This window comes from Silurus meridionalis, chromosome 27 (genome assembly GCF_014805685.1).
Source record: "Silurus meridionalis isolate SWU-2019-XX chromosome 27, ASM1480568v1, whole genome shotgun sequence".
In the NCBI taxonomy this organism is placed as follows: domain Eukaryota; kingdom Metazoa; phylum Chordata; class Actinopteri; order Siluriformes; family Siluridae; genus Silurus; species Silurus meridionalis.
The window spans coordinates 4,874,947-4,947,035 of record NC_060910.1 but is presented as its reverse complement, the minus strand read 5'-3'; the positions used below and the strand labels follow the sequence as shown (position 1 = coordinate 4,947,035).

Genomic DNA, 72,089 nt, shown 5'->3' with positions numbered 1-72,089 from the left:
ACTTGAAAAATTGGGTGCTACAAAAATAATTATGACAATTCCTGCTGTTGCTCTTGCTTTCAAGTGAGGCCCTTTACTGCTCAGTTGTCTAAATAAACCAATTATAAGATGCTCTTGATGTTGTAAATTTATGTCTTAGTATTGTGTAAAATTTATTCTAAGTATTGTATCCTAAATACAATATAAATGTTAAATTGATAAAGTTGTACAAAGAGTTCTGGGTTACAAAAAATATTTTTATTTGAATGCAAAAAAAAAGATCCATGTACATATTCATTAAAAAAATATATACAATTCATTAGTAGTTTTAACGTGTATAGAAAAGGCTTTGGAAACACCTGCAGACAGATTTATTCATTAACCCTGGCACATTTGTACGTTTGTTTATTTTTTGCGTGTGAGAAGCATAGCACTATAACGTGTGTAATATATATGAAATGTTCAAACAAGTTGAAAAAGAAAAAAAAATCCATGTAGCTTATTAACATCACAAAAGCTGTCACAGAAAACCAAAGCATGATGATCCGACAGGCCTGGACATATTCATGCTGTTCATCACTAAGCACCTAAAAAAAAGAGAAAGAGTATATCAGTAAAGACAGGTTAAGATTAATATCTATACAGCTCTATAAGCATGATAATTACATAGGCATGTAGTTTGTTACCTTTGCTCTTGTTGTTACGGTTGTCCAGATATTCAATGAGCTTCATCACCCATGGAAATCCCTGGTTACTTGCAGGTGGAGAGCACAGTCTCTTGTTCCTCCTTGTGATGAACCTGAATGACAGCGAGTCATAAGCAAAAGAAAGGTGAGTATTTGAAGGATTTCAATCTAAGATGTTATTTTACTATAGTGTTTTATGACACTATAAAATACTTACACAGTAGCTGGAATGGGGCATCCACTGTCCAAGGTTTGGATAAGGTAGGACTCAGCAATGCGGCGTGGAACTAAAGTTTCACTTGTGGACAGGCAGCAGTCAGCGGCGCTATTGGGGAATGCTAGAAAAAAAGAGGCATTTCATTACGTTCACAGTAGTAATCGGTATGCATGGGATAAATAAAGCAAATATGAATACTATAATATGTACTGTCTGGTATATATTTCTCTTGTGCATGGTTTACAGGAAATGTGGTCATTTTGAGGAAAACTGAAAGACCCCTTGAGAGGAGGAAAAAATTGAATAATGGCATCTCTATCCCACACACTGTGTCAAGTTCATATTCCACACAATAGGTCAGCAGTTTTAAAAGACTTCAGTTCAGGCAGTCATTGACCCTGAGTCTGGTTGCAGTGATATTTGATGGATGAATGACACAACATACTTTAATAAAAAAAAGCAATGCATCAGTGTGCATGTGCATGTGCATGTGTATGTGCATGTGTTGCTTACCTTGTGCATTGTTCCACAGAAGAACAGTGAAGACCAGAAGAGCAACTACTGCATTCGTCATGCTTGCGTCTATTGCTTTTGGAGCGTCAGGTGGAAAAGTGCGGTACCTTCCCCAAGGTGTGTGCCCAGGTATCATCATGAATTCATATTTATACACCTCTTATTTGCAATAAACCTAACTTTCACTTTCATTATCTCAGAAACGCAATCAATTTGAAAGATACCGTAATTCTCTGCCTTTTCAAATATTCCCGTCACATCACCCCACCTTTTTTTTTTTTTTTAAACTGTCTCACGCTTTACAAAAAAGCTTTTTCTTTATCATGTGAATGAAGGCTTCATTGCATAATGCTTTGAAAATGGTCCAGTTGCAGGCAAATACAAGAATGGTTTTGTTCCAGCTTTGGACAAAATCCAAGCAGGGATCAACTAGGCCATATTGTACAACTTATATGGTTGTTTTAATTCTCAATTGATAACTTGTTGTAGTGGATATGTCCACTATTGCATGAAAGACACCATTATTGCTGTGTAAACAGGGGCAGTTATAGTTATATTCCCAGGAAACAAAAGCAATAAATTCCTACGAACTGCCGCTGTTCCTATATTGCAGCAAATAAGCACTTTAATGCTACTTTCAGCTTGACATTTCAGGGGTTTGTTCCCTTTCTTACTGCTTTAAAATTCCCAGCTTCCTCTCTGTTTAATTTGCATCATCAATCCAAGATCTAGAGTAAATGTTACGTCTGTGTTTTGGCTGAACAGTTACAAGGTGCAGTCTTGATTTATATCTGCCATTATCTTGAGCTATGATCAACAAACCTGTCAGATTCATGGCATCAGAAGAGGGGTGTGCGATTCCAAGAAGTTCGTGCAACAGAGCCAAGAACAGTGTTTTAAAGCAGTGGCACTACAGAGCAGTGCCACAAGTCCAGCTCTGAATAAAAATGACCATGCTTATTTTGATGATTTCTTTTTAATGGACAGTTGAGCATCTATAAGTACTCTGGTGAAAATCCTTATAGTTGCTTTTACACATGAGTTGCATGCACTGCTGTTAGGTGATGCAATAACATGAGCATTTGTCATTTTAATTGTGGATGACCAAAATGAATGTCTGAAAAATTTTATTTGTCATGCATTATAGAACAAATTATACAATTGACCTTATATCAGAGACTTACTTATTTGCAGTCCATCCAAAGATGACAACACTTTCTTATCTTTTTCCACCCTGTGGATGACATTTACATTTTCTCACCATTTATAATATCAGATTAAGACTTTCATTCTTAATTCTAAGATCGATCAAGCATACAATGTTTTCTTTTTGTAAACATAAAAAACAGCATGAGTCATTGTGCAAAAAAACATTATCATCTTGTGTACATCGGGGTCTGTGCAACTGGTGCTATTCTGACCTTGACCTTGTCTTTTATCATAGACAGCAAGTTAGAACAAAGAGCAAACGGGAAATTCTGCGTGAGACATGGGCAAATTTGCCACAGAGACATGTGACTTGATTCAGCAAGTTTATGAATGCCAATGAGTTGTTTGAGGTTTTTTGAATGTCATGAATGCTTTAAGATCGGAAAATCATCAATGGAAGGAAGCTCAAACCATTCGGCAACTTGTGCATGATGATTGTCGGAGAACAATCCACAACATTGCCATTGTTGGTGTGTCATATGGAACAGTCCAGGCAATTCTCATGTGTGATTTGAACATGCGCCGTGTTGCTACCAAGTATGTCACCAAGCTGCTGACCCAGGAGCAGAAGGAACACCGGGTCAAAGTCTGCCAAGAACTCCAACAGCTTGCCGTAGATGACCAGTCCTTCGTGTCAAGGACTATTACCCGTGACGAAACTTTGGTGTACGGGTACGACCCTGAGACAAAGCAACAGTGAAAGAACCCATCAACTCGATTGCCGAAAAAGGCGAGGCAGGTCCACAGCTAGACCGAATGCATGCTCATCGTCTTTTTCGACATTTGCGGCGTCGAGAATTTGTCCCCAGAGACCCGACCATCAATAGCGAGTTCAACTCTCAGGTTTTAAGGCATCTGAGGGAGGAAATCGATGAAAGCCTTAAAGTGAAATTAACGAGATTATTGTAGCGCAGGGTCAAATAAAGCAGAGTAGATAAACTTGGATAGTACCAATGAGTAAAGACTTTTTTTTAAGTTGAACATGCATCTTATACATTTTGCTTGTAAATGTTGAGTCTATTGTCCACAATGGATTCCTCTTGGATTTCTAGTTTTTATCAATACCCGGTGGATCAACTACTATAATTTGTGATGGATAGGTTCCAAATGCACCACAGTCCACATCTGGATAAATAAATAAATAAATAAATAAATAAATAAATAAATAAATAAATAAATAAAATTAAAAAATTAAAAAATAAACATAAATGCAAAGAACACAGGCATGCACCTAAATGTGTATGTAATGTCAAAGTTGTAAAATGTCTGATTGCATTATCAGCCAAAACAAAATCAACCAATGATTACAATGTGTATTTTTGTATTTTTAATCCATTACACTACAAATAATGCACCTACTGTTGATTCTACTTCTATGAAAACATCATTGGAAGAACTTTAATACTGCTGTTTTTACATCGCCAGAACTTGCTATCAAATCATTAATTGTGTAAATTCAGAAATCATAAATGGAATGGAAAAATCAGACATAATTTTTCACAGATCAAATAGTTTTGTGCATGTTGTGTGACATTTGACACATTTCACCACTATTGATTCTACCACCATCTACCGATGATAAGGGCATATAGCTGATGTATATAGGTGCCAGTATTATTTCATTTCACAATACACAATGCTTATCTTGGTGGATAGATCACAATTGTTCTAAGGTTACCCAAAGGATTTATTGCATAATCTGACCCGTGCAATGAGAAATTCAGAAGAATGAATAAGAGGTTCTGAAAGTATGCTTATGCAGTACACAGCAGAATAAAAAAGAGAAACCGATGGAAAGAAAATCCCCCTTCACTGGTCAAGTCACAGTACAGGTGAAACTTTGACTGCACTAAGCAAACAAAGTGCAAAGCATTGAGTTCAAACTAACCCTGAGTGAACAATGAGAAAGTCTCTTTCTCCACATATTATTCACAGATCTTTTTTTATTTCCGTTACTCTACCTGGAAATGTTGAAGGTTTAAACTGCAGACAGACATAGAAGTGAAAGCAAACCTTACCAAGAGCTAAATAGAGTAAGCGAAATTGGAATAATTAAAAAGGTCTGGACAAAGAAAGCACCACCACAGCTTTAAGAAATGTGATATAATAAGTGTACAATGGACACCACATGCTAAATGAATAGTTTGTACAACACAAGTAAAATATAATAGGGCTATCAGAAAAAAAAAAGAAAAATCCCCTCACTTGTGATTGCCCTAATGTTTACCAACCTTATGATGAACCTAAATTCAATCGATATCTTACATTTTAATATATAATTACATTTTAATTATTTAAAATGAAATTATATAAATCATTTTTTATAAAGACATTTTAATTTCTCCAGTGCTGAACATTACAATACATAAATTGTTTGCATTCTTTCTTAAGAGTAGTGATTATGCAGTACTGTTGCCCCAAGAGTTACAATTTAGCATACAATTGATTCATTTTACACTATTTACACTTTAAAGCAAATGGTCCATCAGGACTTGCAGATTCTTTCATGGTAACAGAAAACCACCCTGAGGAAAAATCTCAGGAGGCGGTTATTGACACCAACTGCGACTCAGCTTACTGTAAGTGTTTGAGTAGGGACTTTCACTGAGAACAAATTTCATTTTGTTTTGAGTAGTAAATCAGGAATTATGGGGGTTAGATGAGAAGCAGTAAATGAGTTTGGCACTCGTTCCCTAAGAGTAAACAAACATTCCAGGAAGTGTTACTCTGTGCAGTGTGTATAAGAGGTTGCACAACAAAACTGGCAATACTACAAGTGCTACTGTGCAAAATATTTTGTGTGTAAATGATATGTAATTATAGATACAATATGTAGCCACTACCTGGCCATCACTCCTACATGAGCTTGTTGAACAGATTTTAAATCTGCAACCATTAATTTAGCCTCTCTTCCTGGCGATTAGAGTCCCCACTCTTATGGGAAGGCTTACCACAAGATTTTGAAGTGTGTCTGTGGGAATTTGGTGTTAGATGAGAGGGCTTGGCGTGTATTCTGCGTTCTAATTAATCACAAATGTGTTCATTTGCATTGAGTTCAGGGCTCTGTGCACGCCACTGGAGTTTGTCCACACCAAAATGATTAAATCATGTCTATATAAACCTCACTGTGTACACAGGTGCAATGTACTGTAATGCTGAAACAGAAAAGGGTCTTTCAAAAACTGCTGTTTAAAGTTGGAAGCATGCAACTGTCTAAAATGTATTTGAATGTTGTGATATTAGCATTAATATAACCCTTCAATTAAAATAAGAGGCCTAAACTAAATGTTAAGAAACAGCCCCAGATCATTGTTACTCTTCCACCAAATTTTACTGCTGGCACTATACATTGTTACATATTTTGTTGGTAGTTACTCCAGAGTCCAGATAGTCATTAGATGCTTGGCACTGGACATTAGGATCTCAGTCTGTTTATAAGAATGAGTTGCATCACACATGCCATTCAGACTGAGTAGAAACATTCTATAATCATTCTTCATGCTCTACATGCTTCAGCACTCGACTGCCATGCTTTGTGTGTTTTCATGATCCACAGCTTCATTTCACTTCAATCACCTGACGTTCGGTATCGCATGACAGTGCCATGTTTGTTGTTTTATTAATTGGTAGAGGTTCGAAAGACTTTTGCACATTGCTCTGAATAGGGGCGTCTGCTAAATGCCATAAATGTAAAGGTATACGTTTCAGATCACTGAGTTCTTCAGTGCAACTTATTTTCCTGCAAAGAAATTTAATGTAATGTAATGTAGCGTAATAGAATAGAATAGAATAGAATAGAATAGAATAGAAAGCAATGTAATGTAATGTATTGTAATACAATTTAATACAATGCTTTGCATTGCGTTTTTCTGTATTGCAACAACAGAAGTCTTCTGTGAAGTTTGATCAACTTATTTTTAAAGCCATTTAATAGAAAATAGTCATTCAACGGTTAAGAATTTAAGACTCCTGAAGGTCATGAGCTCAAATCCCAGCACTTTCAAACTGCTGCTGCTGGGCCCTTGAACAAGGCTCTTTATACTCAGCTGCTCAGATGTTTAAATAAAATAAATTAAGTAATTCAGGAAAATGGCTTTTGTTGAATATCTTTACAGTCTATCTGTAGCTCTCTTTTTTGTTTGTTTGTTGAACAGTGTTGTATTTTTTCAATATATTTTATTTTGTTGCTTCTTTTTTCAGTTTCAGTTTACTTTTAGGGACTTTTTCATATATAATCGTAAGTGAACTTGTTTTGTAATGTGATCTTTAAAGATCAACAGATAATTGCACACAGCACATTGATAACATCCACATTCCCGTCCTGACTGCAACAGTTTTCCACACTAAACTAAAACTCAGTTCATAAGAGACGGGTCATGCAGCAATGTATATTCCTGCCTGACATGCAGCTTTAACTATGTTTAGTATTCGGGTTATAGACACTCGCATTTGTGTTGTGAACCATAAATATTTATTTCAAATTACTTTGATTAGAACAGCTATCTACTTGATCTAGTGCTGGAAATTCAACCTTATTAAATGACAGATTTCACCTTTTCTGAACAAATCAGAACATGCCCACTGAAGGGTTATACACCCCTTTGGTGTTTGCAAGCAAAAAGCAAACCTTAAAAAATCAAGTAGACTAGCAACCTGATGGTACTTGTATTTTATATCTAAATTATATCTATGTATTGTTAGGGATTAGTACTGAAAGACAGGTGGTGTTATTAACACATTCTAATGATGTAACTCTAGAAAATCCCTTTGACTGTGCATCCTGTCAGTGACTAAATAATGACAAACAGTGGCCAATTCCATATATATTTACACATTAACTGTAAATTATTACATATAATATTACATATAGAATATGTGCTGTGAAATGTTAATATAAACAGTGTAACCAAAAACAAAAAATCATTATTAATATTCAATTACTGCGATTAGCTTGAAGTAAATCAAATTGAAAACTTGAATATGGTTTCTCCATCATAGTAATATGATATTTGGGATATCAGCTGGGATATTTGGATGCTGTCGTCCCCCACTCTCCACACTCACTTAAGTTTGTTGATGTGGTGTGGTGAGTGATGAAGATTTAGAAGCTGTTAGAATGGTTTAGGACTAAATTCACCATGAACAGTTTAACAGTGAACAGCTGGTGGCATCAACAAAGATTGAGATTAAAAAGATTAAAAGAACTATTATGAATGAACATTTGGTGTCACCCAGATAGGTTTCTTTTTGTGTCTGGTTCCTCTGAAGGTTCTCAGGGAGGAACTTCTTTCAATACAACACTCTGCATCTTGTACAGTGTTTGTGGTATCCAGCAATTCATTTGGAAGGAATCCCAGTAATCCCAAAAGAATCTTAACTGTGTTTAAGCCACATTTTATTATGTTAGCCCGTAATAAAAGCACAGCTGTATTTAATTCCTGTAACACATAGTAGAATCTAAACAGTTTTTTAGCCTTGACCTCAGTGTGGAGAGCTTTTACAGATCCTGTCTGAGAATTTAGTAGCATTTCTTACTCATACAGTATTTCTCCTTTCCAGCAAATGGATGTAGAAGTTTCGTTTTTAGCACCCCGTGTGTGTGTGGGGGGGGGGGTGTCTGTGTGTGTATATATATATATATATATATATATATATATATATATATATATATATATATATATATATATATATATATATATATATATATATATATATATATATATATATAATTGTATAATTGTGTAAGATATTACACAATTGTATATGACTCATGTCACATTGCACAAACAACATTTAAACAAAAACTGTATAACAAAATCTGTAAAGTTATAAACTTTTCTGAATTTACCGCTGTTTTGCACCATACTGCAAAACATTGTTTTGGCATTAGGCAGAAGCCCTTATCCAGAGCGACTCACAACTGAGGGTTAAGAGCCTTGCCCAAGGGCCCAGCAGTGGGAGCTTATTGGTGGTGGGATTTGAACCGGGATTTGCTGATCCAAAGTCCAATTGCCTTAACCACTGAACTACCACCTCCCATTTTGAAAACCTGTCAAACATGAAATAAAGACTTGTAACCGGGGTAATTCCCCATGTTCTTAATCTCTGAATGAATAATAATACCCCATGTAACCATAGTATTATCTTTAGACAGTAATATGCTTTCATCTTCAAAAGAACAGGCTGGGCATAATCACCTGTGTTCACCCACAGGCGTTATACACCCACAATAATATTCATGAAATGAAACTTAGGGGAAGTTTGTACAGGAATTGGGAGCTAAAGAACAATTCGATATCCTACACACAATATTGACCGTTAGTATCTACATGCCTGTTATTGTCACTGCATTCAAGTAACATCTTAAAAAACACATATAAAAGTTAGGGTGTGAGTTGCCTACGAGCAAAGACATGCTGCACATCTTTTGTGCATTGAAATCTTTGCTGTAATCATTAACTGAATTCAATTCATCACTGATACATGCAACACTATAGACACTATTATTTGCATTATATGAATTATTATATACTATATAAAACATATTTTTGTCTCTCAGCCACTCAATGTAGTCATATGCATAGACAAGTCAATTCTACAGCTTTGATACCAAAGAAGAGAAGATGGTGTCTGCACACAAAACATGTGAACTAGGAAAAGAAACAATAAATTAAGATTAAAAAATATCTGCATATATCTAATTAAATATATGTCTTAGTAATATGAAATAAATTCAAAAAATATATGAGACATTAAGAAAACATTTCAGTGGAAAAGGGCTGTGAATAAGCATGAATCAGGATCACTTTCACTTACGAGAAATAAAATTTCAGACCCACTTTCACTCTCACAAGCCTTAATAGACTGTAACAAAATAAATTTTACAAAAGGACTACTGAATGAAGAAGTATATTGCTTTAAGCAGTGTTGTGCTAGTTACTAAAAAAAAGTAACTAGTTACAGTTACTCCTTACTTCATTCAAAAAGTAACTTAGTTCCTAAGGCATTACTGTTAAAAGTAAGTAAAAAAACTTTTTAGTTACTTTTTTAAAGAACCTTTTTTGCGTTTTATGCGTTTTTGCGTTTTATGCGTTATGGTTTATACAAACACAAAGCTGACTTAAACACAAAGTAATTTTTAAACACTATTTTATTAAAAAATTAAACCAGCACAAACTGAATATATCACAAGCATTTCTGAAATAAATAACAAAACAAGCTGAATAATATATTCACAATCAAAAACTAGTGGCTTCTGCTGTTGTGTTGAGCTCTTAAAATGTTCCTTTCACAGCTGAAGTATGAAAACTATCAACAATGTAGAACAGAACACTGGGTTAGCTTCTAGCTTCTAGCTCCTCAGGCATGGAGGTCCTGGAGGAGCTTCAGCAGATTGGAGTTGCTGTTTATCGCAGTAGATACGATCTTCGAACCAGAAGGACACAGCTTACATTTGCCTTTAAAATTTTTGTCTTTATACTCAACTAAAGTGAAATAATGAGCATATTTCCACTTTAAGAAACTCGTCTTGCTCTCGCCTCGACTCGCCATTACTGCCGCACAGCTACGCTGCTGTAAACAGGTTAGGCTGTAGTCTACACTTCAGCCGAAATTAATTCATTTAAAAAAGTAACGGGTAACGCACCATACGGTAACGGTAACGAAGTTACTTTATTTTTAAAAGTAACGCGTCACAGTATTAGTTACCGGTAACGCGTTACTAGTTACGCGTTACTGCCCAACACTGGCTTTAAGTATACACTGAATAATGGGTTTGAGATTAAAGGATGAATGTGCATTTACAGTATTAAAAAATCAACATTAATAACAGGAGAAACTGCAAGCCATTTTGAATCTAAGAAGCAAAATCAATCAGAGCCATTTCACAAGCATGTTTAACCATTTGAAATGTGAAAAGTCTCACAATCCTTATTAGTTTTACATTAAACTTCATTTAAAATGCAAGATTATGTGAAATAAGGTGACACTGGTGATTATTGTTCAGGCTGTATATACTGTATTTTCTACCTCTGGCAAGAAACCATATTTACAGTCACCTTAGAAAGAATCAGAGTGGCCAGGCAAGTTTTTTTGTCTTTGCCCTAAATAAAAGACATTTGAACTTGAGATCCAAAGCAGCATATGGGACAATCAGATTTATTTCCTGGTACTTACATCTCAATATGCAACATTACACCAAACACTGCAGTCTTAAAGTAAATATTTGGTTGCATATCAATTGTTTGGTGGACATTCTATTTTATTTCCCCTGATGAATTCACCTGATAAGTTCTCAGTCTGTTTCGGTTCATTGTTTTTCTACACTATGATGTTCTTACTATTTAGATTCGAAGAATTTCTGTGTAAAGTTGCAGACAGAATGGGTCATGGGTCAAAGTAGGCATATGCAAATGCAGAACTTACTTTTCAAGAAAAAGGAATAACTATGGAGGAACAAAGTACGAGACTAACACATTACACAGTATATATATATATATATATATATATATATATATATATATATATATATATGAAGGATTTGTTCATTTTGATGAACAGGATTCACAGAACCAAGTCACTAAAAAGACCCGATTTTCCGATCACTATAAGATAGGTAATGCCTCAGTAAAGAACTGCAGAAAACAAGGAGTTTAAATAAATGTAATTAATGGGTAAAACAAAACAGGTGCAAAAGGAAAACAGTCAGAGACAAAATGTGTGGATCCTGGAGGCCCAAACATTAGAGGGACTGGACCCCTAGGTAAAGTGATGGCAGGGATGTGTCGAAGAGGGGAGATGGACAATGGCGGAGAGACCAGAGGGGGGAAACGACGTCCTCAGCCAGGCCAGGGGGTGGAGCAACATCCTCAGCAGGGCAAGGCTGAGCAGTGTGCTCAGCAATGACAGAAGTCTGAGCTGTGTCTTTACCAACCTCAGTGATGACCTCTAGAACAGGACTTTCTAATAAACTGGTTCTAGTCAGCAAGCTGCTACCGGGTCCTCTACCAGCATACATGTCACAGAATGTTACCGTAATGATTAGGACTGGTAAGACTATTCCAGCCATACAAGCCCAAGTGATGAAAGAGCCACCACTTGCATGACCAATGAGCTTGTATATTTGAGCTTATTAGCAGATTCGTTCTTTTTCAAGATAATAATAAAGGTTACAGAACTTTTGTTGTATATCTCTGTGTTTCTAAACAAATTTCAATCTGGATATTTGGTACTTTCTGCTGATTGCTATATAATATATTTCTGCTCTCTTGTCTGGTAAAACTTTCGTTCCTGCCCTGTGGAGTTTGATGGTAATGTCACTTATAGTTTGGGGTTTTCCTCACAGCTCTCAAAATGTTTGTCATTAACTGCTGTTGTTTTCCTTGACCAACCTGTTCCACATGTAGTTGGTAGTATACCAGTTCTTTCTTTCCTTCTTTCTTATATTTACATTTGCGGCATTTAGCAGATGCCCTTATCCAGAGCGACGTACAAAAGTGCTTTGAGTCTCTAGTAATGAATAAATCTACACTGGTACACAAGATTACAAACTTAATATAAATATAACTCTTGAATTCTACAAACATGGAAAGTGTTAATTTAAGTGTTTCAGGAATAGTTAGGTCTTCAATCGTTGCTTGAAGACAGTCTTGAGGTAGTCTTTTTGTTTAAATTTTTTACATCCATGTCTGTCAGAAATTTCTTGTTTCTTTCTTTCTTTCTTTTTATATTAGAAATGTACTAGAAATGTATAATTGTGAATAGAAGGTGATCTTTTAAAGTAAAATAGTAATATTCCCTACTTATAAAATGTGTCTGGTTCATTGAAAAGATCTACGATTCTATAGCAATGCCAGTAAAAACCCCACCAATGTCAATTTATGTTGGCAAAATAACACTACCCACAGTATTTTAGTCACATGACTTACAGAAAGCATAGAAATTAGCTGCTTGGTCCTACACGTGCATGTGCATCAACCCACTCATCAAATTAAGACACACACAAACACACACACAACCGAAACTTCATGGGTTCTAAAACAGAAACTTCTTATGTACAACTCCAATTAGATCCAGTCTGGTCTGTGCAAAAAATGTCTGTCACAGATAATCTAATATGTTTCCCTTGGTAATGTCCCTACATGACGCAAATGTTAGGGAAATTCTGGTTTGATAAGAAACAGTATAATAGAATGCAAAACATTATGCTCATTAAAATATTTAGCATTTAAATTAGGGAATAACCGGCTGCTATATGAAAAGTTATTTTCATCACCACATATGTAGGAAAAAAATTCTAGTATATATATCACTGTACCATTCTAATTAAGTTATGCTAATATAATTTTAGGTTTTCTGTAAAACTCATAAAATGAATCCATCTAATTGTTTAATAAAAAATTAATTTCTAAGCCAAATGACTCTTATAAATAGGCTTAAGCATTGAAGCAATGCAGTTAAATAAATTACTTAGAGTTAGACATTTTATTTTGTCCACCCAACACAGTTCAAGAAGCCCCACGTTACCCCACGTTACAGCATGCTGCTGATGAAGTTGATTTCTGACTCTAGAGCGACATCTTTTGGACACAAGAATAACTTTAAATCTCAAATATATTTTTGGTTAAATATGCCGGGAAAAAGTTTTATGTAGCTGTTGTTATTTTAGGCAGTCTATCGCCAAATGCTTAGTACATCTCTTGGCCTTGTATATCAAATGTATTTTAAAATGTACATTTAAATATTTGTGCATCACAAATGCTTGACACACACAAACACATTTAAATTTCCATTGCAAAGACTGACCATTCAAAATGTATATATAAATAAACAAATGCCTCCTGGAATCTATCAGCAGGGTTCATTTAAGCAGTTAGTTAACCTAGACCTGATTCCATGTGTCATCACACATTTCGTTATCTTATGAGTTAAAGATACGAAATATATATATATAATAATATATATATAATATATATTATTATATATAATATATAAAATATATAATTTGGCAAGCCAAACTAGCTCTATTACAAGCACATGTAGGTTAGTTATCAACACACCATTTTCAGCTTCATTATCCTAACTACCTAGATAGCCAGCCAGCCAGCATAAAGATACCACAAAGACACATTTATAGTAGACATCTGTTACAGCACTGTGGAGGAATCTTGCTCCACTCATCTATGCAGAATTGTTGTAATTCAGCCACATTAGAGGGTTTCCGAGCATGAACCGCCTTATTAAGGTCATGCCACAGCATCTCAATAGGATTCAAGTCAGGACTTTGACCAGGCCACTCCAAAGTCTTCATTTTGGTTTTCTTCAGCCATTCAGAGGTGGACTTGCTGGTGTGGTCATTGGCCTGCTGCAGAACCCAAGTTTGCTTCAGCTTGAGGTCATGAACAGTTGGAATTCAGCAGAATTCATGGCAAGTTTTCCAGTACAAGTCTTCCAGTACCTGAAGCAGCAAAACAGCCCCAGACCATCACACTACCACCACCATATTTTACTGTTTATGGTGGAGTCATGAACACTGATCTTAACTGAGGCAAGTGAGGCACGCAGTTCTTCGGATGTTGTTGTGGGGTCTTTTGCGACCTCTTGGATGAGTCATCGCTGTTCTCTTGGAGTAATTTTGGTCCGCCGGCCATTCCTGGGAAGGTTATCCACTGTTCCATGTTTTTGCCATTTGTGAATATCGGCTCTCACTGTGGTTCTCTGGAGTTCCAAATCTTTAGAAATGGCTTTATACCATTTTCCAGAATAATAGATTTCAATTACTTTCCTTCTCATTTGATTTTTAATTAGAATTTCTTTGGATCTCAGCATGCTGTCTAGCTTTTGAGAATCTTTCGGTCTACTTCACTTTGTCAGGCAGGTCCTATTTAATAGATTTCTTGATTGTGAACAGGTGTGGCAGTAATCAGGCCTGGGTGTGGTGAGAGAAATTCAACTCAGTTGTGATAAACCACAGTTTTAACAGGGGGGCCATGTAGTTTTGGATTTTGTTTTCCCTCAATAATAAAAACCTTCATTTAAAAACTGCATCTTGTGTTCACTTGTGTTATCTTTTACTAATATTTAAATTAGTTTGATGATCTGAAACATTAAAGTGTGACAAACATGCTAGAAAATAAGAAATCAAGGAACACTGGCGTTTAAAGATACAACTGATCAGGTTGGTGCACCAAATGGTATGTGTTCTATATCATTGGTTAAATAAGCATGAAAACAGAGGCATAATTGAGGATAAATAGAATGATCCTTTCATGGAGATAGCTAAAGTTGGTCAATGACGTTATGTGAAGTATGCTAACCCAGACATTATTATTACCATTGTGGCACATTTTGTGAACTTGCTCAACTTGTAAGTGCAAATCTTCTTGTGACAACTTGAATACTAAAGAAATAGTCATTACGACATGGGAAGATTTTTTCCTTATCAAGTATTGATTATTATCAGTGCCTGTAATATTATGTAAGAACTAGCAACTTTGCTAACACAGGGGTGAACTAGTCCGTCTCCCCACTGACAACAAGGTTTATTAATTATTTGGATACATAACAGTTGTAGGATTATGATGTCTCAAGTTTATTATATGCTACTGGTAACACTGATGGGATCTTATCAAGGCATATGTAGTCTAATGGCAGCTAAGACTGTGTTGTAGCTTGCCAGGTGGCAAAAAAGCAGATGCTGGGGAGACAATAGGAATTCTAATCCGATAAGCCTTAAACATTTAGGGGATAACACACTGTGTGAAATTTACATTTTAATATATTTTTCCATGTATTATATTATTCCCAGTAGTCTTCATTTCATAACTTTTCTCTCAGGGGCGCTGCTTCAAGTAGTGTCTGTTTTCGTTAGAGTTTCTATCCAATCAGATTTAGCAGATTGCAACAAAATCTGCCATTAGGCCTCCAGAATTAACAGTTCGGGTGCCTGTACCGTAAAGAACATATAATTGAAGCTGTTGCTTTAACTAATCAGATTTTGAGTTGGTAACACTGGGGTCGTGTAGTAGGCGATCCGTAATGTCGGCATTTTCATGTCCCTTGATTGAATCCCTAGTCAAAGCTTATCATCTGTGGCAAACTGCACAAGCTCAAATATATTTAATTTAACAGATATTTTGTTCATTCCACAATGGCTGGCACAGGATCAGACATTTATTTGGTCACAGATACACTTATAAGGCCATTTGTAGTACAGCTGTAGTGTAATGATGTTATTGAGAAGTTGGCTGATTCAGGTCGGACACCACTGAAGGCCTGTGTGTGAAAAACATAGCCTTTTACTGTGATTTTATCTGAATGGGCTATTAGTATTTTTGCCAGGTGCATCTTGCCACCCCACTAAGCTCATTAGGTCTAACCTAGCCACCCTATTGTAACAGCTCTATGTCCAATATTTCTATAATTTGCCCCTTGTTGAACAAAGCCAGGAATTTCAGTGGTGTAATAATATAAGTATATACCTGTTTTTTTTATAACCTTTTATTTAATTTAAGTTACTTGTAAGACATTCAAAACCAGTTGAATGAGTTTCTGCTGTCTCTTGGTGCCGCGGTGCATTCTGGGTCGAGTCGAAGGATTCAAGATGGCGGCGAGCAGGAGACTACACAAGGTAGAATGGCTTTATTTGTCTGTTTTTTCTCCTTTTCGTATTGCTTTCGTAGTCGACCACAAAACGAGGATTTCTTTTATTGAGTCGATTATTACTTGAACCGAACGATTAATCGGGTCTTTAGTATTGGTTCGTGGTTAAGTTTCGTTTAAAGTTACTGTGTCGCTCAGACGGTGGCTAGATCCGAAATAGCCTACTACCGTACTATATAGTGTGTAAGAAATAGTAGGCGAGCAGCGGCTCTATAACTTTATGGCGTTCTATGTAGTATGAAAGTATGCAGCTTGGGCTGTAGCCGGTGGTTCTCGGCTAGCTTTATCGCAGAAGAAGCCGGGTTTGTGGGTGAAAATGGGCAGCCCAGTTGTTCATTGTTAAGTTAAGTTTTATTTTTTATTTGATTTGATCAGGAAATGAATAATAAGGACGATATCATTCGGTTAAAGAAAAGTTGGCTCTTCGGATATGGCGTGCTAGTTTTGCCGTGAGCAGGTTTGTGGGTGGAAAAACAGGGCATTAGCATATTTTCTTAGTCTAACCATTACGTTTTTGGTTTCTACCATGGTGACTGTAATAGTGCCTTAAGTGACCGCCTGCTTCTTTCTTTTAAGTTTGACATTTGTATGTGTATATATAAATATATGTATGTAAATATGAAACTTAAAATCTAGGCCCTGAAGGAAAAAACGAAAGTGTAAGTAGATACAAGATCCTCCAAGAGCACAGATAGGTTTCCTTACATCAGCTGATCAAATGACAGAAAGTGATCCAGCCTGTATAATTACTATTCATCTTAGAAATAATTTTTTAATTTTTTTGTATCAATTTTTTTCCTGAAAGGTTTTTATATAATTAATTCTTTCGATAACTAATACCTGACACATAGTGAGGAGTGGCACATACTGAAAGGAGGACACTTCCTCATCTGATAAATATAGTGATTTGCTAAGTGTTCCCAGACGAGGAAATTTCTGATCATAAGATTTACCATGAGGGAGTATAACTATTTATGGGAGCTTGTTAAATACTAAAAAAAGTGCTTTGATGTATTTATAGGGTTACTTCACGAGCTTGTCACTGGATGTAGTAGAGATGTGTCATTGTTGTGTCATCAAATCCAGTCCGTCTCGAAATTATCAATACTATAATGTGGCTGTTCATTCAGCAATGCAACCATAACATTATAACTGTGTCAAAAAAACAACCCTGGTATTAAAGATTGTTTGTGGCTGACAGGAGTGGATCTTGTAGATGACCCACCTTACTTCCCGTCAGTGTATTGTGTATACTGAGATGATTTCCTTCTCATTTTGTTTGTAAAGGATGACTGTTTTTGAGTTTCTCAGCTTATACCCGAGTAGGCATTTTTATCTGACCTCCCTCATTCATTGAGGCGTTTTTCGCCATCAAATGTCGCACTGAGTTTGCTGTGTGTGAAAAATCCCAGAAGAGTCGCAAGTAAAAGTCACTGATGCTACTTCCTGTTCCCCCTTTTAATGTTTGACGTGAACTGAATCTCTTGGCCTGTGTCTACGTGACAACGAAATTGTATAAATTTGTGGATTCCTTTTAAGTTACAGACTTTTAATTAGCTGATTTATAAACATGTTTACGATACATTGTGTGCTTTTCACACACACACACACACACACACACACACCCCAATAAAAAAAAATTCGTTTCCCAACATTTATGAATGAATTCTTTTACAAGTTCTTTTTTTTTTTTTTTTCTCTTGTGCTATCGGTTTTCTTTTCTGGTGCTCATTTCTTATATCGTCGAAAAGAGCTCAGACGTGAGAAAAGGAAGTAAGCAAAGGAAACGAAAATGGGAAGCTTTTCTCACCCAAATTAAGTCCCCATAGATCGTCTCATTATGGCTAAGCTTGAATGTTGATCGAATTTAGCGTCATGCTGAAACGCCTGTGATTTTTCTCTTTTTGACAGGAGCTTGAGGAAATTCGCAAATCTGGAATGAAAAATTTCCGGAACATTCTAGTGGATGACTCGAATATACTGACATGGCAGGGCCTCATTGTTCCAGTAAGTATACTCTTTAAAAAAAAAAAAAAATATATATATATATATATATATATATATATATATATATATATATATATATATAATTTTTATTCTAAAAGGTTATGGTGTATTCCTGTATGTATGCTTAAAAGTCACAAAATGAAGTCGCATACAAAAGTTTCACTTTCATTCTGTGTTTTCCTCGGCTAATTTATGCAAATTTGTAATGGGTTTTGTAACCCAAATTTTAAAAGGTTTTTGTTTAATCAAATCTTTCTTTAGGACAATCCTCCATACGACAAAGGGGCATTCAGGATCGAGATAATTTTCCCTGCAGAATACCCGTTCAAACCTCCAAAGATCACGTTCAAGACGAAAATCTACCACCCAAACATTGACGAGAAAGGGCAGGTCTGTCTGCCTGTAATTAGCGCAGAGAACTGGAAACCAGCCACCAAAACTGACCAAGGTAATTGAAGCTCCACATTTGGCATTAACATTGTGCTGCTTTAGTGAGCCAGTCAGGTGATATAAGGAAGGACTTTGAAGTGCAGTATTAAAATAACATGATACCTTTTAGTGCTATTTACCAAGAAAGGTTTGTCTATTTTGCTTAAATATTTTGAACCAGAATTCATTTGAATGCTAAAGTTTTTCTAACAAAGGTGAATAAATCTAATTGGTTTCAATAGAAGATTGATTGTGGTTTGAAATCGCATTGACGAAAATCATGCGTGAGTTAAATGGTTACTTTTATTTTATGTTTAAAATATAAGTGTTGCTTACACTGTGTAAGGTGTGTCATTTTGAATATCATCTGTGATCAGGTTAACTGTAGTCGCTACATGGGCTAAAACTAATCCAGCACAAATGGGGCTTTACAAGTAAAGCAGAATACAATACTGTTGAGGCCTTTGACCTTTGAACTTTCCATTCTGTAGTGTAGAATCCAATTGATGAGCAGTCAGTAATAGGTTATAATGCTTGTTTTTTTTTTTTTTTTGGCAGATTGAGATTACAGCATGGAAAATTAGAAGTCTGTTTAATCGCTTTATAGCCTTGTTAATATTTAACCAACTTCTAGCCTGTTGTGAGATTTCCTTTTCAACATCAAGTGAAAAGATGATTGATTTTTCTTTCATCACTGAAAAATAATATATAGGGTTCTAAAAGTACTCCGTATATGGGTAAATGAACACAGAACATCCTCTGCATGACAGCCATTTCTTTAAGTGCAAACGAGACGTCTTTTCCAACTCGTCCTGGTGTCATGTTCGATGTTCTTTCCATATTTTCATCCTAACCTTGCATCAACTTCCCAATCGAATCGTTTCAATCGTTCAATTTTAAAGTCTTAAAAGCTTAACAAAATTAGAAGAAAAAAAGGGTACATTTCCTATCTATGGAGACTTTTGGGGCTTCTGTAATGGGCCAAACATCGATCCCTGCCAGTGATACAAGCAATGCAATATGCACTTGTTACAGAATTTAAGAAAGTGTAATAAATCCGTAATTATTTAAGGTACTTTTAATAATCCATGCATTTTTATGTGTTGTCTGTTTGCCCCCAGTTATTCAGTCGCTCATCGCGCTGGTGAACGACCCACAGCCAGAGCATCCCCTGAGGGCCGACTTAGCAGAAGAATACTCAAAGGACCGTAAAAAATTCTTTAAGAATGCAGAAGAGTTTACAAAGAAACACGGTGAAAAGCGGCCTGTGGACTAATGACACCCCACAAGTGTGTAGCCCCACTTCTCCAAAACATAACACCGCCTCTACACTCTCCTCTTCCCTCTCTTTTCCTCACTTTCTCTCTCCTCCTCCTCCTCTTTCTCACTACACACACATCATTCTAGTCCAGCTGGAGAATCGAGTCGCACTGCCGCCGCGACCTCCGTCGTAAAAGCGGCGCTCCGTGTGGAACCATCACCAGTCTCTGTGCCTGGTGTTAGCTTGAAACATTAGGAAAAAAATCTGGATTTGGTTGTGGGTTTTTTTTTTTTGTTTTTTGTTTTGATTTTTTTTTTTTTAAAGCTTGTTAAGGAAAAGTGGTCAAGAAATTGTATGGTGGCATCTCAGTAATTAGCGCTGTGTGATTGATTCTGTCCTGAGTTAAATGCTCGTTGCAGCAATATGCACTTCTATAATCTGGAGAAAGGTTGACTGATTTATTCAAAAAATAATTCTACAAAAGAATGTGTTAAATGTCAATTATTTTGTGTAGTTTTTTCCCCTTGTGTCAGTCTCACATCTATATTCTTTTGATTTTTACCTCTTAAAAACATTTAAAATATTTGTATAATGGTTACACAGCTTGGAGGAATGAGCTGATCATTTTTCATCAGATTTATGTTTTGTGGGACCGTATCTTATCTGGTCCTAACACACCATGGATTTGCAGGTGCACTGTTTAGTCATTAACAACCAAAAAAACCCAGACACTGATCTTTATTATATACTTTTTTCCCTCTGAACATGAATGAAGAAAGGAAGGATTGCATTTCTTGCGATTTTATGGTGACGTCTAATTTTAAAACGACCCTTTTATTTTAAACGTCTCGCAGAGAGTTCTTGTGTTTTGTTTATTGTTTGGGTTTAGGGGTGTGTGTACATTTAAACAAACAAAAAAACAGGAAACGGTGCCTCCAGAATGGAGCATTTATTTTTGTTTATTCAGAATAAAGATTAGTCGGCACCTCTTTAGAATCGTATTGGCGTTATCGGCCTGCTGTGATTTCATCTCTCCTTTTACATTTCTACCCAATATACTGGATTTTACACTCAATAGTACAGTAGATGTTAATGATGCGACTTTTTTTTTATTATTGTTATTCGTAGAGGCCTTTAAGGAAAGCTATTGGTGGTTGATGTATTTGGAAATATTGTCTCTTGTCCCTTTAAATCGCTAAACTCCCTTCATACAGCAAGTAATATAAGCAAAGATCATGTTCATGCATTTGTTGTTTTACCGCCACTATATTATATTTTGTGTGTGGAAATAGAATAAACTGGCACAGTCATGGGAATGACGTTCTATACTCTAGTAGCGGCTGACTCTGATTGGTCACGCTGAGTGTGCTGACTCTCTGATTGGTCAATAGTTTTCCTAATAAATCCAGCTAACTTACAAGACTGAGTGTGTGGGATTCTCCAAAAAATTCAATCTCAAATACGTATTGAAACTTGCGATATGATCTCGATTTATACACCTAGTTAAAACTATTGCGATTAAATTGGATTCATTCAATAAAACTATTTAAAGTGCATTCCTTGGAATTCCATTAGATGGCAGCACTGACAATGGGATACACACCCTTGCTGGTAAACGTGCATCTTTTTTTTCCTCCATACACAATACAAATCCATTCCTTTTTCCCCCTCAACCACTACAGATTATCTTGGAGTCCTGTGTGCCACTTTTAATGGTTTCCCCCAACAGAGGTACAAATCAGGATCACTATTGTATTACAAGAAAGATGAGAAATATCTTATCTAGATATTAAGTGAGCGAAACATATTTGAATAGTTTCTCAGTTACAGGTTTCATCAAGTTCTTTGTATATCGAGGTTTCTTAAAAGGGTTTTTACTTGTAAACGTCCTGAAAGAGAAACCAGGCAGTTGTTTTGTTTTTAAACATCATCTGAACCTGAGACTAACAACTTCTCAACTATATATTAATTTCAGTGGCGTGTATGTACAAATATGTGAAGCGAAAATGAAAAAGGCATAGAAAGAAAACTGAATTAATATAAAAGGAGGAACAACAAAAAAAAGTCCAATATAAATTAGCTGCACAATGAAAAAAAAATTAAAGTGATTGCAAAGAATGAGGTTTCTAAAAGGAAGCAGGCCATTCTATAATTTATAGGTCACGACAGAGGGGTGCATTGTGAAGTATTCAATCCTGATCTCAGATTACGATCTGTGTGAGGTATTGTGTCAGTGTCCTTGTGGGTTTCCTGTCAGTAGTCTGGGTATCTCCCACTTCTCATAAACCAGTGTGCCTATTGTGAGAATATTTGCATACTGTAATACACTTAATACTGCTCATGCTCAGTTTTCCTGGGATCAGCTCTGGATTCACCGCATCGTTCTCTGACCAAAGTGGTTACTTATAGTAAGCTGATTCTAATACACAGCCAGTGTGTGTAGTTATCAGTCTGAGAAGCTGAAAGCAGCACACTACATTCATCTTTTACAGGTCATTAACTACAGTAGTTACAGAAACAGATTTAGTTAATGGTTTCTCTTTATTAATTTTCTTTCGATATTACTATCTAGATTTTAATAAAATAGACTTCAGGATGTGTATGTGGAATAAAATGGTTATGATTTTAATTCATGTAATGCCATAAAAATATCATGCACTTTAGATGTAAGAAAAATAAACTGTGTGTATATATATATATATATATATATATATATATATATATATATATATATATATATATATATATATACACACACACACACACACACACACACACACATATATATATATATAATTAATTTTAAAAGATATAATCACTGACACATGCTTAAAAACTTCATATGCAACATTATTGCACTGTTCAGACATTTGGAAACATATGCTTTTGGATAAAACAATGTAAAATATGTTCTAGTTATCTCAAAACAAATCAGCCCAGTTTTGCACTCGTTCTTCAAATAAAACAAATGTCTAAATCACTATAATAAATGTAACAAAAGCATGGCCCCAGACCACTGTCACAGTGTAAAGAGTACATTTCCTGTCGATCCTGGATCCATTTTAAAGCGATCTGAATAAAAATAAAAATCCAACAGCTGCTTGACGCCTGACTGGCTAATTAATTTATCCTATGAGGACTGGAAGAAAAAGATCATTAGTGAAGTCAGGTGTCACCTGTTAGAAATCCCGTTGAGACATGCAGCACCGGAGGACCTGATTAAGTGTCCCTTAATGTTTACAAGTCATTAAAAGCACAGAGCAGGATTCCCTGCTGCTGATAGTAACTAAGCAGCACCGGGTCTCTGAGTGTGTTCAGCTCATGCAGACGATCAGAAGACTGAGAGAAGTCATCGGGTCCTTCACCACACCCACCGTGCAAAGGAAAACTGGGGTAACCAGGGTGCACCATCAGCTCTGCTGTGATGGAGCGATATGATTCAGGTGCACAAAGGCCATCAGCTTGGGCGGCTATAGAGGTCTGCGCTTCTAGAGCAAAGTTCAGGGCTCTTTTGAGGTTAGAGAAGGACATGTTTTGCCCCATCGTGCTGAGGCCCAAGTACACATCTGGCCATCTGTAAAAACACAGAATCGACAATAAGACTGTGGCAGATGACAGTCTACATGAAAAATTATAAAGCTCCAGTTACATGAAATTTTTGCTTATAAAGATCTAGATAATGAATGAGTTATTTTTCTATGTTTATCCATTAAGACTAAAAATGAGCATCATTTAAAGTTGGTATGTTTTTTCCAATAATGGTGCTTCAAGTTACCACGTCTGACTTGAAGGTTTTCTGTTTTTCTTTAAAGACAAAAGCAGAAGGTTTAAAGCTCACAATTTACACTAATGTACAAATCATTTTAAAAACTCAACCCTTTTTCAGGTCTGATTAGCTGCCTTCAGCTACATTTATATAAATGCATGTGATTGATATAAATCACACCTATAAAGTGAATACAAGATGGACCATGATGGTTCATGCTTAGATAACTGGAATCACTGAAGTGTAGATCACAGTCTTCCAGTGGACAATCCCTTGTTAACAAAACTGTAGTATTTTAGACCATGTTTTCATTTTTTGCGACACATAAGGCAACTGGAATGCAGTTTTTCCTGCTAGAGTGAAACGTATTGTTCGCATTTGTACCTTCATACCTTCTGTGTAGAGGATTATGAATCTGTATCCTTTATAAAAGGCAGGGCTGTGAACATGTCCAGCTAGATACCTGACCCAAAATTTAATTGTACATGAAATACTGCTATTTTGTGATCAGTGCAGTATATCTTAGATATTTACGGCAGTCTACCAAATCAGTGCAACTCCCCTTTGTAAATAATTTGTTCTTTTAGTTCACACTCCATTCACACATTAATCGTGTAATTGTAGCTTTCCATAATTACACCCAGCTCTCATGCCTAGTGCTGGTACCCTATTCTACTTGATTATAAGCACCGTATGTGCCCAGCTTTTTGATCAACATTATAAGTCATGCATAAATTTGGTGTCGCACACCTGATACCATGGCGATGGAACACTTCCACAGTCTGGAGTGCATCTTTCTCAACCTGCAGGTAGAATTCTCTGAGGTTTGGAGGTAGGAAAAGACAGGAGTGCAGCCCAGGCTCCACTGGAACCCGTGTGTAAGGGATGCCAAAATCAGCCAGAACACGTGCAAACACTTCTCGCACCTCTGCAAACATACAACACATTCAATCACGTGACAAACCGTATGCGACGTGTCATTCGGATCAACAGCGAGTCTTCGTTGTTACCTGGAAGCACATGCACATGCTGATGGCCATCCATGTGACTGGGTAGGTGACCAGTAAGCTCACAAAAATGCTTTACTTGGGCCCTTAGCTCCACCTCCACCTGCCAATCAAAGTAAAGTTATCTTACATGGAACTGTTGTTTGGATGAAGGATGTTTATCAGTATTTATAAAAGATTTGGATTAAAAAAGTAAAGTAAATACATACTATACACTGTATGAACATTATTGGGACACCTGACTTTTTCCCAGGTCATATATGGTTCTTCTGCAACCGTTACCATTAGGTTTGAGACACAAAATTGTAAGGATGTCTTTACATCGATGTGGAAGATCTTGAGTGGCCTGCTATAGAGATTTGACCTCAACCATATTGAACACCATTAGGATGAATCGGAACGCTGACTGCACCCAAGACCTCCTCACCCTCAATCACCACCTGATTTTACTAGCACCCTTATGGCTGAATAAACAAAAAATCTCCACAAGCATACTCTAAAACCTCATTTTCAGAGGAGAGCAGGAGGTTATTATAACAGCAAATGGGGACTGAATGTGGAATAGGATGTTCAAAAAGCACATATGAATCTTTTATATGTCAACAAACCTATGTTCACATTGTTTGATAATCCCTGGAAGATATATTCAAGAAATATCTTCCAAAGAAGGTCCCAAGTAAAGGCAATAAAACAATATTGACAAACATTCATTTAAGTCAACAGTCAACACCTTACTAAATCCTGCTTCAGATGCTTTTGGTTTAACACTCAGTAGAAGTTCAATTCAAGCTAAACTGGAAACAAATGCAAATTTGCTTATGTGCTCTATGCCAAAGATCTTTTGTTTGCCATTTCGATAGACAGGAACTGTGACTATGTGAATCACATTTGACCTTTCTACTGTAAACTGTTTACTGTTACAACATCTGGATTGACGTCAGTTTATAAAACAGTGCTGATAAATCTGTCAGCAGGTGCAGGTATATATATATATATATATATATATATATATATATATATATATATATATATATAAAATCTATAAAATGTACAGTGCATCTGATAAGTATTCACAGCGCTCCACTTTTTCCACATTTTCTTATGTTACAGCCTTAATCCAAAATAGATTTTATGTTTTCTTTTCCTCACTAATTTGTTTCCTACAAACACCACCCATTAATGAGAATCTCGGAATAAAGCTGTAACATAAAATGTGGTATTCACAGCACAGTAAATCGCTGTGAATACTTTCCGGGTGCACTGTAGTGTAGGCTGAAGTACCGATATCCATTGCCTAAATAATTAGGCTAAACATTTCACCTTTCACCCCTGGTATAAAGCAATAAAACACACAAGTGCCATTATTTTTACTCTATAATCTCTTTGTAATTAGTACCCAGATTTATGCCTGTTTGTGAATATACATACATCTGTCATGCTCATTTTTCCACTCCGGAGAACTTCACGGAAGCCCATCTTGCCATGAAAGAAGCCATCTTTATTAAGAAGTGTGGATCTCCTCAGCTCTTGACACACTGGAGCACCTTCAGACAGGTTTGCATGAAGACCAATGGGAATGCAATGTCTAAAGGGGGTTAAAAGAAATACTTCAATCTTTTTCAAACTCATATCTATCGAAGAAATTCGTGGCATATGCAGGATTACTACAGCCAGGACATTTTCCTAAACTGAAAGAAGAGCACACATCCTATTAACTAAATTAATGATGTAAATGAATCACTGTATCACAGTATTGTAACATTCTCACAGCAGTACATTTTTGAGTAATTGTCTTTCACTCAAGACGGCTCTCCAGCTGCTCACTATACAAATTGACAGCCAGCGCAGCGTGATTGACTAGTGTCTGACACGTGACTGTTTCGCTTTATCAAGCTGAATTCACAAGAACATTGTTGTTCCTAATTGCTGATCACTGATCAATATCAGAATCATGTTTTTTTTCCCCCAACATGTACAATTGGACAAGATTTACCTTGGAAGAACAGCACAAAAACATGTCTCAATATTGTTCACAATGACAAACCACTGCTCAGCATTATATCACAAAAATCCATCATCACATTTGCAGTGAATAACCAATCAGATTACTAACATTACTCCAAACAACCAATCACTGAGCACTGTTGTTAACAACCAAGTTTTGATCACTATTGTTAGTCCCACACACACACTACACTGTTCACTCTTTTACACTCATTTTCGATTGACAGACAGACAGACAGACAGACAGACAGACAGACAGACAGACAGACAGACAGACATTTGATTGATTGATCCCAGGGGGGAAAATCCAGAGCAACTTGCATTATGTCATACAACTGAACAGTTGTCAGGAGTCCAGCAGTGGCAGCTTGGTGTTACTGGGATTTGAACTCAAAAACATTCAATCAGAAGTTCATCTTAACCACTGGGATACACCTTTAGTTATGACCGAATTATTTCCTGCGTACTCAACTAACTTCTTTATGTTTTATATAGTATTCTGTAAAATGCAAATTTCTTTCTCTACTATATTCAGTGCATTTTTTCCAGATCAAATCCCGTGTCTTGAAGTCTTGAAGAAACAAATCTTCATGTAAAACGCATGCAAAATGATGATTAATTTAAGTGATTTGGTTTAATGGAATATGCAAATGAGTAGCCTACAATATTTTTTTTAGAAGCTTCTAATTTTTTCCTGAAGAGCTTTTAAAAATTAGTGAACCGTTTCAGATGACTCGGACCAATTTGTACAGTTTCCATGAGGTTTATTTTGTAATTAATTAGATTATCAGTACCTCTTGGCAAGCTGAGCCGCATGCTCCGCAGAAGCTCCGTTGACCAGCAAGGACGTGTTGGAGATGCCACCTGCCAGGAAACCCTCCGCGATGCCCCGGTTCCTCCGAGCGCAATAGCCAAAATCATCTCCAGTCACCACCAGCTTGACCCTGGGCTGAGGCATGTTCAATGCCGGGCTCTGGTGGCACAGATGTCAAATGCTGTTTTTTCCCCCACCAACCTTCACATCTGTATCGTGACTAATTTCCGTTTAGAGTTAAATCAGCTTCCTGGAACACCCAGTCTCGACTATGTCAAGCTGAAGAGTAAGAGTGACAGTAAATCTCGCAACAGAGGGAAACATTTTCACGTGGCTCCCTGTCTGTGAGTCAGGATGAGGTAGAACCAAGACAATAAAGCCAGATCCGGGTGCATTTAGTAGTCTATAAACTCCAGCCTCCTGAATAATTAATTTTCGTGCCGTTTGGAAAGTGTCCAGGGTTTGGATTACAGCCTTCCAAATAACAGAGACGCCTAATCATTCAAATGGCCCTGAACAACCAATTAACACGCTTGTTACAATGAATCCACTGAACGCTTCCCTACATGTAGATACATTAGAAGATACATTGTTGCTTTGGAGCCATTAATAGCAATTTATTAACCTGTATCTCCAACTCAAACATACTTATTATACAATATGGTGTTTAACTACATGAGCTGAAAATTTTAACTTACCCATTTTATTAAAAGACCTTGGCCATTTAGACCGGCTCTCTCTTATAAACTAGCGTCTGTGGTTCGCCGACTGTGTCGTCACAAATTTAGGTTTGATCCCAAATATAGCTATGCTCTCTCCCTTATAAAGTGAATTGCAGTCTTAATAAGATATGCCCTATGTAGTGCACTAAAAAAGAGAGTTTAAGTGGATTTGGTATTTAACCTTGGGTTTAAATAGCTGCTTCCTTTTCCGGGCGTTTGATTCCCCCTACTGGCCAGATATGGTAATGATTATTTTTTGTTGTTTCGTTTTTAATCATTAATTATGTTTTTAATATTTTTCATCCTTTCAATCATGTATACAATCTAGTGGCATTGCAATGAATTGTGCATTTAATGCAGCTATTGTTGAGATATTTTGTTTAGTCAATCCTCACGTTGAATAATCCTACACCGCTTTTTATTTTTTAATATTTGCTTGTAATTCTATTTATTAATAAAAAGTAAATATATATATATATATATATATATATATATATATATATATATATATATATATATATATATATATATATATATATATATATATATATATATAGTATATTCTAATATATTTTCATTTATTTGCCTTCATATGTTTGGTCTAGTAGTTTTTATTTTTAACCTTATGTGAAAGTGTGTGAGCGATAAGGGCTTTTTTCCCCTATTATCTTGCCCTATTTATGAGGTTGCAATCCCAAATTAAATTTAAATCAAAAGCTAGATTTATCCACTTATAATGCCAAATTCAGTTGGATATTTGGTTGTTGTTTTTTGTTTGTTTGTTTGTTTGTTTGTATAGTATTATTTTAAATTTTTTGGGGGGGGGGCTAAATTCATTTCTTTAATCTGTACTCCAACATTCAAAGGGTCTGGAAATTATTCATATTTTTCATAGCAAGTGTGCAGAGTGTATACGGTGTACTTTAGTACTTTAAAACACCAAAAATAAATAAAGAATGGTGGGCACTGATTTAGTTGCAGGTCCAGCAGAAAACAACTCTCTCTCATTTGTTTTGTGAGATTGAGGTATTTTAATCCTGAAAAGCTTCACTGGTAGTGTTTGCCCTATTTATTGACTCCTGGCCCTGCTTAGTCTACCCACAATCAAATGGTAATAAAAGTAAAAAGGAAACTGGAATATAACATTACAGCTGGCAAAGATGGCATACCAGTTTGACAAGCTCAGCCTGTTTGGTTTTCATACCAAGCTTAATTATTCTTCAAAATGCTACATTTTTACTTTGCCATGTTTTTGTTGTCCATGAAACTTGTATACCAATATTGTTTTCCCTCGCTTATTTAGCCAGCTTAAATATTTTCTTGCCTCACCTTGCTGCCAACTTTAAGCAGTTGGTACAGCTTAATTTTTAAAGATGCCTTAAGGCAGGGGTGTCTAATCTTTTCCACAAAGGGCCGGTGTGTGTGCAGATTTTCATTCCAACCAAACAAGGGCCGCACCTGATACTCCATTAAAAATAAAGATCTAAAAGATCTGCTGTGGCTTGGTTGGAAAAAACCTGCACCCACACCAGCCCTTTGTGTAAAAGATTACACACCCCTGCCTCTATGTTGGGACCTGATGTTCATGTTAGTCAGTATATATTGGTCATAGACATTCTTAAGTGCGCCTTTAACAGACCAATCACGGTATAATGCTCTCATATTAGGTTATGTTTACACAATAGTTACATATTTACTCGCTTTTATAGGTTAACCTGCTGTTTATCATAAACCCATATCCTGTGTTATATCAGAATCAATGTGCTTCAGTAGTGCAACAGGTTTTATTTTTTTTATTAAAATCTGAGAGGTTTGTTTGTTGACAGACAGACAGACAGACAGACAAACAGACAGACAGACAGACATAGAGACAGACAGACAGACAAACAGACAGACAGACAGACAGACAGACAGATAAATAGATAGATAGATAGATAGATAGATAGATAGATAGATAGATAGATAGATAGATAGATAGATAGATAGATAGATAGATAGATAGATCGTTTACAGTTCAATTTATACTTCAGTTTTTTTGTAGACTTTGGGCCCAAATAGATCAGACTGAAACTTTAAGTTTTGGTTTCTAGGTTTCATTTCTCACTAATGTTTATAACAATATCATAATATAATAATTATAATAATCAAAGCTCTTATTTACATTTACATTGTAAACGTATAATATAATAATTATAATAATCAAAACTCTTATGATTTTATCCTTTAGGAATGATCCATCATTACATTTGCCATGAATAACCAATCAGATTACTAACATTACTCCAAACAACCAATCACTGAGCACTGTTGTTAACAAAGTTTTGATCACTATTGTTTGTCCCACAGAAGGTTGTTAAATGTTTTTCCTCTCCCAATCAGCCACTACCCTTTAATAATAATGTCGAAAATAATTGTAAACTATTATAACCAGAATCATTAAGCACATCACATAAGTCACAAATGTCTCTTGACTTGTATTACTAATACGCCATGCAAAAAACCTACACGACGCTCTATAGCTACGTGATTGCGTCATTACGTTGTCGACCAATCGCTGATGACCGGGTGCTCATGCTTTTTCCGGGTTTTCGGACTTGTCACGATCTGATTGGTCAGCAGCAGCTCCGGTGTTTTGAATGGAGCTTCGAGACGTCGCGGCGTTATGTCGATAGCCTACTAGATCTGCGCAATGGATCCGGCGAAGTCTGTACGCGTCTATTTCGATTTCTTTTTCTTATTTTGCATCTTGGCGAAATGTCAGGGTCGCGATTCAGACTCTGAATATGTCACCTGTGGATCTTTAGTGAAACTGCTGAACACCAGGCACAACGTTAGACTTCACTCCCATGATGTGAAATATGGTTCAGGTAAAGTCACAGGACACGAGGACACGAGTTCAACACATTACACCAATTTAATTAACAATAATATTACTAATATTACTAATTTATGATGACAGTACATCAATTATGAATCTATGCTTGTTGTGTATTAATAAGATAATTAGCTGTGTTATTAGCTGTGATGCTAACACCCCCTCCCCAGCAGTAATAGTCATGTATGGTGCTAATCTGTTTCCTTTTGAATCCAAGGCAGATTTACTTCACGGTTCATTCAGTGTTCATGCTGATTATACGGTATTTTGTTGTACAATATACAGAGCAATATTTGTAAGGACTTCGATAAACTGTCACTTTTTATAATAGATTCTTGTTGCTAATGCTCTCACTTCCGGATTTCATACATTTCTTTCCGTTCTTGGCAAGGCATCTTTTTTTACTGTACATATATCAGAAGTATCCACACTGGTGTTCGGTTGTAATCAAATGTGTCTTCGACTAAAAAGTAAAATGTGATCTGGCAATTCATTATGTAGCAGTTATGACACTATGACCATTCATTTATTTATCCATCCATCCAACCTACCTACGTATTTAATAACCACACACCAAGCCTGCCTATCTACCTACTAACTACCTACACATCTACCTACCTAATCACCTGCCCACCTACCCACCCACCCAACCAACCAACCTGCCCACACACCCTACCTACATAACTAGCTACCCACCTACCAACCTACCTACCTTCAGACCCACCCGCCAACCTACCTACGCACCAACCCACCAACCTACCTACCTATGCACCCACCAACCTATCTACCTACCTACCAAGCTACCCACCCACCAACCAACTGACATAACTAGCTACCTAACCACCCACCCACCAAACTACCTACCTACCTACCCACCCACCAAACTACCTACCTACCTAAACCCACCTACCTGCCTAGCCACTCACCCTTCTACCTACTTTGCTTAAGTAAATGCTTTATCCTGGTCAGAGTTGTATTGGATCTGGAGTCTGTTCAGGGGAAACACACAGTCACAAATACTTCTACTAAACTGTGAATGTGAGTGAAGCTCAAGAAACCCACAAAGATACTAAAAGAACATGCAAACTGTACACAGACTGAGGTCTGGTTTCCAATTGGAGACCCATGAGCTGTGAAGCAACAAAACTACCGTCTGTACCAATGAAACCCTGTGACTTTTTCATCTTCCTGCTTATTATTATATGATTATATTATTGTGTATATCTCTCTACTTTTTATTTGCATATAAAGATATGATTGGCTGTTATATTTCTTGATGCAATACCATTTGTAATGTTTTATTTTAATTTTGAAATATATTTTCCCCCATAGGTAGTGGACAGCAGTCGGTAACAGGTGTGGAAACAGCAGACGATGCAAACAGTTACTGGCGTATCCGTGGTAAACCAAATGAAATATGCCAGCGTGGGGCACCCATTAAATGTGGTCAGGCTATCCGTTTTACTCATATGAAGACAGGGCGCAACCTCCACAGCCACCATTTCAGCTCTCCTCTATCGAACAACCAGGTAATTTGTTTATTCGTCATGCATTTCATCTCACCATTTCCCCCCCTCCGTACATTCAGCGCATCTAATTTCCTTCCACCAAAGCATGCAAGCCCTGAACCAGAGCGGTGTGGTTTTATTTTCTCATTGTTTGTTATAGGTACTAACATCTATATATAAAATATTTATAAATGTCTTTAAATCAGAAATAAATGTTTAAACTTATTTAAAATGATATATAGGCCACACATAGGCATCAAGTTTCTATAAGCTGAGTGGTCTGTAAACAGAACACAGGTTTTATTTATTATTTTTGATGATCTACACACATTCAGAGACTAAATATATATAAAATGGCATTTAATTAACTATTATCAATTATTTATTGCATTTAGTTTATGGTTAAATTGTGTATACGGTCTTTTGGTCAGGTTGTGCATCAACTTGGAAATAAAAGAAGGAACTGTGGAGAAAGTTATCATTTAGAAAATATCAAGAGTATAATTGTATACAAGATATACATGATTTGACAGTTCTCTATGTATAATACTGTGCTTCAGGCCATTAAAGTGTTGTGCAGTGGGATATATATATATATATATATATATATATATATATATATATATATATATATATGTGTATATATATATATATATAAATATAAAATCTTAGAAGGATACAATGAAACTGCCTTTCTTTGAAAGTTGCCCTCGTTTTAAATTCTTATTATTTATACCTTGTTCCCTATCCCATATATATATTGTGGGATAGTGACATCTGATTGGCTCTTACAAAGAAAGTGTTCTCCCAGTTGTATTTGCATATTAGGATATGATTGGCTCTTATATCTTTTGACGCAGTAACATCTGTCATGTGTTTTTAATTTTAACCCAAATTAAATTTTCTTTCATTTTTCTGCTGCATAAACATGCTTGTGATAATTTTACTATTTGAATACACACATGCACATTACTAAATATCTGGAAAGAATTGTATTTATTTGCTTTCTTTTTTATTATGTTTATGGACACGAGTATTTATTTTTTCATTTTCATGAGCGATTAAAGTCATCCAGGTTGGAAAGTTTTTTTATAATACATTGTAAATTTCAATATTTTTACAATATTTTGAGAAACAGGGATGTACTGTGTGTCTTTAATGGGAAATTTAATGTCTGTTAAGAAGAAACGTATATAAGAATATTCAGAATATATACCTTTTAGTTCTCCAAGTTGGAATATTTGAATTTTGTCATTTTGTCATATTATAAATGCAGTAATAAATTAAGCCACATATCTTATTCCACACTTAATTTTAATTCAAAATGTCTGCAGATCATTCTCACTGACTTTGTTTAAATACTTTCCAAACCTTAAAAATAATAGTTGCAAAAAATGGTGTGTTTGACTGCAGGAGGTGAGTGCGTTTGGTGATAACGGTGAAGGTGATGATTTAGATGTGTGGACAGTCCAGTGCAGCGGGACGTACTGGGAGCGCGAAGACGCCGTCCGGTTTAAACATTTCGGCACCAGCGCCTTCCTCAGTGTGACCGGAGAGCAGTACGGCCATCCGATCAGGGGTCAGCACGAGGTCCACGGAATGTCCTCTCCCAATCAGAACAACTACTGGAAGGTGATGGAGGGGGTTTTTATTCTTCCTGGTACTGAACCCTTAAATCATGATGAACTTTGATGACTCAAAAAGCACTGTACTCTCAGCCAATAAAGACTATACCACCATTTCCAGTTAGTGTTTTAGTTTCATTTGTACATGTCTGGTTTGAGTTTTTTCTCTTTTCCATTTATTTTCTAGCCACCATGTCCAGTGTGTAATTTAGAAATCAGTCGAATGTATAGAATAAAGATTACACCAACAATATTTTCCCTGTTTGTGAGGACTGACATTAATTTTTTATTGCATCGTGTGTGTATTGGTAAAAATTATTACTAGATATGTGTGTGAGAGGTTTTACAGCAGTTATATTTTATTTATCAGTAGTACTACAGTACTGAACCTGTTAATTGTACTATAAAAATACATTCATTTTTACAAACTGGGAATTAGATCTTGGCCATTATAAGACCATGATAGGACTGTATCTATGCTGATTAAATTTTGGGACATTAGGTCAAACTAATATCATTGTTACTTTGAGCATGTTGGTTCAGCTGTATTTTTATACCACTTCTAATTATGATATTAAAGTGACCTCTATTGCCATATATGTGGTTTATGGTTTACAACAAATAAGACAAGCTTTTAATATGGTATAAATAAAATATAACAATTGATAATTCATTGTTAAAAATGTTAGTGACATCATCAAAGTCGTTATTTTAATGAGCAATAAGAGAAATTATTCTATTAAAAAAAACCATGATAGTTTAATATTAAACATATAACTTATCAAACTGTCAACCTCTGTGTCTTTGTATTATATGTGCTACTCTGGAATAATAGAAAGTTTGTGTAATCAGTTACAATAGTAAAACTATTATTACCTGATCAAAATAAATGTCTATACATGTTTATACTGATAGATGGTGTTTAATTCTGTAGATATTATATAAAAGTCATATGTCTTCCTCCTCTGGTTTCCTATTATTTAAATTACTCTAGCATAACAGTTGGTATTATTACAAAAAAATACAAAAACATTTTAGGCCTAAAATTAATTTCTTTGAATCTTTTAAAATTAATATGAATATAAGCAGATTGAACTTAGCAGAGTTTACCCAAAACCAAAAATCACAGTGCATCACTTTTAACACTATCATTTCAGATGACTTTAATTTTAATTCATCCATTTATTTATTTACAGTCTCTCATAAAGTGAGTACATCCCTCACATTTTAGCAACCACATTATACACTACTTTAGAGTAGTCAATGTGCAACTTGTATAGCAGTACCGATTTACTGTCCTCTTAAAATAACTCAACATACAGCCATTATTGTCTAAATAACTGCCAACAAAGTGAGTGCACCCTAAGTGAACGTGTCAAACCTGTGTCCAAAGTGTCAATATTCTGTGTGAGCACCACTGATATCAAGCACTGCATTAATCCTCCTGGGTATGGAATTCACCAGAGATGCACAGGTTATTGCTGTTATCCTCTTTTACTCCTCCATAATGACATCATGGAGCTGCTGGATGTCAAACACATGGTGCTTCTTCACCTTCTGTTTGAGGAGCCCCGCAGGTGCTCAATAGAGTTCAGGTCCGAAGACATACTTGGCCCTCCATCACCTTTAGCTTCCTCAGCAAGGCAGTTGTCATCTTGGTGGTATGTTTGTGGTCGTTTTCATGTTAGAAAACTGCCGTTTGCCCCAGTTTCTGAAGGGAGGGCATCACGTGCTTCTTAAGAATGTCATGTTGGAATCCATGTTTCCCTCAATGAACTGCAGCTCCACAGTACCAGCAGCACTTATGCAGTCCATGATGATGCTACCACCATGCTTGACTGTAGGCAAGACACAATTTTCTTGTTACTCCTCACCAGTGTTAATACACGTGCTGTACACCATCTTAACCAAACAACTTTATCTCAGTTTCATCAGACCACAGGACATGGTTCCTGTAATTGAGGCTCTTGTGCAGGTCGTCTTCAGCAAACTGTTTGCAGGTTTTCTTGTAAACCAGCTTCAAAAGAGGCTTCCTTCTGGTATGACAGCCATACAAACCGACTTGTTGCATATATATGAGCACTGACAAGCGGACCATCTGCTTCTGCAACCTCTAAAGCAATGCTGCAGCTTCATGAGTCTGTTTTTTGAAGCAGCTTCTGCACCTGACGCACAGCACGAGGACTCAACTTCTTTGATGGACCCTTGCGAGTCCTGTTCTGAGTGGAACCCGTCTTGGAAAACCTCTGTATGACCCTGACCACTGTAATGTAACTCAGTTTCAGGGTGTTACTGATCTTCTTATAGCCTCAGCATCTTTGCGGAAATCAACAATTCTAATTCTCAAATCGTCAGAGAGTCCATGAAGACCATGAGGTTGGTTCCATGTTGAACATCCAGTGGTCAGTATGAGAGAATTGTACTCAAATCACTACATTTTAACTGCTCTAATACAAGATACACAAATATGTATAGTCCTGTGAAGCAGACAAAAACATGAACATGATGAATAGTACATGTGGCTGTGCATGGATGATCGACATACAGCTCTTATCACGTAGGGTGTACTAACTTTGGTTGCCAGCTATTCAGACAATAATGGCTGTATGTTGAGATTTTTTCAGAGGACAGTAAATCTGTACTGCTACACAAGCTGCACATTGACTAATCTCAAAATATATCTACATTTCATTTTTATAGTATTGTCCCTTGAGAAGAAATACTAAAATGTTTGCCAAAATGTGAGGGGTGTACTCACTTTTGTTAGATCCTGTATTTATTTTAATGTCTTTTTTGAGAAACCGAGATCTTTTTAATCATAAAAAACGTGTCAGTAAGTTAAAATAGCATTGAATGCAATCTACACGTCTCCAGAAGTCGTTCCTATTCTGATGGGGCGGGGCCATCATTGAAAATACCACGCCCATTACAAGACCATTCAATTCAATTCAATAAATTTTTATTTGTATAGCGCCTTTAACAATGAACATTGTCTTAAAGCAGCTTTACACAGATAAAGATATGTGGTGATAAAAAATGTTGAGGACAAGGGTAAAGAGGAATAGGAACTTAAATCACGCTTCAATTCCGGACAACTCAAATCAAAGCAGAGGTGGAGATAATAATAATAATAATAATAATAATAATAATAATAATACAAATAATAATAATAGCTCAGTGAAACGGGTGTGCAACATCTATCCAAAACGAATAATGTTATGTAATATACTATTTTAAAAAAGATATTTACATTTTCTAATGATATTGCATACAAATAACCGGGACAGGATATCTTGTATTTTGTACATTATTAAATGCTATAAACGGTTCCTAAAAAATAAGCATAGTCTTATTGAAATAAATCAATCTATGATGCAAAACAGTACCAAAAAACCGCAAATAAATAAAGGCGAGGGATTTCGCGTTATTTTTTCGCCAATTTAAAATGTCTACATTATTAGCCTTTAGTAAAAAAAAAAAAAAAAAAAAATGGAAAAAAACAACAACCCAGAAACCTAAGTGTTCCCGGTCATCACTGAATTCAGTAAGTAAAAGCCGATGATGTGATATTATGTTGACCAGTAGGTGGCGACATAACATAAAAAGTGGCCAAAATACAGCCGTTTCTGTATTAAATCCTCCATGTTGTGATTCACTTTGACCCTTGTCACTAAGACCATAAGGTTTAATAATGTCATATAAAACGTCATATATGCCTATACACCATATATGAATTGTCCAGTAGTATAAAAAAACATGACTAAGTACGTCTGTACTGACTCCCTATACAGAGCTTTTCATCATGGCGCCCGAGTTTTAAAATTTGGAAAAAGAAACTATAAAACCCATAGTATCTATTGAGAGTTAGTCCCAAACCTTTTTTTCCTAAATGAATAAAACAAATATCGCACTTTACATGTTAAAAACAGCACAGTATGTCGCACTGGCTAAGTATTTTACCATACTAGCAAACACAACATTGGCTCAGTATGGAATACTGCTAAAATACCAAGATGTTTTGTTTTAGCAAATATTAAAAAAAGACTAAATAATATTCATATATTTTCATTTGTGTGTACATATCAAATACATATATATAAGATATCAATATTCTGCAGGAATTCCTTCCTGTCTCCTCCATGTTGCATCCATTCAGTTAATTTGACACCTTGCTAGCTTCACATTACCTGAGGGTTAAACTCTATTTATTAGCACCTTATCATAGTTTCTGTGCTTATTTATCTCTATGTCCTATATGTCCACATCCTATCCGGTTTATTACATTTAAGTAGTACAGACATCGTGCAAGTTCACTTACATTCCCACAAACTGCATGATTAGCAGGATAATTTCACATAAATACATTCTATAAAATGAAATTTGAATTCTGTGTGCATAACAATAACAGACTAAAAGAAATCAGATCACATACAATTTGTGCAATTTGCATTTATTTATTGACTTCTATCATTATTTTTTTAATAACTGTATAATACCATTCTACTAGTAGTGTTACTTGGTGGATTTGTGTGGAGACTCGACTCAATACGGATGAAATCCAGTGACATCTCTCATTTCGAGCAAGTAAACTAAATACTGTATAACCTATAACATAGATCATCTTTAGTTATTAAATTACACTGTAAAACTAAACCCTAAGGGCATTTCTAAAGTTGATAAGATCCAGTAGGTTATATGTATGTAATAAAAAATCACGATAAAATCAATTATTTCACCATTTATTTATATCAGATTTTACAGCATAAAATACGCAAAGAAGAAGCACACACATTTTACATAATTGTGGGTAAACTAGTGTTTATGAGTTGTGTGTGCTGATCAGCAACATCAGTGTAAAACAAACACATTGCAGGACATTATATAGATAGGTAGGTAGGTATGTGTTTGTATGTGTGTTTTTTAGTCTAGTGGACTGATGCCCTTTCATTATTGCACTGCTAGCTGCATCTCCCACAGTAGTGCAACAGAGAAAGAGTGTCAGGCAACAGACGGCTAACAGCCAGTGGATACAGCAGCTAATCCAGACATACTCATACTCATACACACACACACACACACACACACACACACACACACACACACACACACACAATTTTTGTTCTTTTTGTCAGAAATAGACAGGCAATAGAAGTTATCATTGCTATTAATTAAATGCTAGCATAAGATGAGTGGTTGGTAACCAAAACAGCTAAATAATAGCCATATATTACCTACTCCACATGGCAGTCACTATAATTAAAAAAATGTATTAATGTGTATTTATTTTAACATGAGGTCTGAAATAAGTTTAAACCCACAGAGATATGGTAATGGATCCATATGTGCTTTATTTCATGCTTCTCTGAAAGATAAACGTCCATCCACAGCATGTCTGGATTTGTCTAAATAAATACTTTATATAATCATTTCACTTGATTGTCATGATTAAATGGTGGGAAAACATCAAATCAGTGTACCAACATGCCTCCAGGGTCATGTGTTTTTAAAACACACTTTCTGTAATGAGTTCAATGTTTGCAGATATAACAAACCATCATTGGAAAAATGTAACAGAACCTTTTATTTAGCATTTATTTTTGATTGAATGTTTACTGTTTCAGCAATAATCCTTGGGGATCAATGAAGCACCGTCATGCTGTAACACAAACAAACCCCAACAGACAATCTTTCTAGATTTATTTACAGATTTATTTACGAATCAGATCAAATGATCTAGTTTTTAATCCAAAAATACATCCAATGGTCAAATATTATTGATGTTTTGTTAAGATTACAATTAAAGTTACCCATTTGGATTTTTAAAACTTGAGTTTAAAAAAAAAAATTCAAAATTCTGTAATTAAATAATGATATAATTCAGCCAGATTAAATGTAAAATATTATTATATTGTTTCTTTATCTATGAAACTCAGGGCCGCATTTCTATAAATTTATATTATTAAACAAATGGTAGATAATAAATTACTTTAATAAATTCTTGATGGCACATCAGTCATATCTGCAGATTATCAGTTATACCATTACTGCACTTTCTTAAATTTTTACCAAAAACTAAATAAAAGCGGTCAAATGACGTACACATGGTATTGTAGATAACCCTTAAAGTCAAGACCCTATAAGCAATATTGCACTACTACATTTACATTTAAAAAAGCAGAGGCAATATTGATAGGGTCTCGCCTGCAAGGTGGATTTCATATTGTAAATCCATTATAAACATTTTAAAGCATATGCTCAATATATAGCTCCATTTCTTGTATAATTTGTATTACAATGTAAAAGTATAATTTCTCATAATTAGTAATGACCATTTGACATCAGCCTGTATAACATTTGATCGTGGTATTTAATAAAGAAAATGGAATGTGTCGAAATCAAATGCAGATGATAATACATGGTGTTGCACCACTTAGAAATTTCCTCAAAATGAAATCCTGCTAAACATACATAATGTTCTGTCCAATTCATTACAACATATATTTTATTATTGCCATTAGTGATAAACCAAACCTTTGCTGAAGCAGCCCTAAAATACAATTAGCCCATATGACATCCACTCATTTCCTCATTTCAGTGTAGTTTAAAATGCTGCAGAGCACGTGAGATCAGCAAGCACTCCATCCAAAACCACTGGATCCTGATTCACCTTCTTGATACATAGCAACAAGGCAGGCCAAATGACTAAAGCACATATGTTTTACTCTGTCGTCGGGAAACTCTTTAATTCCTCACATACCAACGTGTGCCTGCGAGCAAATGACATGCTCCAACAGAATAGTTTTTTGTTTTTTTCTCCCCTCTCTTGGGGGATTTCACCTTGAAGTGACATGCATGATCGTACATGTCCTATGCCAAGTATTGCTGATTTTTTTTTTTTCAAGAAGAACGAGCCCTTCTTTCACCATAGAGGCCTGTAATGAATTCTGGTGGAAACGGAGACATGAGCCGTATTCATAAATATGAATGGCTGCACAATGTGGAATAGCATTAGTAGACAATTGCAATCATAAAATGAATAGCATGGTAAATAAAAACAATAATGATAATAGCATCAGGTCAATTCGTTAATGTGAGAGGTACCAATTGATAAACTCGCCAGACAATAACACTACACTGGGCCCTAATAGAGATAATCGAAAGCTTGTTTTGGCTTGTGGGCCAATTATAAAAAATAATAATAAAAAATAATAATAAAAACAATAGTCACGGGAAGAATGTTCATCTGCACTTACCATCAATGAAACCAACGCATTTGGCTTTCTATCAAAGTCGATCCTTGATCATGAAGAGCAGGAAAAGGTGTCGCAAAGGCCCCGTGTTTCCTAAGTGAGTGTGCTGCGCATGCGCCTTGAGCCACACAAGGATTTTTTTTTTCCTCCATGAATTTTCCTTAATTCTAGTCGTGACGTCAGGTTAAATGGACAGAAAACACGCCCCATTTCACCACCATTGTAACCAAGAAAGTAACCGCAATGTTGATTGATAAATCTCACAATTTATAGCTTAGAAGGTGCATAATGATAGATCAGAGTGTGACTGTGGCCCACATCGCCATTTAGTGAAGAAGGGGGAAAAAAAGGCAGGGAGCCTAATTGATCATGTCATCATGTTAATTATTTTATAATTAACACGTCACAATGAGCTGGATTAACCAATGGAGCAAGTGAGGTTGTTTATTCACATTTGGCTTTATTTGATTGTATGTGCACTCGCTAACGTGCTGCCTTGGGAGTCCCCGAGACCACCGCAAGAGAGGAAGGAAGCGGAGGGGGATGAGGAATAGGAGAAGTGGGGGGAAATAGGGGTGGGCTAGGGTATGGGGTAGGTCTGCTGTTGCCAGGATACATAAAAAAGAACCAATAGAAAACCAAATATACTCTATAGAATAGACTATAACGCCAGGCCTACTGTCAGAAAAATGTTCATTTCCTGTTTTCAGTGAAACAGCTAAGAAACAAATCATTTCTTGGTGAAGATGATTAAACATGCACTTGATGGCTAAAAGGAGCCTGCGTGTACATCTCCATATGCATGATGTTATGTGGGAAGTATGAAGTCTGTAATTTAAACCATCGTCGGGTGCTTTAATTCAAACCAAACCAATGTTACAGTTGTAGCCCACCACCTCGAAACCCCTAATAGTCTGCAGGAAACACTTTGTGCATGCAACATTCCAACAATGGCCAAACTTCTCACTCGGTCTTTTAACTGATTAGATGAGATGAAAGTAGAAGTTCAACTGCCCCTAACCTTGTAGATACACCGACCAAGGAGTAAAAATGTCACTCTGGGTGGGATGTTCCCTCCTTCCCTCCTTCTTTCCCTTCCTTTTCTCACTCAACGAGACCTGCCCCCTCCCGCATTCCTTACAAATAGTCCCATCCCCCCACCGACCTGCCTCAAATAGGAAATTCATCCCTCCTTCTCCTCCTCCTCCTCCTCTGTTCCAGTTTTACCATATACCCCTACAAAATGTACAGCTTTTGTCCAACTTATGTGTTTTCATGTCAAATTTTCAAAATGAACAAATTAATAAATTATTAATAATAATACCAATATTCATGCAAAGAGATTAGGTTGTATTAATCCATATTCCTTTAACAGATCTGTAGCAATATATATGTATGGGGGAATGATATGCCAAGAGCAAACACATGTGCTTGTGTTATAATAATCCTGAATGACTGTAATTTTGATATTTATCAGACACGCCTGTTAGTAAGCATGGTCCGAAATCTTGTAAAAAACGTATTAGCCCTATTTAGACTTTCATTTATGGATTACATCTAAATAAATGAACATTTATCACTTAACCCAAAGCACAATTTGTACGTGTTGCTCCTTCATTTTTTTGGTATTTATTTTTGTATTATTATTACTATTATTTACTGTTTAGAGCGCGTGATTAAAAAAATCCCACTGAGGGGCAAATAAAAGAATGATTCTCGAAAGTGCTGTGAGAAGGTAATACAAAATTTAGGGCTTGAGTTTAATTAGAAAATATAGCTAATATTGCATGTAGTGTGATAGGACCGATTTGAATGTAATTGTTTTATTCGAAAAATATCCAAGCTGAGAAATAAATAGTGTAGAATAGCATTTAATAAACCTAATACGCCTTATGTAATAAAATGAGCTGAGTTTTGTCTGAATGGTATTTCATCTAACATTTGAAGTTTATGTGTTGCAAAAGAAGACGAGGCTCTGAGGTTCTGTTGAACAGAATGTTCTTTCTCTTGGGGGGCGTGGTATCGAGACCTTTTTTAAACCACAAGGGAAAGAGCACTGCTTCTATATGGATGGCCTATAGCGCGCGCACGCGCACGCACACACACACACACACACACACACACACGGACAGGCACATGGGACTTTACCCAGTCCTCCACAAAGTGCTTGTGGTGTCAGCGTGGGCAGCATGGCTAAAAGAGATAACGTCTCCAAGTTGTGTGGTGTTACAAAAACGAATACGCAGTGTGTAGGACAAATATACATTTCTTTAAAGAATAAAAAGCTCCAGCGCAAAAAACACATATACATATAAATGAACCAACACAACACTGACAGCAAAGTAAACAGTTTAACAAGAATAAAATAAAATAAAAATTGTAAGTAAGTCACAGCATGTGCTTCAAATCCGAGTTTGCTTTATGGTTCGATCCAAATCAGCCATGTTTTGTTGGGTTTTCGTAGTGTTTAGATTTCAAACTTAAACGCCAAACTGTAAATAAATACATGAAATAAAAAATATATATCAAATATGTTTTAGTTCCTTAATTAATCCTGACCAATAATTGAGATCAAGCCCTATTTATAGTCAGGAATTTGTGATCTGGGCCAATAGAAATGCAGCCTTGCCAATAGGTGATAATGTGAATTTTATGAAGACATTGGCTAATCTATCTAGACAATTATCAGAAAATAAATAATTGTGGCATGGGGTAATTTAGCTAAGCAATTATCAGACAACGTCTTATGACACAATTTAGTTTTTAGAGAAATGTATTGTGACGTAGAAAAATTTAGCTGGACAATAACTATAGGAACGTGACGTAGGACAAGTCCAATAGGCAATTATTAGAGAAATGTATTGTGACGTAAATGAATCTAGTTAGGCAATTATTAAAGAAATGTATTGTGACGTAGAAAAATTTAGCTGGACAATAACTAGAGAAACGTGACGTTAGTCCAATAGGCAATTATTAGAGAAATGTATTGTGACGTAAGTTGATCTGTTTGGCCATTATTAGAGAAATGTATTGTGACGTAGAAAAATTTAGCTGGACAATAACTAGAGAAACGTGACGTAAGTCCAATAGGCAATTATTAGAGAAATGTATTGTGACGTAAGTTAATCTAGTTAGGCAATTATTAGAAAAATGTATTGTGACGCAGACAATTTAATTAGACTATATGAGAAATTAGTTTGACGTAGAACCATTTATTGTAGTTGACTGAAAATCCTATCCTGGCTTAATTTATCGTGGTAATGACGTCGCTCACCGCTAGTGTGAGGAACACGTGAATAGACTTTTCACGCAGTCCACACCCGCACTATACGTGTATAGCAATATAGGGACACATGGACTTCACGTTGGCTCCAGACTGCCACTGTATGGACTATATGTACACTTATCCTGGTCTTGGTCATATTTATTACACTAGTGTTATACTATGAAGGTCTGGAATCTGGAGTTATGGCCCTCTTGTGTTACAGAAAAAAACCTTAACGGTCTGACTGAACGTGTCCATATTAAACAGCACATGGCCTACTGCTGCCTTGGTGCTCTGGCAAATTCTCCTGACCGTATATAACGCCATGTGAGCTGGCGAAAGCCGAATGCAATGACAATACTATTGCACTGCTTGATTAGATGGTTCAGTAGTGCAACATCGTCAAAGCAAAAGACTTTAGCACTTTCTAAGAAATGGTTCTAACTACTAACAGGGTGCTCCAAAGACCTTTGCGTTATTTCCGTTCTAAAAATGCTTATCGTCGTAATTTTTTATACTATTACGTGAAAAATAATGATCAGAATAAAAGTAACGGATCTGTTACCGATTTAAGACACTTAGTGTAGAAATGCATTTTATTTACACTCATATACACCTAACAGCGTGTACAAGCGTGGGGCCGCAGAAACAGATAGTGTGTTTCAATTATTATATACCCCAATGTAAAACAGTAAGCATGTTTTTATATATATATATATATATATATATATATATATATATATATATATATATATATATATATATAAAACATGTTTTTATATATATATATATATATATATATATATATATATATATATATATATATATATATATATATATATATGTTGTAAATAAAATCTACTTTTTTTTTAAATAAGATGATTTTTTTTTTCATGTTGTCAAAAAAATTAAAAATTGGGACTGGTTAAACCAATTCTAATAAAAATAAATTCTAAGAAGTTGGGACACATTAAACTGGAATGGAAAGGTTGGAGTGTTTTTTTTGTCATCCAATGCCCTTTTAATATTGCACTGCTTATCTGATTCACAGTAGTACAACAGAAAAAGGGCCCTGGTTAACAATATGAGAGGAGCAAAGTAGAAACGGACAATCTCAGCTTTCAGCTGTTAGTCATGGCGTGATCGTCCACACGTCGTGTTTGCTTTATATTAAATAGGGAAGGCGAAATCGGGGGGTCGGTGGGGTGGAGGGTATTAAATGCACCAGCAGTAAGAGTTAAAATGCCGTCTTTAAATCATAATACTAAAGAAATTTGATTTACCCCCAATAATGGTAAAAAAAAATCATCAACGTAAAAGTGTTTGGAATTTTTTCAATCCGGAATAGCGTGTAAAAAAATTAGAGAAGTGGTACAAAATTAAAAATTAACTTTAGGAAGTAGAGAAATTAGAATTGGATTGCCACACAAGTAAGTCTACTTTCCAGGAAAAAAAAGAAACAAAAGAAGAAGAAACACATGATCAGTGTCTTTTGTGAAACGAGTGTGAAAATAAACATTTCGACATGCAGCAACAGCAATTGGAGGAAAAACATCAAGCATTAACTCGATGCCTTCGAGAAGGAAACGAAGGGAGAGGGGGGAAATGGGGCAAAGAGCACATTCCGCGATACAATACCTGAATCCTTCATTTAATATGTACTATTCTTATCCCTTTTGCCAAAGTGGCAATTTGAAACCCCCCTCCTGTCCTCCATTCCTCTCCTCCTGTTCGGGGGGTGAAGTGAGGGGGCGGGAGCAGCTGAACCAAGCCTGGCATTTTCACTCTCCACTACTGTGAGAATCTGACCACTTGCAAATTCATTGCATGACATTAATATGTCCCAAACCTGTTACTCTGTATGGTATTTAATTAACTAAAGATAATTTATTAAGATTGATGAAAAAAAAAATGTATATAGATTAACGGTTAAATAACGTACAAACACACACTTCTGACTTATTCGCTCACACACTCTCTCACACACACACCCATTAAAATAAAACTATTGTATATTTCAACATTGCTGTTTTATGATTGCTATTTTTATTATGTTATATTTTTGCCCTGTACAGTAATTAGCTCGATATAATTGCTACTCTATTTTGAAATAAAGAAGGGAATATTTTAACTCGTAAACACGTAATTGTCCTTTTAATAATTGTTAATAATCGATTAACAGAATTTACTCTTACAACTAAAATATAACTAATATCCAAATAAACAAAACAATCAAATGTAGACTTGATTGGAAAGTCTCGTTTAAACAAACAAAACTGTTCCTTCTAAAAAGAAAAATCAAACCACCGCCTGGTGTTAATCTAAACTCCAACAGGCAGGCCTCAGATACAGGGGCCCAAAAATGTTTTTATATAATAAGTATCGATAATAAAAAAAAAAAAAAATCAAAGCACTAACAATATTGAGATGCTGATTACAGGTTGACCCATAGCCTAGATTAATGGACTAATTGGACCAACATTTCAGGTAGCTCCAGAAGTCTAATTTTTAATGCATCCACGGTGATCCAAGAGATGAAAGCTCGACCTCAGAGTAGATAAAAAAATCTTCTTGTAAGAACTCAACCAAGCAGAAGTCAGCAAATCCAGTGTAATGCAACGCAATGCCCTCCATGCTGTCTACAACTAGTGTGCTCTTCAACATCTTCAACTACAGCCATGTTAAGGGGCTTCAGACTAGACTAGACTAGACCAGACCAGAGCTGCCACCGCTGTTTGCAGTTTCACCCACCCAAAGCGACACGAGATTGTCGATTTTGCCTTCAGCTCCCGCCATTTCCGAGAAATCACCCGGATGATGCTACTCACAAACAGAAAGAGGGACCCCTCCTTCCCGAATTTCATGAATGGTACCTGGCCAAAAGGTGGGACAATCCTTGAAAGCAGAAGAAGAAACGAAAAAAGAGAGAAAAGTTGGACCATATGATTGCAAGGCAAAAAAAAGAGAGGGGGCATAAATATTCTCCAACCAGCTCCTTCGCATTCATCCAGTTTAACCAACGCCATCTTGTCATCCTTGCTCATTCGTTCTTCTCATTGTCTTGGTAATGTAAATTGTAATTTATCCGTGGCCAGCCTGTCGGCCTCTCAGCTCCAAGACTCCATCTTTGACTAGTTGACATTCAGCTCTTGCTGAAGCGAATTCCTTGATTTGCATGCGCGTTTCCGATTGGTCCGCTTCTGCGCTAGTCTTTGCCGCTCGATCAGCCATTGGTCGAATTCTGAGGCATTTAACTGTCCCCTCGATACCCTGATTGGTCGCTTTCCGCGAAACGTCACCATATAGTTTTAGTTTAACAATGAACGCTCACATTCCATTCTCCATTCACAAATTTCTCTTTATATTTAGCGCGCGACATGAGAATTTGGTGATTTCATTTTAGGATCCAGTCCACGCCACCGACTGTAAATAGACACGAGTGAATAAACCGAATTAATCGATCGGGTTTAAGTTTGAAAGAAAAGTTTCAAACTGATTTTTATTTATTTAAATGCAACATTATTGGCAAATTGGCATTTAGGAGTAATGCTATGTAAAAACATAGACCTCGCCTTTTATAGGTTCTTAATGCATTCTTATATTGTAAACAGTGTATCCTGCTGTTGAGAAGTTAATAGATTATGCACAACAACAAAAACTGCTTAAGGCAATTTAGTGTTTTTTCTGGGGGGGGAGGTTTCTAGAGTTGTTCTCTTAAGTTACTGAACAACTCAAAAACTATGAGGATACTTTTGCACTGTAATTAATACAAACATGCTGCTACAATGGCTTAAGACTGCAGTTTGCATGAAGAGTTCTGCATTTTAGGACCCATTTTTGACAATATAATTAATCAACAATGTATTAAACTATTGATAGTGTATTAAACTATCAACAATGTATTAAACTATCATGAATAGATACTATCTCATGAACCATCTCAGAAAGTTTTTCAATGCCACTGTCGCCACTGGTTTGCTCATTAATGATACATTTATAGGCACTAACACATACAAAATCCTATTTTATAACCTATTAATCTGTAAAGCTGCTCTGGAACAATGTCTATTGTTAAAAGCGCTATATAAATAAAAGTTAAATGAACTGAACTAAATCTTTAAGAGAGTCTAATTTTGACCATTTTCTAACGAGCACATTTATAGGGTTTTTATTCTAAGGGTGTTGTCAGCATTTTGCCTCGTGGCACTATGAGAGTAGTGTTGAGCGACATCTTTAAAGTTTTGTAGATGCTTTGAAAAGAACCCAAAAGCAAAAAAAAAATGGTTGAGACAAAATGGAAGGCACGCAAGGGTTGCCAGACTGGATATGCAGATTGAGTTTCCACCTCATAAAGTCATAGTTTTAAACCTGATCTCTATATGCCTGTTCCACCATTCATGGCAGCTTTAAGTACTACCAGCCCAACGCTATTTTCTCAGCTTGGTGATTAAAAATAGACAGGACAGGAAACTGGACAATCTGGCAAACTTGTCGGTCTTAGTGACTAGGATAGATATGCTGCATGGTTTGAGGAAAGGAGGGAAGCAGGGGGGTCCGGAGGCTCTTTGGTTAACGCCTGGAGGAGGGCAGCGGCCTGTAAAATCCAGCATTCCTGACCAATGGAGCCGAAATAATGGCATTGTCCGACGGAAAAGAACCCGCCTCTCGCCGCCTCGCGCTCCCCGTTTACTGCGGCCTAATCGGTACCGAGCGTTTGATCTAAAGCAGAGCGTGAATTCAGTAAGTGCGGTGGACACATGGAGAAGGGACAACTCTCAATCCGAAATATTCTCTCTCTCTCTCTCTCTCTCTCTCTCTCTCTCTCTCTCTCTCTCTCTCTCTCTCTCTCTCTCTCTCTCATGCAAACACTCACTCTGGATTTTGTCTTTCTAAAGTCCACACACACACACACACACACACATTTCTACCAAACAAACAGCTATTGATATCCTCTCAGCGTACTGCAGAATACGTAAAGAATGTGTGTGTGTGTGTGTGTGTGTGTGTGTGTGTGTGTGTGTGTGTGTAGGAGGGGCTGCAGTGTGTAAATCACAAGCATTGGTATGTATGCATGCATGCATGTCCTGTGTGTTTGAAAAAGATTGTTTTATATATATATATATATATATATATATATATATATATATATATATATATATATATATATATATATATATATATATATATATATATATATATATATATATATATATATAAATAATTGCACCATTAAAGACACAATTTAAGGTAGACTGAACAAATACAGTTCAGTAAAATCACACCTTATTTATACACGATAAAAAAAAAAACTCACCACGCAACAGCACTGTAACCTCTGGGTTCTTGGCGCACGGGTTAATATTTAAGTTGTTGTGCAATACGTATAGCTCGCGGTTTGGACATTCACGTGGAGTCGTTTGCACGCACGCGTGATCCGAGGGAACAAACGCTGCACGTTTTACATTGTAGATATGCAGACCGTATGCACACGTGTGTTTTACATAAGAAAAGGGGATTAAAGTTTTACTGATATTTCCTCGTGGCCTAATATCAACTACATTGGTATTAATTGTTACTCATCTGTATGTATTAATTTATACATGTATTAATGTATTAATTTATAAATGTATTTTACACCCTTGGAAACACACAAAAGCGCATTTTATTCCCTCATTTGTTGTTATTTTTCCTGGCAATGTGTGTACAGTGTACTAATGAATGGTTAGATAGATAGATAGATAGATAGATAGATAGATAGATAGATAGATAGATAGATAGATAGATAGATAGATAGATAGATAATTAGTCAAATATTATATTTTTTATATATACAACAAAATCGTTATATTTATAACAAGCAAATTGCAGGTTGCACGTGATGTTAATGCATTATTTAGTCGAAACACACACACACACACACACACACACACACACTTTCTGTGCACGCTGTACATTTTGTCGACATTGTCCCATACATTCAAGCGGCCTACAAGCACGACACAGTATAGAAGACCACAAACCATACTTTTTTCTCTCCTCTCAATCACCGCCTCCTTTTCCACCCACGTGACCCACCCGCTGCTGCTGGCCACGCCCCCACCCGGTAGCACAACTCGTGTCTCAGCTTGAGAAACTCGTGCAGCTCATTTTCATTCACACGACTCCAGCAGGACGTGTTTTCCTCCTCTCATATTCACTGAGCTGAATTTTCTCTGGCGCTCAGACCGCGTGGTTTACGCGATTTGTGTCCAAATGCATTTGTAGAAATTATTTGTAAGCATTTCGCTAAAACCGGCTCCCAAATCCTTCCTGATCTAAAAGAACAATTTCAGAAAATCTGTTTTTTAAAGACTGACTTAATGCATATTTTGGACGCGTTGGTGTTTTTTTTTTGCGTACTGAATTAACTGCTCGCGTGTGTTATTATTGTTGTTTGTCTTTAAAAAATTTTTTACAATTAAATATTTTTTATACTATTTTTTATAGTATGTATTGCATGGTCAAGTTCGTAAAAAAATCCTCCGATCTATTTGCAAAAATCATACAACAATTTCAATAAAGATCATTTCAATTAGAAAAACGTTCCTAAGTATTTCATTTGTTGTTATGGAGTAATTATTCATTAAACACAAACGCATTGTTTGATAATAACCCACGAATCACGTGATGAACATCTTAAACGATTTCTTTTCTTCAGGTTGTTTTTATTTGTTCCCATTTTCTTTTTTATAATAAAAAGATTTTCTGACTTGACAACAACACAAATACCACGTGTGGGTGTTTATTTATTTATTTTTTAGGTAGTAATCAGATCTCTCATGCATGAGGATGGGATTAAATTGTTCCAGTTCATTTATTAGTGTATTAATGACTCACTAAATATTCATGAGTTTCAAGCAAACATGACCCCTGACACGTCTAAATTACCTTCAGGGAAAGAAAAAAACGTAATGCGTTACACATTGTAGTCATCACATCTTCTATTTATTTGTGTTTATCAAACCTTGTCTTTGGTGCATTTATTATGATCATGTATTATTTATTTTTTGTAAGTGTTATTGTGCTTTTAATCACTGACAATAACCTATTATGGGGGGTGCAGTCAATCAAACAACTCTAAAATTAAAATTGTTGATTTTTCTTCATGTTGCAAATGAAGTTAATTAGGTTTTATCTCTATTCAGTGAATCCAGGATTGAGAAATAAATCGTGGCAGGTGAAAACATTGCACTTGGTGTCTGTATCATTTTAGATCTTTCAAACTGCTTGACAGACACACAGCGTTCAACGTTTGTCTTTTTCCTCTCCTGACTCATTCATGGGTTTCCTTCCGCTCCCAGATGGTGCATGTGGCTTCCCTTTTACCCCCTCTCCCTTTTCTCGCTCTTTTTTTCTAGTTTCAGAAGGAGAAAGAGGGGGTTGACAGAGGGCCAGTTGCTATTGATGGGTATTGATGACTAGCTGAGATGGCAAGGAAAAGCGGATTCGTTCAGAGGTGGAAGGCTTGAGGAAGTATCTGTGTTTGGTTCTCTCTCTCACACTGTTTCCTCTTTCTTTTTTTTCTTTTTTTACCTTGCCATTCATCCTTTTACCCTGTACCTCTTTTTTTTCATTCCCCACCACATAGCAAAGCCCCACTTCACCCCCTCCCCCCCCACCACGAACCTTCACTGACTCTTTAAGCAGGCGGTAGACCCTTGTCCCCCACACACCCAGGCCGTAACCCAGCCCCCAACCCAGCCCCCAACCCAGCCCCCTGCTGCAATCTCCCCTAATTGCATGCATGACATTCCAGCTGGGTGGGTGGCATGAAGCCTCCACTACAAAAAGCTTTACTGCTTAAAACAGAGATGGTGGAGATGCGCAGATTCACACGTAAAAAAAAAAACAACGCAACTCGGTTTCTGATAGTGTCTCTTTCACGCGCGAGTGCGCGAACTCACGCAGGCGTGCGTGCAAAAGGAGAACGGACGTGTACCACACACACACACACACACACACACACACACACACACACACACACTACAATGTCGTTTTCTTCATTTTTGAAATAAAATAATTAATATTTTTATTAGATAAATGTTATACCTTTAGTTCTTCTAGGAACCTTCAGATCTCTGGAACGTTTAGGTTTTTTCAATAAACAGTTTAAACAGTTTGATATTAAACGATTATTATATTCCAGATGCACGTGTCTATTATCAATTCAACTTGTGTCAAAATCAACTTGAAATGTTTCTATATATAATATTCACAAGTGTCAATTGTCTTTCAGTTTATTGAATCTTTTCTAATCACAATTATAAATACACTAAAAAAATAATAAATACAACCATGACCTGAAATAAAACATTTAGAAAATATCCCAAATAGAAATATAAAAGAGGTGTCAAGAAGGTTAGTTTTCAGCTCTTATTATTTTATAATTATTTTTTCCTCTGAGAGGTGTGAAATGGCAGTAAACCTATAAATTGGGTATTGACTAAACAGTCAAATTTGTAATAATGTGCAAAAAGATCAGTGTGGAAAGGCTTTATAAACAGCTCTGTTCTCCTACTCAGAGCCTCACATAGCTGAGATTAGCATGGGACTTGAAGCTAGCCTATTCATAATGGGTATAGCACATAAACATTTCCATAGGGGCCTTTCCTTCTCCTACCTCCCCCTACCAACCGCTTTGATTTTCACTCTCTCTTTGCCTTACACACACACACACACACACACACACACACACACACCGGGCATACCTTGAATCTCTTTTAACCTCGGCACAGGAAATGCTTCCATGAATTGAAATGTAAATAATAGAAATTCACCATCATTGCCAGATGTGGATTGGGATGTCATCGACATTTTTTTTTTTCTTTCTCATTATGGTTTCTCTCTCTCTCTCTCTCTCTCTCTCTCTCTCTCTCTCTCTCTCCTTTTCTCCCTACCTACACACACACACACACACACACACACACACCGAAAGAGGAAACTACGGGACCTCCGGCTAACCTCTGACCCGGTGAGGTCAGCATCCACAGAATTCCCAGATGTCAGAGTTTAGAGACGCCGTTCAGAGGCTCACGTTTCGTGCGGGGTTGTGTGGCGCCAGGACGCTTGCCTCTACGCCACACACACACACACACACACACACACACACACACACACACACACACACACACACACCACCACCACCACCACCACCACCACTACCCCCAAACTGGGCCCCTATACCTGCCACCCACTCCGTATATCCCGAACTTTCTGAAGTCTCCTGTCACCATCACTCTGCTCCCTGAGCTGCCATTAAGATCTAGTATTCACTTGGATATGGTTTATCACCTGTTTGGGTCTGCTCTGGATCTTTAGTATATATGTTTTAATATATATATATATATATATATATATATATATATATATATATATATATATATATATATATATAACTAGCTTTCAGATAGACAGTAGACCTCGTCTAAATATATACACCTCAAATCATTTATAAAGGTAGTCCCTTGTTGGTACAAACAAAAACAACTTAAACAACTACTTGGCCTACAAGTTAGGTTTGTTTCACAGATTTCACCCAAAAACTGCAAAGCACGCTACAGGAAATGGAAAATCCTGGTTATCCTTTCTCGGAAACATTCGTCATATCACCAAAAAGGAAGTAATGAATCAGTTTTGCACCAGTGTCTTGTAAAAATAAAAACGTGTTTGGGTAGTAAATCTCTGGAAATCTTCGGTGTGTTCGTGCAATGTTTAGTCATAAGCTCTGAATTTCCAATGGAAAATATTCAATGAACCCCGAACATCACATGAACATCAAGTGTGGATAATCACAAGAATACAACGCATATATATATATATATATATATATATATATATATATATATATATATATATATATATATTATTTATTTATTTATTTATTTATTTATTTATTTATTTTAAGTGTGGGGGTTTTAGATTCCTGATCTGTTTCACAAATTAGTTTTACCTATGATTTTATCGGGAACAAATAAACGTTTCAGATTGTTCTAAAGGAAATCCTTAACAATCATTGGATTCAACCCCCTCCTCCTCACACACACACACACACACACACACACACAAACACACACACACACACACACAGTGTTTGGAGTAGATTACGTCAAACACATTTGCATTCACAAAATGTCTTTGTATTTTCCCTCCGTTTGTCTGGTGATACTCATGCCAGGTGTGTGCGTGTACATCTGGAATCACAGAAGCTGTTTGTTATGACATAAAAAACTAACCATCCAACACTCTTCTGACTAAAATTAGGCATCATGCCTATCACCCCAAACCCTATAATCACATTTGAATACACTTTTCCACTGCCAGTGAAGCTGAAAATATCTTCACAAACAAGGCATGATAACAGACAGGCTACATTTTGCTGCAAGGTTTTTTTTTCTTTGTTAAAATGGTCGAGATGGTTTTTTTCCAAAGTAAATTGTTTGTGAAATTTACAAATCACATTGAAATGTGTTGAGATTCAGTGTTTTAATGAGATTTCCAAGTTTATTTTTTTTATAATATTGTTTTTACATGAAACAACACGTGCTAATTAATTTTATTTGTGCTTACTTTAATTGAAAAAAAAAAGCTAAATGTTTTTACGCCATAGTTGGTGGGCGAGCAGTCTTCCAAAGTGGGCGTGGCCCAGCTCGGCGTCAGACTTCCTGTCTCTTAGAAGGGCAAACACACACACATACACACACACACACACACACAGTTTATTGCACACTTTGGTTCATTATTCCTCACTGCACCGCATTGCCATTTAATAATTCGTTCGGTGGAGACATGATCTTGTTTTCTGCACCTCTTTTGACCGAAAAGTTGCTCTAATAAAAGCAATAAAAAAATAAATCCAAATTCCCGACGGGAAGCGGCAGGAATTGGGCGCTAGGAATATTTTCCACGTGACTTCATCCTAGTAAACCTAATCCATAATTCCTGGCTGGATATTTACCTTATTTGAGTGAAACCAGGTCTTGAGATATCTCGAGTTATAACCCTGGACAAACATTTAGGCTATATGTTTCTCTGTTTATTTACCCAGTTTAATTAATTGCACATTAATTTACTAATTAAACCGACATAAAACGGATCATGATGTTTAATGCATAGGGCAAATATCGGTTTCAACGAATTGTTGCTTTATGTCTACATTCAAATAAACATTTATTACAGACAAATCAAAATTGATATATGAGGAGAGAAAAGCAGAAAACTCTGTTTTTTTAATTGATGATTAACTTTCTAATAAATTACGAAATTGTTTTCATAGACCTGTAGTAAGAATTGCTCAGATTATTATTGTTTAATATTTTGTTCAAAGATTTTAAATTGTTAAAGTGATAATTGAATACATCATTTATTGCAGAATCAGCTTGGCAATTTCATTTATAATATAATTAATAATTTGTATATAATAAGCTGTTTGAGTTGTTTGTCAGGCAACTAAAAAAACAGCATGCTATAAATAATCAAGAAAATATATTTGAGTATATAACTACCTGATTCTTGTCCTGCAAAGTAAAAACTGAAAAATTGTCTTTGTCAAATTTGCATAGTTTGAAATAAAAAGAAATGCACTTTAATATTATTTTACGAATTATTTCGTTTGTGTCCATGTGCACCTTCGCAAAGACATATACCATTTCATTACATATTAGATCACGCTGGGTACATGTGTAGCCTCATTTAAAAAACTAAATACAATGGTGTGCTTTCAAACTATGTAACACCGGCATTCTGGGAATGTGAGAAGAAAACACCTTCTGGACATTTGAAACACCTTATTTGTTATTGAAGAATATTTCTCATATTTTTCTATTATGTTTGTTATAAGTATATGCTAATCAATTTTCTGGTGTGTTTATTTATTATATTCATATAGAATTCAGAAGTAAATGAATTGAAATAATTTATTTTGTAATCTTTAAACATCAGCTCTCTTAGCCAGCAAGGATGAGGATGACGAAGAGCCTCCCTGACAGCAAAATGGAAGAAATGACGGCAGAGGACTGAGTGATTGATTACTTCTGTTATTGATCATCTGTGTGATTGATTGGGTTTCAATGGGGAGAGGGGCAGCTGTGTGCTCTGTGTGTGGCTTGTGCATCTTGTCGTCGAGCAGGTCGATCCTCTGATCTTATATAGATTAAGCTTTAACTTAAATTTGCCATATTAGAATATTTTCACAGGGAGTATTTCAGAGTCCAAAGCACACTGGAGATATTCCTTTAACATGATTGTGCAGTACATTCAACCATATCTTGAGTGTTTATATACCTGCCTCTCTTGTGTGTGTGTGTGTGTGTGTGTGTGTGTGTGTGTGTGTGTATGTGTGTGTGTGTGTGTGTAAATGAGGGTGTGTGTGTTAATACCCAGTTTTGACTTCAGAGGAATTCCAGGCCTTTGAGCTCTCAGTGTACATACCTCATGCATCAAAGGTCAAAGGCCAATGGCCTCCAGCAAAAGGCATAGCCATGACAAGAGGATCTTGTTCAAATAACACTGAAATTCCAGGTTCCCAGGTCAGAATGATGGAGAGGAGGTACAGGATGAAGAGAAGAAGCAGTGAGTGAAGAGAGATGTGTCTAGTGAGGTGAGAGGGTTGGAGATGGAAGCTGGATTTTAATTTTTTTCCAACTAATAAAAAAAAAAAAAAAACACATGCCCCCCCAAAAAAGGAGAAATAAACAGAGAGATAGAAAAAAGAGGTTGTCTCTTAATGAATTATTGCAAATCAATTGAAGGAAAGGAAAGTGCTGGGAAGTAGGAAGAATCTTTTGTCAAGTGAAATATCAGCATGTTCTTATAGTATCCTTACACTGGAGAGGCATTTTTTCATTTCAAACTCTTAAGACTTTAAGTCTTGTCTTTTAATTGACTTGCTGGTGAGATGTTGAAAACATAAGCGTGAAGCGGAGAGAATAAAATAAAAATAATCACTTTCTCTCCAATCAGGCAAAAGCACAGATAGAAAATTATAAATACAAGTGATCTATAAAAAATTAGAAAAGGTGTAACCTAGAATTCAGAAATGTTTCTCTATATGAACCCTTGAAGGATGAATAGAAACCTGTTAAACAGAACATCAGATCAGATGGGTGTTAATATCCATGCTCAGTGTTTTTAGACATTAATGTGCAAAAACATCCTAATGTTTTTTTATAATCTAATTGTGTCCAAGATTATGTTCACATTAATGGATTTGCACATGATTTTGTATGTCAGTAAAGAATAACACAATAGACTTAAACATAAGCCATTTGGGGATTTGCTCCAAAAACATCAGACAAGTGGGAGAAGGCAACGTCCCCAGAAGAATGGTGGCAGCTTCTCATTTTCCTCATAAACCTGTACAAAATTCAAGTACGATTACTGATACACATGTAAAATATAAATATCAGGTTTAATTTTCTCCTAATCTACATGCTTTGCAGTTGCTCATATCTTTAGTCTGATCAAATGTTTCTCTTCATCTTTGCATGATAGAACATCCTAATAAAATTATATTCAGTGTCATTAATTTCCTATCATTTCCACTGTATTCTTCTTCTTAACTGTTATTCACACAGTGAAATATTCCGCCGTTTATCAACCTAATTTCTATTGAGGGCACACACCTGCAGTGTGTGTGTCTGTGTGTGTCTGAGCAATAGATAAAGAATTTCAACACTTTCTCTTGTGTGAAGAAAACTGGTTTTACTCCAGACTTAATTACAATGGAAATCTAAGGGCAATAGTTGCACGGCTGTGTAAAATATAAAAGAATTTAATAACTACTACAAACTGCTATGCTTTGAGGAGAAAGGGCATCATGAGGCAGACATGAGGATACAGTCTCATCAAAACTTTATATATTATTTATAAAGAATTATGTCTCAATATATATATTCTTATATAATTCTTTCATAAAAATATATAAGATTTTTTGCATTATTTGATATATAAATGGCACATTCAAACATCTTTGACTGAAGAATCTAAGAACATATCCCATACTAATACAAAATAAAACTATACAATTTGGAGTTTTGTATCAGAAGTGAGTCTACAGGCTTTTCTTGTGTGTTTTCTTCATGGTAAAAACTTACTAACTACAAATTAAATTACGAACTAACGAACTAAATTAGAACAAACTAAACTAAATTACTTAAACTTTATAAGAAACTGAAGTCATTACTGTATCTATTTAATTAAACTGAAACATCTATGCATATGTGTGTTATTTTAAGAGAAGGAAAGAGAAAGAGAGAGAGAGAGAGAGAGAGAGAGAGAGAGAGAGAGAGAGAATAAATATTCAATGTGATGCTTGCGCTACCATTTAACCATAATTTTATGTGCTGCAATTGTTAATTTGTAAAAAGTTTTTATTATTATTATTATTATTATTATTATTATTGTTGTTGTTGTTGTTATTAATAATAATAATACCATAATAATAATAATAATAATAATAATAATAATAATATAATAATGTTTTAATAAAAGTTTAATAATAATAATAATAATAATAATAATAATAATAATAATAATAATAATAATAATAATTATTATTATTATTATTATTATTATTATTATTATTATTATTATTATTACATTTCTGGATCCTTCAAGAATGTAATCTAAAAAAAAAAAGAAGATTTTTGTCTTACTGTCATTCTGGAATGCTGTTATATGTGAAGGTGATAACATATGTGCATGTTTGTTCATGGGAATGCATGTGCTGACTTTTAAATATTTGTGTGTGTGTGTGTGTGTGTGTGTGTGTGTGTGTGTGTGTGTGTGTGTGTGTGTGTGTGTGTGCAAAATGCAGTCTCTTCACAAGGAGCTGTAAGGTGCTTTGGCCTTCAGGCAGAGACAGAGGCTCCTTCACATTCTTCCACTCTACTGTGAAATACAGGGTCAAACGGAGTGCAGGATGTCACTAAGAAGAAAAAAAAAGAGAAAGATCAGAAAAAACAGCCACCCAGTGAGAGAGAGAGAGAGAGAGAGAGAGAGAGTTGGGGAAGTGAGGAAGAAAGGCTAAAAACTAGTTCACCTAGTTCCTCAATAAGGTGTTGCTCATTGTACCAGTTTGTCTTCCCCCCTTTCTTCACCATCTCTTCTCTCTGTCTCTCTTTTTGTTATTGGTCACTTTTTCCTATCATGCTTTTTTCTGCAGTATTTTAGTCTCACCTTTTGGCAAAAAACCTCCACAAAGAACATCACATTTACAATGAATATTGACTGATATTTGTTGTTAATAGACATAGTGAAGAAACGTCATCTAAACTTCATGTTGGTGAAGATGATGCATTTATGCAGTTTCAGTATAACATTCAAATACACCTTATAATGTTTTTCACCTGATGAAATGAATGTTTACCGGAAAAATGTCTAGAACAAAGAGATCATTATAAAATATTATTATCTTTGACCGTTCGGAAAAAATGAAGAAGTTAAGAAAACAGAAGGAAAGAAAAAGAAAGGAGAAAAGGAAAATGATCAGGAAAAATAAAAATAAATAAAATAATTAACCTTACAAATATGTACGGATAACAAACCAAAAAAATTGGTCTGATACTTACAGAGAAATTAACACTATTTGTGCTTTTACTATTTTCTTCAACTGCTAATAGACATCCCTTAAAAATCATCTAATTCATGCACATTTTCAAGAGGAGAGAGAAGAGAAGAGAAGAGAAGAGAAGAGAAGAGAAGAGAAGAGAAGAGAAGAGAAGAGAAGAGAAGAGAAGAGAAGAGAAGAGAAGAGAAGAGAAGAGAAGAGATTTTATATCATAAGTATTTAGCATAAATATTTTTATCCTTCATCATATTTATCATATATCATAAATGTATAAATATTTATCCACCTCCTGCATCAGCAACAGGAATTTTTGCTTACATTTTAATATTTTTTTAGAGTTCTTATTTTTATTTATTTATATTTTATGTCAAGGATTATTATTGTTAAGTATCTATATAACCTTAGTCTCCTTTCTTTCCTTCCCTGAATAGAAGAAATGAGAAAGAGAAGGAAAAAAAAAGAGGAGAGACAAGAAGAGCATTGAAGAGCAGAGAAAAGAAGAGAAGAGAGAGGAACAAATAAAGAAGAGAAGAGAAAAGACGTGTGTGTGCATATGTGTGTGTGTGTGTGTGTGTGTGTGTGTGTGTGTGTGTGTGTGTGTGTTAATCATTTGCTATTCTTGCTTATCTGTTTTTTTTAAAACATAGATACAGTTCCATACACATCACCTTCATACTGAAAGGCAGAATTTACACAGTATTCCTCCTCATCTTCGCAGAGGAACCGGAAGTCGTCTGTGATTACGCTTCTCTCGTGCTTTCTCGTGGTGTGTGATGTCTCGTGGATCAGTGTAGAATACTGATGAACTGTAGGCTACAGATCAGCCAGTTACTCCAACCATGACTTATCACATTACCTTACCACCACCATTCTTTCTCTCTCTTTCTCTCTGTGTCTCTCTCTCACACACCCACCCACTCACACACACACACACACACACACACACACACACACACACACACACATACACATATGTGGATCAATAGAGATGCGGCAATGGGAATTTAATTGATCACTGAGTTGAAGCAGATAGGATACCATTGATGAGGCCACACACACACACACACACACACACACACACACACACACACACACACACACACACACACACACTTCATTCTGATGTGAAGTTATCTGATAATCTGATAATCCTAAATACAACATGCCAGAATCCCCCTGTGCATGTACATTTTTTCATTCACATTTTCTTTTTTTTCCTATTTTTGCTGCTTAATAAACAATTTTTTTTTGTTTAGACTAGATCATTAGTTTTACTTAATTATTACATAAAATTGTACGTCTGTTTATTTCATCTATAGCTTGCATGAAATCTGACACATTATACAGTGTACGAGTTTTTCTGGGGATTTTTTGTTATTGTCTCTCATATTACAGGAAATTGTAAAAACTGTATTGACTGTATTGACTACAGTGCTGAATACATACATTAGAAACCGAGATCAAAATACTGGAGTAACACTTTTAATTTACCTTTTATTTATATTAAGTCTATTCTCAATTATGTAAAAGAAAAAAGATGTCTCTCTGTGACAATACAGATATCTTTAGTGAAAAACAGTTAATTTTTAATTGTACAATCGAATGATTGCCTAAAATTCCCTCTATTTTGAACAGAGTGATGCATCTATCTATCAATATATCTGCTGTACTGAACTGGCTCTATGTGTCAAAAGTGAAATGACTGAATTATGTAAGTTATACAGATTTTATATAATGATTTTCTAGAGACCTTTTTTCAAGCCTAGGTGTTCATTTGCTTTATTTTCGAAATGTAGAAGTTTTTTAGACACATTTTAACATTTGTCTATTAGATAAGGTTAAGAGTGTTGCACTTCTTTTTCAGGCTTTTTTCGATCTGAACACATTTTCATTTTCCAAGCCTCTTGATGCGTTCTACTGAACAACGTGACTTGGTATTTCCGACTTCTGAATATGAAAAAAACCACAAAAACACACCCTCAAAACTGTTTTGACATTAATAACACTTGCTTTTCAGTGAGTTTTACTGTACTGCTCTTATCTGGCTTGTTTTTTTGCAATCAAAAGCATTACATTTGTAGTTTTATGTGTTGTTTTGTAGCTCAAATTCACTGGGTTTGAAAATGACAAAATGACTTTGCACACCTCATTTGCATCTGCCTCTTACAGCTAAGTAGTTTTCTCAGCTAATTAAAAGCTGAGCTGCACTGTGACTGCTCTGATTCTGAAACTGTCTCATGTTTAAATTTTTTCTTAATCCAGTTTTAGAGTAATAGGTTACATCTGACATGCAGTAAATACTGTAACATGTCACCCAAATGAGGATGGTTCCCCTTTTCAGTCTGGTTCCTCTCAAGGTTTATTCCTCATATCATCTAAGGGAGTTTTACCTAGACACAGTCACCATTGCTGCTCACCAGGGATAAATACACATCATTCACCTTAACTGTTAAATTCAATAAAGCTGCTTTGAGACAATGTCTGTTGAAAAGCGCTATAGAAATAAACTTGACTTGACTTAAAACTTGACTTAACAGCATTATAGTAGATTATTTTGCTTTGGATTGTAAAAATGTAAAATACCGTATTACAACAGTCTGCTGGTAGCACTTAGCAACACATGACCTCATAAATGTGACATTAACTCTCAACCTGACCCTCTACATCCTTAATGCTTCCTATTATAATTATTATATTACAACCCAATTCCAAAAAGTTGGAACACTGTGTAAACTGTAAATAAATCCAGAATGCAAAAAAAAAAAAAAAACAAAACAAAAAAAACCCATAAACCTATATTCTATTTGCAATAGAACATTAAAAACATATAAAATTTTTAAGTTAAAGAAATGTAAAGTTTTAATCACATACTTTATACCATTTAAAATGGTAAATTTTCTCAGATTAAACATTTCATGTTTTTTTTTTGTTGTTTTATTGTTAATAAAATATGGGTTTATGAGATTTGCAAATCATTGCATTCTGTTTTTATTTACATTTCACACAGTGTCCCAACTTTGGGGTTGAAATGTGGGTTGTACAATTTCATTACTTAATCATATATAAGTATAATACAATATTAAAACCATGATTTTGTTATAACCATTTTTCGTCCACAACTTTTATCTTTCACAAAGGATGTTTCAGGTGTACAGGAATCAGCTTTCTTACTCATGAACGTAATATTTTATTTTTAAAAAAGCTTATCTGTAAATGTAATAAAATGGAAGTTACAGTTTTTCTGGGTTGCTTTGAAGTATTTCTCGAATCATCCTTAATATTTCCAAATCAGTAAGTGTATTTCTCAAAACAATTTTGTACAAACAGAACAACACACTGGATTTCTTGCAAAAGCCTGAACTTTTCTTAAAGAAGAATGAACATCTCATTCCCATTAGAATGCTAAGTCATTGTTCACAAACAAGATCGTCAAAATGTTAAGTCGTGTTGTCGGTATGATGCTGCACAGTTTCAGTATTTCTTGATATAAACTACAGTTTGGATCACAGTGATCTGCATTTTCTTCTGTATTGTATATATACATTTCAGCAGCACAAATTCATTTATTTGATTGCATATTTGATTTATATTGATTGCAAGAGACCAGGCAGGACTTTTTACTGTACTGTATTAGTGTCTGTTTGTTTCTTGGTTGTGCATCAATTTTTAGAAATCGTAATTCTGCGTTTTGCCAATTGAAGTTTCACAAGATTTACCTTTGACCAGTTTTAGAGAACTAGTTGGTTATTGATTGATTTGATGCTGTAAACATCCCACTATTAGTAAAATTCAGATTCATCTTCACAATTCATCAATTCAAAACACATTTGAAAAAAAAGATTTAATAGAAATTTTATCTTGACAGATTCTAATAACTGGTTTAACCATTTTGCATTCAAAGACAATGAACTGGTGTTTTGAAAGTTAACAATATTCAGGTGAAACCAGTATAGTATATTTTGATCAACATGGCATAAACAACTAATAATATAGGAAACAGCAGACACTTGTACACAATAAATTAAATAAATGTACCAAAGCATTTACAGTTTGATTAAATCAATGAGAATCGCTTTTGTAGTGTGCGCAAGTGACTTAATGTTGTTTTGAGAATTTCATATCTGTTTTGAGAAACGCTCCAAAACAACTGAGAAAAACTGTAAAGTAAAATATATAATTAAAGAAATATAAATTGTAGCTCTAAATGAAGAGTTATACAGGACACAGCATGACCAAATAAAGCTATTTTAATAGTAAAAGTGTTTTTTGCTTTATGTTGGGAACCTTTACTGACCTCTACTTATGATAGATAGATAGATAGATAGATAGATAGATAGATAGATAGATAGATAGATAGATAGATAGATAGATAGATAGATAGATAGATAGATAGATAGATAGATAGATAGAAACAAAGAAAGATACAGAAATCCTAGAAGTGTGGACAAAAAACATTAATGATTCAATTCGAAACACTAAAATTTCATAGATTTTTTTATACTTCTGTAAACTACGTAAATTGCGACGTGTCAATGAAATGGAAATAATTTTTACCTGCAAAAAGAATAAACGATAAAGTTAGAAAAACACTGAACACTTTTATTAAACAACAAATTCAAATGACCAAAAAAACAACCCAATGTTGTACAAATACAATTCATTTAAAAATAAAAAATCTGAAAAAATTAAATTTCTTTAAAACCTTTAACTGATGGATCTTTGATGATTTTGTCGGGGCTACAGAAACGAAAAGTAAGTGTTATTATTTAAAAGGAGCTTTGTGGTGAGAAATGTATTATTCCACTGAATGTCACACTAAAAACTAAGAAATAATTATTTGATTGTATTCATTTTTTTGTAAAGCCAGAAACCTTTATTGCACTTCATTTTTATAAGGAAAAGTATTAAAGGTAATAAGGAATAATAATAAAAAAAAAAAATAATAATAATAATAATAATAATAATAATAATAATAATAATAGAAAATATAGGGGATCAGAGCACACAGACTTGCTCACATGGGACCTTTTAACTCTACTCTAAAAATAAAATACTTACAGGATTCTTTAGAGCAACAGCAGATATTTTTATACAATTATTTACAATTAAATCATTTCACATCACAAAAGGTGACTGAAAAAAGTGATTAAAAATCATTCCACAGATTTTTTAAATATGAAGTGAAATGGTAAATTTGTGGCATTAATACAGTGTGTTTATAAGGATTTAAATTTCTAAACTCTTCTTGTCTCATCTCATCTCATCTCATCTCATCTTATCTCTTCTCTTCTCTTCTTTTCACTTTTCTTGTCTTCTCTCTTATTTAATTAACTTCTGTTCTCATCTCCTTTTTCTCTTCTTTTCTCTTCAATTCTCTTTCTATTTTCATTTAATCTCTTTTTACCTATTTTTTCTATTTTCTACAAATCTATTCTCCTTCCTTCAATTAACTTCTCTAGTATTCTCATCTCCTTTTCTCTTCTCTTCTCTTCTCTTCTCTCTTCTCTTCTCTACTCTACTCTTCTAATATTTTCTTTCCTACTTTTTACAAATCTTCTCTCATCCTTCTCTTTTCTTTTCTTTTCTTTTCTTCAATTAACTTTACTCCCTTTCTTGTCTCATTTTTCTCTTCTCTTCTCTTCTCTTCTCTTCTCTTCTCTTCTCTTCTAATAAAGTGCATAATAATTCACTGCTATAATCTTATATAATAATATATTTTTCCTTTTTCTTGCATTTTTAATTCAACAATTGCTTACATACCACAAGACTGAATAAAATAAAATGGCTCTTTTTCTTGGCTCATTACATAGCGTCTGATTTCAGAAAAGGAAATAAATTAGATAAATAAGGTTATATAGATACACTTACATATAATAATCCTTAACATAAAAATAACAATTACATAAAAATATCAAACATATCCTGTTTCAGACATTTTAGTTGAACAATGTGGATAAAGATTTCATATAAAATCCTTATATCATGTAGAAGGTGAGAAAAAGTAGTGGGGGTTGTTTACTTTACTTTACCGTACGTGTGTGTAAAAAATATTTTCCAAGTAAAAAAATTATTTCAAAGAAAATATTTATTTATATATTGCTTCTCAGTGATAATTCAATCAAACATCCAAAAAAAAATAAAGCTCACAGTCTTGATATATGGAATTTGCAGTGCAAATATCTTGCCAGAGATTTTTTTTATGTCTCTGGTTGTGAATCACAAAAAGTAGAGCTCACATCTGTACTTCATTTGAATCTTGACACAAGTTGTTTTTATAAGGTACATTTTTTCTATTATTTGACAAGTCAAATCCGATTTGGGGCTTCGCTTTTCATTTGTTGGGATTTTCCGCCACCTGGTGGTCATGTTGTGTAACTCCATTTGTATTATCCAAGCGTTAATACAGCTGAGACCAAATTTAATCTACTCGTGAAAGCTATTAAAAAAAAGACAGAAATACATTAAAGTCCTGAAAAAGTTGCCGACAAAATAAGCAAAAAAAAAGATCTTACTCAGATTGCAGACAAACAAATGCGTGAATAATTAAAAAGTATATAAAAATACAAAATTATTAAAATTATTTAATAACAATGAATTATTTACAATATTTAATTTTCTTTAGTTTAGCACAAAACAAGAATATTTATTGTAATTGTATTGCTTGCCACTGAAGGGCTAAATTTGTAATTCAAATAGTAACGATTGTGGAGTTTCACCGATAGAGGGCGCTGTTTCACAACACTGAACAAAGCAAATTATTTATCTTGGAACGTGTCAAAAAATACTGAGAGAAAATATCTACAGAATGAGTTAATACAGAGTGCCACTAAAACTATACACCAATACACAGATCAGCCATCACAGGGAACTGGATGGTTGGGGGGGTTTGAGCCCTAGCACCACCAAGCTGCCACTGATGGAACTTCAGCAAGGCCCTTAACCACAGCTCCAGGGGTGGTGTATCATGGCTGACCTTGAGCTCTGAACCCAGCATTCTAACATATGCAATGAAAAGATTTCACTGTGCTGTAATGTATATGTGACACGTAAAAGCCTTTTTATAGGTCCTCCTGGTGCTATCAAAACAGGTCTGATCCATCAAAGCATACACTCCAAAAAACCTCTGGAGGGTTGCTATAGCATCTGGCAACAACACATTAGCAGATCCTGAGCAGAAGTTGTGAGGTGAAGCCTCAATGGATTGGATCTGCTTGTCCAGCCGACTCCAATGATCATCAAACAATTTGCAATATTGGTCATTTGGAGGACAAGTCAGCAAACATTTTGTCTTGTTCCTCAAAACATTCCTGATTCATTTTTTTAAAGACGGCAGTGCCGCCTACTGTTCACATGAAGAAGTGTACTTGGTCCGCAGCAATGTTTAGGTTAATGGGGTACAGTATTACCCACATGAATGCCAAAACCCAAGGTATGCCAGAATAACATTGTCCAGAGTAGCACACTGTCTTCCCTGGATCCCTTTGATCCCATAATGCATCCTTGTGCTATTTGTCCCACACCGACTTGAAGAACTAACTGTTTATTTGCTGGCTAATAAATCCCACCCTCTTTTACAGATGCCAGGGTAACATGAAATGTTACGGCTGATTGGTGTCTATAACATCCCTATTCCTCTCGAAAAGAAGAGGAAATATGAATTTCTGGCAGAATGTTGCAATCCAGTAGTACCCTGAGTGTACAAGCCGGATGTGTTGCTACCCAGTTGCTGTTTGTGCAGATGTGTGAACATTTTCAACACATCTCTTCAGGTTTCCTTTGTGTCCCCAGGTTTACTCCTACTGCGAGAAAATTGATATAGGTGTTGTTTAATCCTTACTGTCTGTGCAGATGTCTGCATATTTTTTCCATGTCTATGTGGGTTTTCTCTGGGTTCCAGTTTTCCTCCTACTCTCCAAAATATAGATAAAACAGGCACCTTGCCTAGGGTAAATTCACCCATCCTGTGCTCAGGGATTGGATTTATAATACGACTCAAAGAACCAAGATCAAGCTCGAAAAACAAGATGAAAAAACATCTGATTGAGCCGAGTAATACTGATGGACATCCGAGGTTCACCAGCTTCTGTAGTTTCTGCACCACTTTCAGTTTAACCTCATCTGTTCATTTAACACCAGCTCCATTAAAAGAAAAGCCCAAAAGAGCCTCTACTCCTTGAGAAAGCTGTGAAAGGCTTAGCTCCCACCACACATCCTCACATCACGCTACAGAGGGAGCAGCGAGAGCGCTGCCTACTGGGGGAATTGATAAATCAGCCTACAACTCTGTTGAGAGCTTTTTTTTTTAAAACAAAGCCAACTTGGAAAGTTTTAGTTTAAATGTTTCAGAAAGAGGAAGTTCTTCACCAGTTGCTTGAAGATAACATCTAGGGGAAGTTCATTCCAACACCCCAGTGTCAGAATAGAGAAGAGACTTAAAGTATACTTACCTCTTCTCTTAAGAGAAAAACAAAAACTTTTACTGAGTAAAGATTTATATTCTGCAGTACATAGGTTTCAAAACAGAAAGAAAGAAAGAAAGAAAGAAAGAAAGAAAGAAAGAAAGAAAGAAAGAAAGAAAGAAATTTTAGCCAGACATGGATGTAAAAAATGTAAACAAAAAGAAAGAAAGAAAGAAAGATAAAGAGAGAAAGAAAGAAAGAAAAAAGAAAGAAAGAAAGAAAAAGAAAGAAAGAAAGAAAGAAAGAAAGAAAGAAAGAAAGAAAGAAAGAAAGAAAGAAAGAAAGAAAGAAAGAAATTGTAGCCAGACATGGATGTAAAAATGTAAACAAAAAGAAAGAAAGAAAGAAAGAAAGAAAGAAAGAAAGAAAGAAAAAGAAAGAAAGAAAGAAAAAGAAAGAAATATGTAAAAAAATTAAAGAAAGAAAATAAGAAAATAAGAAATAAATACATTACAGACAGACATGGATGGTGAAAAAATGAAACAAAAAGAAAGAAAGAAAGAAAGAAAGAAAGAAAGAAAGAAAGAAAGAAAGAAAGAAAGAAAGAAAGAAAGTAAAATAAATAATTAAATTGCAGGCAGACATGGATGGTGAAAAAATGAAACAAAAAGAAAGAAAGAAAGAAAGAAAGAAAGAAAGAAAGAAAGAAAGAAAGAAAGAAAGAAAGAAAGAAAGAAAGACGAGCGCATCTGAATTTTAATGACTTTGAAGCAGTTTAAAGGCTTTTATTTTGTGACCCGGAAGTAGAAAACTGTGCTTCCGTACGGCTAAAGAAATACCGCTCACTTTCTAATATAACTCAGTAAAAAGGTTGTAGATTAATTAATATTTTCTGAGCAGAAATTCGACGTTTGTTTTATTTGTTTTCGAGGCAGAAATGAATCTTAGTTAAATGTATATGAGTGAGAAATTAAGCTGTTAGTTATTACCTGGTGCAGAAATGAAGACAGTGCTGATGGTGGCTGAAAAGCCCTCTTTGGCTCAGTCTATCGCCAAAATCCTCTCTAAAGGTGAGTAAAAACTGATAAAGTTATTATTTTACTTATTATTTAATAGTTTGCAATATGAGACTATGATGGTAAGTATGAACAGATATACTGTATATATAGTGATGTAAAAATGTATTAATGCTGAACCCTCTTTCTCTTTAAACTAATAAAACTCATGATGATTTATTGTTATTAATATTATTAATCATTAATTATTAATAAACAACCACTTGGCAAGTGGTCACAATGAAAAAAAACCTACAGTATATAAATAAGAAGAGTCTGAGGCTAATTTCTTTCCACCCAAACTGCAAATTTATACATCTTAGTATTTCTGACTCTTTTTATGCTCAAGATAAAAAAGTATAAAAGGATATAAAATAAACACTTTACAAAACAAAGAGTCTTTTCATTGTTGATGAGTTTTAAGAAGTCAATGAGGAATTAATCAATCTGTAAAACCAAAGATCTGTAGATCAGTTTCAGGTTCTTGGGTTCTGTTGTGTATATATATATATATATATATATATATATATATACACACGTATCGAACAGGTATTGTATTCACACACGTGTATGTTTATATAATGTGCCTTAGATACATCTATATTTTTATATACAGATCTTTATAAGTCTTCTTTTCGAAGCGTGTCAAACACCTTCTGTGATTCTTTGCTGGATAGCCGCAATGTAGTCGCCGACACTTTGAACCAGATCTTCATCTTCAGGAAGAGCGCATATTCTCCAGGAGCCAAATCTGGTGAGAAGAGGGGGTGTGAAAGTGAGATCATGTTGTTTTAGGCGAGAAGATCACTGTAACAGGGTGCATTGTCATCATGAAACACCGTTCTTATGTATCACTGCCTTGATCCTCCTGGGTATAGAATTCACCAGAGCTGCACAGGTTGTTGCTGGGATCCTCTTCCACTTTTTCATAATGACATCAAGAAGCTGCTGGATGTCTGACAGATGGCGCTTCTTCACCTTCCGCTTCAGGAGCCCCACAGGTGCTCAATAGTGTTCAGGTCTGGAGACATACTTAGCCTCTCCATTACCTTCAGCTTTTTGTGTTTGTGGTCGTTTTCATGTTGGAAAACTGCCATTCATCCAAGTTTCTGAAGGGAGAGCAACTTCTGCTTGTTTTCCCTCAATGAACTGCAGCTCCCCAGTACCGGCAGCACTCATGCAGCCCCAGACCATGATGCTACCACCACCAAGCTTTACTGTAGGCAAGACACAATTTTCTTGTTACTCCTCACCAGTGTTAATAAACATTTTGTAAACCATCTGAGCCAAACAAGTTTAATCTTAGTCCGATCAGACCACAGGACACGGTTTCAGTAATTCATGCTTTTGTACAGTTGGTCTTCAGCAAACTGTTTGCAGGTTTTCTTGTGAGCAGCTTTAGAAGAGGTTTCCGTTTGTTCAGTGTACGGTCTGAGCATTAACGAGGGAACCTTCTGCAGCCTCTAAAGCAATTCTGCACCTGACGCACAGCACAAGGACTCAACTTCTTTGATGAACCCTTGCGAGGTCTGTTTCACGTGGAACCTGTTTTGGAAAACCTTAGTATGCCCCTGACCACTGTACTGTAACTCAGTTTCAGACTACTCTACACTGTACTAATTAATTAATAATACAGTATAATTAACTAATTAATACAGTGCACTACAGATAGGAGTTATTTAAAATTCAGCTCCTACGTACCATTAAAGTGCACAGATACAACTTTTCTCTCCATGTACCGCGATGCTGTAGGTGGTTGCTGGGAATGCAGACGTGTTCAGAAAAGCGTTGTCTGTTGTCTGAAGATTGTGACTTTGCAAAGGATTATAATGTACAGAATTCTCCTTCTTCTTTTCATATGGAGGAGGGCAGATAGCGCTTTCTTCAATGTGTGTTATACTTTGTGAAGCAGCTTGAATGACAAGGCTTCATGTTTCCAGAGAAGGTGCATGATAGACTTCACCGTCTCTTGTAGTTGTAGAGTTGGATGGTGTGTGTGTGTCTGTGTGTGTGTCTGTCTGTGTGTGTGTGTTTGTGTGAATAATTCAAAACTAGGTTAAAAGATTCGGGAGAAAATGAATGAAATACTGGTTTTGCGTCTAATGGCTTTGGGAAGTCTTTCCCCCTTTTCTTTTTTCTTTTTTTTTTTGTTTATTAAATTTGCCAGAATTGCAACATTGATTCCTTTTTTAGTCAGAAACAATAAGAAATAAAGTATAATACAGCCAAATAGAA

The 72,089-nt window shown here is 35.5% G+C and overlaps 5 protein-coding genes and 1 long non-coding RNA gene across 7 annotated transcripts in view; 3 read left to right on the top strand and 3 right to left on the bottom strand.

Moving 5' to 3' along the window:
* Positions 1 to 215: 215 nt before the first annotated feature.
* On the bottom strand, positions 216 to 1,552 carry LOC124380645 (C-C motif chemokine 19-like). Its single transcript, XM_046841813.1, has 4 exons — positions 1,396 to 1,552; positions 883 to 1,003; positions 666 to 778; positions 216 to 566 (listed from the first exon to the last, which is right to left on the bottom strand). Exons 1-4 carry the CDS (start codon positions 1,532 to 1,534, stop codon positions 559 to 561), a joined length of 381 nt encoding a protein of 126 aa, XP_046697769.1. The 5' UTR covers positions 1,535 to 1,552; the 3' UTR covers positions 216 to 558.
* A 14,563-nt stretch (positions 1,553 to 16,115) lies between these two features.
* On the top strand, positions 16,116 to 21,380 carry ube2l3b (ubiquitin-conjugating enzyme E2L 3b). The gene is made up of 4 exons (XM_046841918.1): positions 16,116 to 16,231; positions 18,175 to 18,270; positions 18,532 to 18,718; positions 19,821 to 21,380. Exons 1-4 carry the CDS (start codon positions 16,145 to 16,147, stop codon positions 19,973 to 19,975), a joined length of 525 nt encoding a protein of 174 aa, XP_046697874.1. The 5' UTR covers positions 16,116 to 16,144; the 3' UTR covers positions 19,976 to 21,380.
* A 1,360-nt stretch (positions 21,381 to 22,740) lies between these two features.
* ydjc (YdjC chitooligosaccharide deacetylase homolog) lies at positions 22,741 to 28,349 on the bottom strand. Its single transcript, XM_046841917.1, has 6 exons — positions 28,250 to 28,349; positions 27,532 to 27,710; positions 26,162 to 26,318; positions 24,737 to 24,836; positions 24,477 to 24,654; positions 22,741 to 23,534 (listed from the first exon to the last, which is right to left on the bottom strand). The coding sequence occupies exons 2-6, from the start codon at positions 27,693 to 27,695 to the stop codon at positions 23,198 to 23,200; spliced, it is 936 nt and encodes a 311-aa protein (XP_046697873.1). The 5' UTR covers positions 27,696 to 27,710; positions 28,250 to 28,349; the 3' UTR covers positions 22,741 to 23,197.
* A 2,532-nt stretch (positions 28,350 to 30,881) lies between these two features.
* sdf2l1 (stromal cell-derived factor 2-like 1) lies at positions 30,882 to 34,534 on the top strand. Its single transcript, XM_046841150.1, has 3 exons — positions 30,882 to 31,140; positions 32,481 to 32,677; positions 34,070 to 34,534. Exons 1-3 carry the CDS (start codon positions 30,963 to 30,965, stop codon positions 34,346 to 34,348), a joined length of 654 nt encoding a protein of 217 aa, XP_046697106.1. The 5' UTR covers positions 30,882 to 30,962; the 3' UTR covers positions 34,349 to 34,534.
* A 4,470-nt stretch (positions 34,535 to 39,004) lies between these two features.
* On the bottom strand, positions 39,005 to 42,927 carry LOC124380316. Of its 2 annotated transcripts, none has more exons than XR_006924658.1 (2): positions 41,535 to 42,927; positions 39,005 to 41,269 (listed from the first exon to the last, which is right to left on the bottom strand). It is a non-coding gene; the product is annotated as an uncharacterized LOC124380316 (long non-coding RNA). The 2 variants fall into 2 exon arrangements; XR_006924659.1 differs by having other exon boundaries at positions 39,005 to 41,225.
* A 26,665-nt stretch (positions 42,928 to 69,592) lies between these two features.
* Positions 69,593 to 72,089, top strand: part of top3b (DNA topoisomerase III beta) — a 16,241-nt gene continuing 13,744 nt past the window's right edge. Inside the window, exon 1 of the mRNA XM_046842188.1 lies at positions 69,593 to 69,869. Coding sequence (XP_046698144.1) covers positions 69,800 to 69,869 — 70 coding nt within the window. The 5' untranslated portion in view covers positions 69,593 to 69,799. The remainder of the gene's footprint in view (positions 69,870 to 72,089) is intronic.

Coding starts and splice junctions, on each gene's coding strand:
- LOC124380645 (XM_046841813.1), bottom strand. CDS start 1,534: ATGATGATACCTGGGCACACACCTTGGGGAAGGTACCGCACTTTTCCA. Junction 1,004..1,395: donor TCTGTGGAACAATGCACAAG/GTAAGCAACACA, acceptor CTTTTTTTCTAG/CATTCCCCAATAGCGCCGCT. Junction 779..882: donor TGCCCCATTCCAGCTACTGT/GTAAGTATTTTA, acceptor GCTGTCATTCAG/GTTCATCACAAGGAGGAACA.
- ube2l3b (XM_046841918.1), top strand. CDS start 16,145: ATGAGTTTCTGCTGTCTCTTGGTGCCGCGGTGCATTCTGGGTCGAGTC. Junction 16,232..18,174: donor CGAGCAGGAGACTACACAAG/GTAGAATGGCTT, acceptor TCTTTTTGACAG/GAGCTTGAGGAAATTCGCAA. Junction 18,271..18,531: donor GGCAGGGCCTCATTGTTCCA/GTAAGTATACTC, acceptor ATCTTTCTTTAG/GACAATCCTCCATACGACAA.
- ydjc (XM_046841917.1), bottom strand. CDS start 27,695: ATGCCTCAGCCCAGGGTCAAGCTGGTGGTGACTGGAGATGATTTTGGC. Junction 26,319..27,531: donor GCGGCTCAGCTTGCCAAGAG/GTACTGATAATC, acceptor AACCCCCTTTAG/ACATTGCATTCCCATTGGTC. Junction 24,655..24,736: donor GCATGTGCATGTGCTTCCAG/GTAACAACGAAG, acceptor GTATGTTTGCAG/AGGTGCGAGAAGTGTTTGCA.
- sdf2l1 (XM_046841150.1), top strand. CDS start 30,963: ATGGATCCGGCGAAGTCTGTACGCGTCTATTTCGATTTCTTTTTCTTA. Junction 31,141..32,480: donor TGATGTGAAATATGGTTCAG/GTAAAGTCACAG, acceptor TTTCCCCCATAG/GTAGTGGACAGCAGTCGGTA. Junction 32,678..34,069: donor CTCCTCTATCGAACAACCAG/GTAATTTGTTTA, acceptor GTTTGACTGCAG/GAGGTGAGTGCGTTTGGTGA.